Below are 71,670 nucleotides of genomic sequence, written 5' to 3'. Positions count from 1 at the left end.
TCTGAATGAATTCCTGTAATAAACACAATTTGTATTTCTACTGAATCACTAGCTAGTTGCTATGATTTTTTACTGGCCCTTTGATTTTTGATTGGGTCACTTAATTTAATCTTGGAGTTTCAATGAATTTTTTTTTTTCATTGAAATAGAAATGTAGATGAGAAAGTTGATATCTTGCTCTTTCTTCCTATTACGGAAGAGTTTCCAATTGACAGGGTTTTAATTTGTTAAATTTTGGTAGGTCAAATTGTTTATAAGAAGTTAAAGGAGAGGTCAGAGCGGTATGTTGCAAGAGGTCTGGTCAGAACAGAAGAGAGCAAGGAGAAAATTGGTGGAGCAGATGATGTTTTTGTTGGGGATATAAGGGATGCTGCCAGCCTAGTTCCTGCAATCCAAGGTATTGATGCTCTTGTAATTCTGACAAGCGCTGTGCCGAAGATGAAGCCTGGTTTTGACCCAAGCAAAGGTGAAAGGCCCGAGTTCTGCTTTGAAGATGGAGCATATCCTGAACAGGTCATTTCTACATTTCATCATTTTTGTATAGTGTTATGTTTTTTATTTTTGTTTTTCTTCCTATTGTTGATGTAATGTTTTTGCTTCTTAGGTTGATTGGATTGGGCAGAAAAATCAAATAGATGCTGGTGGAGTATTTGCTTTCCTCCATTCTACTTAGTCGAATTCTAGTTACAGCAGTTTTTGTTTTTCTGAGTTATATGGTTTCTATGACAGCTAAGGCTGCGGGAGTGAAGCAAATTGTGTTGGTTGGCTCTATGGGTGGAACAGATCTAAATAATCCCTTGAACAGCTTGGGTAACGGCAATATATTGGTTTGTGATCCCTTTATATTTAAAATCAAATTGACCTTTTTTCTTGTGTTTTGTTTTCATTTCTTTAGTTATTTGTTCTTTGCTAGTATTATACTTAATAAAAATTCATAATGAATGCTAGGCAAAATGCTTAATCTTGTTTACCATAATATAGGTTTGGAAGAGAAAGGCTGAGCAGTATTTGGCTGACTCTGGTGTGCCATACACAATTATAAGGTACCTTGTTAGTTTTTACTATCCATGTTTATTTTTTCAGTGTCATATGAAATAATATAAACAATATAGTTGACTTATAAGCTATAGAGGGAAAAAAAAAGCCCAATGTAGTCGGTATTTTCACCTATATGGTGCTTGGATGAAATTGACAGTGTAAATTTCTACTAAGTGGGGATAAACAGTATTACGTTATGCTATTTGGCAATCTTATTCCCATTGCATTCAAGCAAGTATACATGGAATACAATTAGTTTGATAGTCATTTCATCTATTATGTCATAAAGGACATGCACTGATGCACATCTCTTTTAGATGTTCAGTGACCCGTCTTTTCCTTCCAAAGTTTTTGGAGAACACGTAATGCATTTTATTCACTTATGCCTTGTAGCCCCCCTTTATTTTTTTTGTTTTCTTCCCTTATAATGTTCTGAGGTGTCAGTTGTTGTTGGTTCAAGTAATTTTGATCTGCCTTTATCCCAATTATTTCAATTTTATTTCATTCTCCATTGATACCAGCTCAACCCTGAAACAACTTCCTTCCCCCTCTTTTGTTTCAAGCCTTCATCAAGCCTTCATCTCATCTCAACTTAAACTGAAAAATTCAACTAGCTCCAAAAGTTCCTTCTAACCTGTCCTCTTAAGCCTTTCTGAATTTGGTTGCAAACCCCTGCACCTAGTTGCTTCTCCTATTTTTTCTTTTTTCTTTTTTTTCTAATTTTTTATTTATTTATAAAGTTCCAGTGTTACCTTCTCTATCTCATTTAGGGATTCATTTTGTCTTGTTTTCTTCTTCAGACATCCAGCATCCTTATGTCTAAATTTGCCACCAATTAGAGCATTGAGCTAGCTTCCATTCAATAGTCATTTCTGCATTTGATCACCACTATATCAAATAGTTGCACACCCCTTCAATTTCTACACATTGTTTTGCATTGAGAATCTCTCTCTCTCTCACTGTGGTCAAATAATCTGTAAATGAAGGTTTTGTAGTTAGACTCCCAATTTTCCTTTGAAGTCTAGCAAATAGGAGATGAAACCTTGAATTCTATAATCTATTTTAAGGACATAGCACTGACAATCTGTATTAAAGTCAATACAGGAGTCTCTAGCTCAAAGATAAATGGAAACCATGTTCATTGTTTTAGTAACTCCTGTTTGGCAGTTTGGCTCCAATATTTACATCTTTAATTCACTGTGATGGAGAAAAACTATTTGGCATGTGTGTATATTTGAAAGTCTTAATTAAAGTTCCAAATTGAGTTAATGAAACCTTTTCATAATTATCTAGGTTTTCTAAGGGCCAAAATTTGTCTTTAAACTTTTGAATAAATCAGTTATTCTTCCATGAATTTGTAGTTTGAACAGTAATTTTGAAATTTTGTCTCTATTTTATTATGCGGTTGCTACTTGTCAATTGACATTGGCCACCAATATGGTTGAGTTAGGGCTGGAGGCCTGCAAGATAAAGAAGGAGGTATCCGAGAATTACTTATTGGAAAGGATGATGAGCTTCTTAAGACAGACACAAGAACCATTGCGAGGGCTGATGTTGCAGAAGTCTGCCTTCAGGTACTGTTTATAGTTGTGCTTCTCCAAATATATGGTTTTCCTGCTTCTTCGTACTCGTTGCCCGTAAAGCAGCGTTTGATTTTATGGTTATGTGCCTTACATTATTTACTAAGAATACATCATTTTGTTTTTGTTTTTGTTTTCTCAACAGGCACTACAATTTGAGGAGGCCAAGTTTAAGGCGTTTGATTTGTCCTCAAAGCCTGAGGGAGCTGGTACACCAACAAAGGATTTTAAGGCTCTTTTTGCTCAAATCACCACTCGTTTCTGATTTTTGATGGCCAATATACTTTGTCTAGGACAGTGTTTCCTCATTCAAACTTCAAAGTTCTAGTTCAAAACATTGTTATTTGACATCATAATTAGCTATGTTGAACAAAGCTACTGTAACTGGCTTATTAACTCTAGAAGCTCCGGTTCCTGAAGCTTTGTATGAAACACTTTTTATTCCTAGAGCGATCTTGAGGTTAGAAGCCTGGATTTGTGTGTTATCGCCCGCTAGTAAAACAGTCATCATAGGTCTGTTAGCATCTTATATTACTTACCCTTTTTGACAGTCTTGCCTTTTCTTGTGTTGTGAATATGATCTACATTCTGGAGGTTGGCATTCGCATTTGGAATTTTGGATTTGTTTATTTGCTTGAAGTTGATAGAAAATTTTTACATAGAACAAGTGAGTCTTTAAAAAACTGTACATAAGCCAATAAGCTACTAAAAAAAAAAAAAAAAAAAAAAAAGAGCTAATCCTCAAATCGTCCATTCTAAATCACTTAGGCTAGAAGACCCCTTAGAATAAAGAATTATTAACACTTGATTAAGGGATAATTGTAAGGTATTATTAGAATACAGATGACATGGTATTTTAAATTAATAAATTAATACAAGGAAGCTGCCTACGACAAAAATTAAATTTTTACAAGATTTTATGATTAATGTCATTTTTGTAGTAGGTGGCTTATGATCCAACAATGAACTTGTAAAAAATAAAAATAAAAGAGAAGTTATTGGAAATAACATTCAATTAAAATTAAATATAAAATAAAGATAATGAAAATGTGTAATCCAACAATTGGAATTGTGGGGGCCAGTTGATCCATAGGCCCATTAAGGTCAGGATCGTTAGGCCTGTAGCCCATCTGAGGATGCATATTTGTTCGAGGAGGTCAGGTCAAGTCATAAGGTAATTACCGAAGGGGGGTGGAAGTCAATATCACAAAAGTAGAGTTCCATATTCGTCCAAGGACATTACACTCCTCGGCAGTATGCATCTAAGGACGATCAGGATGTGGTCTTGTTACAACCGGACTTCGGAATTATGTCACCACTGAAGAAGGGATAACAGACCAAGGATAAGAAAGAAGAGGCAAACAAATATCTATAATTACAGCTGTCTCCGCATTGATTATCTCTCAACTAACTCTTTGGCCGCATTAATGTGGAAGTGATACCTGAACAGTAAGAAGACAGCCTTACAGCTGCCCATAGGAAGTTCTAAGAGGTGTCAGATGGGACAAAAAAAAAATCTCCAGAACCTAACCTACATGTGTGTGGTGAGGATGGAATACAGAGATGAAATACAGAAGATGGTATATAAACTGAAAGAAAAACATGTAAGAGGGGATCGGGACATAAGAGAAAAAAGAAAGAAAGCACAGATTGAGAAAGGAGAACAAAAGAAAAACAGAAGAACCGTATCGATTGCTAAAACAAAAACGATCGTTGCGTCAATTGTGAGCCTTCTATATACGTGAGGGTGAATCTTTCCATTCCAAAAAAGTTAATCTAGTTTTTAATACCCACGTTCTACAAATTATATTGTCTGGGCCTTTTTTACGTACGAGTTCAATATTATCTTGGGGTCGTCACGGATCAAGCCTCTACAGGAATTTAAAATATTAACCTAATAAAAAATTAATGAATGGTATAACATTAATAAAAAGTTAATGAGTAATATAATATTAATAAAAAATTATACCATATACAATTTTTTTTGTCTAGGATTGGGCACAATTGTGGTTTGTAGTTTGTTATCATGAAAATTTACCTATAATAAATGCTAAAATCACGCCAAGAGAGTAGAGATGGCAACCTTTAATAGGTCATGGCTAGATCATGAGGGGGTGGCTTATTTTTAGTGCTTTTTTAGTTGGATATGTCTTGTTGTTTTAAATATATAATGGTAAGTGGTAGTGGGTTTTAATCCCTACATTTTTTTTTTAATTAGTAAGTTGTGGGGTCAGAGAATTTATGACCTCGGTCCATTTCATATTAAGGTCTAAGGCCTGTGTCGAGGAGAGGAAATGGCCGAGGACGACCTTGTGCTCGGCATCCCATAATGCCCTTAAAAGGAAGAGTGAGTACAGTGCAGAAACAACCCAAGTAAAAGGCTGCCAGTACTGCAGTAAAGCATTCTACACCTGACAGGACCATACTCTTCAGCTTTTGCAACCACCTTCCAATCACTTTAGGTATGGGCTGACAGGACAAGTTTTAAGTTTTAGAAAATTGAGCTTACACGTTGACGCTAGTGAGATGATAAATGTCCATATAAAAAGTTAAGAGAGGCAGTATAAGGGAAGGGGGACAATCCGTCTCCCAAACCATGGAGTCCCAGAAAAAATGAGGATAATAAGAGCACAAAACTCCACAAACTCCTCGAACGAGATTCACTAACTAGAGCCACCCAAACTACCGCCCGATGACCAAAGCCTAACCTTTCAAACATACGCTCTACAAATTATATTGTTTGAGGCCCTTTACGTACGAGCCTAATATCAATTTGGGGTCGTTACAAATTTGTGTCCTTACAATTGGCGCCGTCTGTGGGAAAGGCTTGTGCGTTGGCCCAGGCGGTGGAACGAGAAGTCCTTCCATCATTTCCAACAGACCGTTGTTGTGTCTTAACATAAAGTTCCGCTAGGGGCTGCGCGTCGAAACGTTAGGAACGTGGACGGTTCTAGGGCTTTCAACGTTGGATCAATGTCCTACGCCTTGACCGAGGGGCTAATCCCCCAAGGGTCTAACCCCTCCCATGCAGTGTCCTACCACTTAAGGAGGATTCTAGATTGCTCGGGCCTACGGGAGGATTATTTGCTAAACGTCGGGTTAAGTCCTAGATAGAGTGAAGATCCCGACCTGCCCTCAGATTCTTATTTCTAAGGGAACTAATGCAAACGCACGTTTGAGTTCGGCACGATCATACCTCATTCCTTGGACCAGATGTCAAAAAAGACTAAGACTATTAAAGTCATCAGGAAAGCGGCAAAACTCCCTAGTACTTGGCAACCCGCATGGACAGTTCATTTCGGGCTACCCATCCTTGGATGATTACCTCCTACACCGCACCGAGCATTCATCTGTCATCTCGGCTAGTTTTGGGAATGTGTCGTTCTTTTTCAGGTCAGCATTATTGTGCCGGATCGTTCAATAAGTTCAGAATAACATCTTTTTCTTAGCAAGGGTTTCGGCCCTAAGTATCGTTTTTTCAGGTCGGCATTATTGAGCCGAATAGTTCAATAAATTCATAATAATATCTTTTTCTTAGCAAGAGTTTCTGCCCTAGATATCATTTTTTCAAGTCGACATTATTGTGCCGGATGGTTTCAATAAGCGCAGAGTAATGTCTTTTCATTAACAGGGGTTTCGGCCCTAAGCATCGTTCAGAATATAAAAATAAAAAGAAGTCATATGATAGTACATCCATTCACGGCATAATCATTGCAGAAAAGAAAAAATACATAGAATAAAACAATGTCGACTTTTATTAATATAAAGAGGTAGTACAGCGTACAATGAAGGGCTTAAACAAACCTATACAAGAAGCAAATTACAAAAGCAAGAATTAAAAAAAAAACAACAACAACAAGTCTTTCTAAACTCTGCCCCAGTAGCAATCATGTATAAGAAGGTGACCCCCTTTGATGGAAGAGGAGAAGAAGAGGAGGAAGTAAAAGCACCAGGATGGATCTCGTGATGGGAAAGAAGAAGCAAGGGGAGGCAAAAGGAGGCACCAGTGAAGGAAGAGAGGAAGAAGCAGGGACATTTTGTCCCTGCGTCATCCCTGACTCCTAACACGCTGGTGCCATATTAGCCATGCTCATAGGAGAGCGGCTGGTACTGATAATAGGTAACCCTAGCTCAGTTGCACCAAGAGCTTGATGCGATTAGCACCTGCTTCAGATTTTGGCTAAAGGAGGGTGAGAAGTATTTTGAGTCTCTGCCAACCTTGCCCTGACCGAGCCATCTTAAGTTTCTGAGGGACATAACGTTTCTGGGAAGGATGTGGTCTCTTCATCCCTGCTTCTACCTCAGACATATCACAATCCAAGATTTGAGTGTGCGGATAAGGGAAACTTTGGGCGGAGCTAGAGGTTTAAGACTTTAGAGAGGCTAAAGGGTCTCTGTGTGAAGGAAGTAACCTCTTGCCTTGCTTCTTATATGGAGGGCAAGTTGGGTGGCATTTAATTTATACAGATTTCCAATAAGAGCTGTAAACTAGAATATATCCATTCAACTCCCTAACGCTGTCAATAACCGTTGGATCTGAGTGGTCTCGTAAAGGGAAATCATTAAAGTCGCGCCTCGAACACTGAAACGGCAGGAGCGCATCGTGAGTAAATCTAGAAGAATGTCTCGTAACCTGGTGCATTTCCTTGGCAAACGAAGAGACACCCACATTAATAAAGGGTAGAACTAAGCAGACTGTAATAAAGGTTTGGCATCACCAAAACGCTCATCTCCGACCAAGAGGTCGGACAGTAAGATTTTGAGGGGTTATTATGGGGTCAGAGAATTTATGACCTCGACCCATTACATATTAAGGCCTAAGGCCTGCGCCGAGGAGAGGAAATGGCCGAGGACGACCTTGTGCTCGGCATCCCATAATGCCCATAAAAGGAAGAGTGAGCACAGTGCAGAAACAACCTAAGTAAAAGGCTGCCAGTACTGCAGTAAAGCATTCTGTACCTGACAGGACCATACTCTTCAGTTTTTGCAACCACCCCCCAATCACTCTAGGTATGGGCTGACAGGACAAGTCTTAAACCCTAAAAAATTGAGCTTACATGTGGACGCTGGCGAAAGGGTAAATGTCCATATAAAAAGTTAAGAGAGGCAGTATGAGGGAGGGGGGGACAATCCGTCTCCCAAACCATGGAGTCCCAGAAAAAATGAGGATAATAAGACCACAAAGCTCCACAAACTCCTTGGACGAGATTCACTAACCGGAGCCACCCAAAACACCGTCCGATGACCAAAGCCTAGCCTTTCAAACCCACGCTCTACAAATTATATTGTTTGGGGCCCTTTACGTACGAGCCCAATATCAATTTGGGGTCATTACGAATTTATGTCCCTACATAAGTGATATGATAGTTTTTCATTAAAACAAAAAGAAATTCCTTTAAAAAAATAGTGGAGATAAACTTTGCCCTTACCCTTTTTTTTTTTTTTTCGAAGAAGTAATTTTTTTGAGAAGGAAAGCTTGCCCTTACCTTTCAAAAGAATTACTTTGTCCCATCCTTTGCATAACTTGAAGGTAAGGGCAATTACGTACCATATGAGTCGCTATATGACAAGTAAATTAATTTTAAAAAAATAATATATATGGAAAATTAATAAAAACAACATATAATATTCAATGATGCAAATCAAGTCTTTATTCATAAATAATGCTAAGCTTATATATATTTGATAATTCGATAGTTGGAACTTGGGCGGAGGATATTTAAACTCCGAACACTTCTATTTGAAACACTAAGAAATGTCAGTTAAGTTACAAAACTTTTTGCAACTTAACTATTTATATGAGTGTTTTTATCAAATATAAGATATGTAAATGATAGGTTAAAAAATAATAATTGGGGTAGGTAGGTGAAAACTTTTCTTACATCATTATAAAGTCTAGGTAAACTTTTACTCTCTCCTCACTCTATTCCCCCGTTGGAATGTGAAAAATCACCTAGATAAATCATAATGAAATTTTGATCCCTTAAAAAAAAATATGCATGCCAAAATAATGGCTCCAATGTGTCCTTTAAATGGATTTCTTTAGATAACTCATGAGAGAGAGAGATCACTATTAACTATAAAATTTAGTGCCCAAAAAAAAAAAAAAAATCTTGTAATTTAACTGACACTTTTAATATTTTCAATACAGACGATCAAAATTTAAATCCGCCTTCCCCTCAATTTAAAATTAATTTATAACATCCACTCTACCTTCTAAATTAACATATGAGCATATAGATTAATTTTTAATTAAGATATATTTTGTTGTTTTGACTTTCGAGTGATTAGCTATCATTAACCTATTATTTTAAACTCTAATTTGAATGATGTATCGAAATTATAAATAAATGTCAAATTATAAAATTTTATAAAATGTTCATTTCCAATTGAATTCTCTCATATATTTTTAACTTGATGTGCAATACATGTTATTTATTTAATTTTTAAAATATCGCATATCCTACCTCCAAAGAAATGGAAGAGAATTGGAGTTTTTTTTTTTTTTTTTTTTTTTAATAGGGGAAAGAGAATTCAAAATTTTAATCTAATTTATAAATACATTCATAAATAATTGTAACAGGTAATAAAAACCCCCCAAAAAAATAGAAAAGGAAGGGCAAAAATATCTAATAGTAGTAAAAAAAATAAGCTCTAGAATCTAAACATGGCGGTTGTTGCCTCCCTGAACTGCCATAAACCCTTCACTTCATGGCCTCACTCCCAATACCCAAATTTCAAAACCCCAAGTTCTCGCTTTAGCACCAATCATCGAAAACATAATTCGATCAGTTTCGTTCCTATCAAGACTCTTGGCCACCGACACCAAATCCTTTACAAGTTGAGCACAGAAGACTCAAATTCAGGGAATGTGGAAGAAGCAGAAAATGAAGTCGACAATATAGGAGTTAAAGCCGCACTATCTATGCTCAATTTTTATAAAAGTGAGTTCTTTTTAATTTTTGAATACTGGGTATTGCTATTCTTAGGAACAGTAATTTATTCCTTAAATTTTGTTTTAGGAGAAATATCGCCGCTGATGCCAAAAAGTTGTCGTTATGTTCCAACATGTAGTGAGTATTCCATGTCAGCTTACAAAAAGTACGGAGTTGTTAAGGGTACTGTCTTAACTGCTTGGCGTCTATGTCGTTGCAATCCCCTTGGTAATAATGGTTATAACTTAGTATTTCTCTCTGTTTTCATTTTAATAGGTATAATATGTGTATGTATGTATATTGTAATAAGAATGAATTTTCTGGTACTTTGTCAGGTGGTTCTGGATTTGATCCCCCGCGGTGGTTTGGTGAGACGAGTATACCTGAAGAATGATGTAAAAGTAAATTTTTGCTTTCTTTGAGTTTAAGGTTTCAACTTGTCATAACTAGCATTTGTTTCCTCAGCTGTACAAATATAGATTGAACTGGGTTGTATCAAGTGCATGAAGTTACTGTTTTTCTCTTTTGTTCTCAATTTAATAGTTTGCCACAAGATAGCCCTTTTTCAATTTTGGAAACACGAGGGGTATATTTGATGTGGAAGGTAAAAGAGACATTGTTGTCTATGTGAAGCTTGGTGAACATAACTTTAAAGAGATGTACATATGTTAGTTGGTGAAAATAACCTGGGATTTTAAGTTAAAACAAAGAGAACCCGTGTATGTGCACAGTAATAAGAATGCATTTTTCTTTTTTGATGCATTAGGTTACCTGATATTTGTTTTAGTGGACAAATTATTGATTTAAGTTGCTAAGTTTTGTTCTTTAGTTGCGTTCAAAATCTTCAATTGGAGAATCAGAACCAGAACAATAACTGATACTCAATAAAGGCTCACATGTTGATCATCTTTGACTGCTTATATATAACTAGATTATATGTGCTAAGAGATGCCTTGGCCAAACCAATAATGATCTAGAGGTCTGTAACTGCATGGGAAGTTATTTTTCTATGGGTCGAATGTTATTTGATTTGGCAAGTAGATTGCCTAGTTGAGAAAGTCCAGTGATTAATACCGTATATTTGCAAAATTTTTATTGTTTATCACACACTGATCCACACATAAAGGACATTCTTAGTACACTCCCTTGGGCTTCATACTTAAATTTTACACGGTTTTGTAAGGTTGTTAAGGTGCCCCTACACTGATAATCTACACTGACTGCTTATGCAAATCCTAACTTTGCTAAGTAATTCTATGGGTTAACAGCATATACACTAGTTGTTATATTGATTTATTCTCAATTAGCGCCTTTGCTCAAGTTTAGACTTTTGAAATTGAGAAGGAAATAAGGGAAAACTGATCTATGATGGGCATAGCCTACTTTCTTGGAGTTTTGATATCTTTTGTTTTGGCTGTATTGAGCTATATGGGGACTGTTAGAATGACTTCATCCTATATTTATGACGTGATTATAGAGAGAAGTACTGCCTTTAGAAGCCTAACATTGATATTCTATTCACCGCAGCCGAATAAGAAGCTCTTTTGTTCTGGTAGCGTGTCTGTGGTAGTCTTACCAGGTTCATGATATCTATTTTTAGATACTATAGAATTTAAAAGTCTTGATCATCAAGTGAAGACACTAATGTGTTTCTTTTTTATGGATGTTGGATTCTTTTGGATAGTTCAATAGTTACAATTATGCGTGGGGTTTGAACATTGAACCTCTTCATTAAAAACACCAAGAGGTGCCAGTTGAGTTACAATTGTTTAGGTATGGATGTTGGATGAACCCTTTTTTTTTTTTTTTTTTTTTTTTTTAGTTTTTTACTTTATTTGAGTTTATTGAGTGATGGATAAAATTGTTCATTTTTGTAATTGCTGGAAGTGGGCTTCAATTGCCAGTCATGAGTATGAGGTATTGGCCCTTTTTGTGGCCATTACTTGGTTTATTTTACGTTATTTCTCTAAAGTCCTAGTCCTATTAGAAGTGGAAGAACCCAGGGGCCAGGGCCTTTAAACATCTTTGTATATGAGTGTTTTAGCTGACAGAAGGCATGAATCCCTTAACCTAATCCATGACTCATTCACTCTATCTATCAACTAGAACCCAATCCTCCCATCTCTCTATCAACTAGCACCCAAAACCTTTTATTCAGTCAACATACTCCTTTTCAGCTCAAAAACAAAGCCATGTTTTAGCTTTGTCTCTTCGCTTCAATTGGGTACGGAAGGAGGTTTCAGCAACTGAGTTCTGAACCATATTCCTCATGTTACAACCTTTGAGACCCATGGTTAGCCAAAATACCAACACATGTATAATGTATTTAATGATAAATGTGCCAAGGCTCTACCCTCCAAGCATGCTCTAGCAATTCTGCTCAATCATCAAGCAAAACAGAGAGCCACGGCGAAAGTTTAGAATCACAAGTTGACAAAGAAAATTAAAGCCTTGCGAGAGTCCATTTCAAGCACTAGGGAGATCCACGAGAATCGTCCAAAGTTCCGCTTGGATATGCTCGAGGTGATTGGGCCTTAATAAGTTCTACCTGCTTAATTTTTTTTTTTTTTTTTTTGGTAAAAGACGATTCATTAAAACAAAGTAAGAAACAATAAGAGATTTAGGACAAAGCCGATTATAGTATATGCCATTAAGGTCATTTTCAAAAGTATTAACAATGTCCACAGGCGGACTATCATATAAAATAAAGTCTAAATCCTGACTAGCACTCAACCTTGCAAGACTACCCGCACACCAATTGGCTTGCCTATAGTAGTGTTGAAGCCGAATCTGGTGGAAACAAGACGCCAACAACCTGCAATCATCCAAAATAAGGGAAATGACATTATTTACGTATTGAGATTTTCCAAGCACATCTACAATAGCTTTGGCATCTAATTCAACTATAAGAGAATGGATATTCCAGTTCCAACACATCAATAACCCATCCCTCAACCCCCATAATTCTGCCACAAAGCTGTTTGTCAGCCTAATGCGCCTGGAGAAACCTACCACCCATCCACCATGATCATCTCTTGCTACACCCCCACAACCAACTACACCCATGCTGCCAACAGCTGACCCATCTATGTTAAGCTTCATCCACCCTTCCGGAGGACGCTCCCAAAAGATTCTCATGACTCTCTTATAAATTGGCATTCTTGGAGAGAAGATGTAATGTAGATATTCCTTCGCCTGGTTCATAATCTCAACTGCCAGCTTTGGGTTTTGATTTTCTCTTCTAAAGACTATTTGATTTCTACTTTTCCAAATAACCTAAACCGCAAATGGAAACAAAATCCTCCATGGGCAATTTGCTGGATTAAGTCTATTGTTCTACCTTCCATTTAGGGTGTGTTTAGTTGGGTAGATTTTAGGGAGGATGGAAAAAAAATAGTGGAAAATAGGAGAGAAAATGAGTGGGAAGGGTGTTTGGTTGAGAGGGAGTGGGGGAGAGAAAAGTGGTGGGGCCCACAAGTTTTCTCTCCTCCCCCTTCAAAATGCAATATCTCCAAATTGGAGTGAAAAGTAGGAAAAATATTTGGACAAAATTGCCCCTACCTCTTTTAACATTTTTTTTTTTTTTTTGGTAACGCTGGCTTTTTGTTTTTTTTCTTTCTTTCTTTCTTTGGTTTTTTCAGGACGTGGTGGATTCTTCTTCTTTTCCTTCTTTTTTTTAAAAATTTTTATTATTATTTTCTTTTTAAGAAAACATTTTTGGATGATTTCTTATGCTATTTTTTGAAATGTCCACTTTCATCTATACACAATTTTTTTTTAAAGTATAATCTATTACATTTTGTTTTATTCAAGAGGGACATAATGGTAAATTTATACAAACCTTATTTTCAACCAAACCAAAAAGTTTTCCATCCTTCCACTTTTCCACCCTCTCAACCAAACACAAATAAGGAAAACTAAAAACTTTTCTATCCTCCCACTTTTCCATCATCCCTCTATTTTCTATCCTCTCACTTTTTCATCCTCCAACCAAACGGACCCTTAAATCCATCCAATCATGAAGGTTGCTTCCCCAGAAAGCCCCATTTGATGCTCTAATACCTAGCTATATCCACACAGTTTTGATTCTCGAACAATCCTGAAGAGCATGGATGATAGATTCTAGCTCCTCATCTATCTCTTCCTCTTCTTTTTATTTTGACTCTTCTTATCTCCTTTCTATTACTATAAATATGACATTCTCTCTCACATTTTATACATATTTTCTCACATGAAAAAGGTTATTACTCTCTCTCTCTCTCTCTCTCTCTCTCTCTCTCTCTCTCTCTCATTTTTTTTTTTTTGTGTGTGTTTTTTTTTTTTTTTTGGGTATCTCTACTTTAGATTGATGTATTTATGTGTTCTTTAGAATTTTACTTTGAGTTGCAATTTGGTTTTATATTTTTAAGTTATTATCTTTTTTTTCTATAATTGTTAAATGTTATTCTATTGCATATAAATATAGTTTACAAGAATATAGTATGTGTTTGGATTCCACGTCCACGGCTGCGTTTCGCGTTTCACGCGTTTTCTCTTTTTCTTTTTTTTCTTTTTCTTTTTTGTTCAGCCCGCAATTGTTGACAAGTCAACTGTAAACAGTGCACCCGTGCACTATTCACAAGTCCCACAAATTACACTTTTCAGCAACTTTTTCATTAAAAATGAGTCCCACAGCACTATTTACCCATTTAAAAATTATTTCACTACAGTGTTTTCAGTTTTAGTTTCAGTAAAAATAAGTTGTATCCAATCGGACCCATAATGTTATTCTATTATATATCATGGCTTGGATAATTTGGTGTTTGACTTATGACTATATTTTATTTTTTTTAATACTTCTTTTTCTCATTTTATTTTCTATTTCTCTCCCGCAAAAGGTGATCACTCTCTCTCTCTCTCTCTCTCCATATATATATATATATATATATATATTATTTATTCTTTTTTGCAACATTACTTTAGGTTGATGAATCATTGAATTTTTTATATAATATTATTGGTTAATATGATTTGGTAGTGTGTTTGATTTTTTAAGTTTTTCACCACAAGTCTTCTCTCTCCCTCTTTTAGCTTTTGTTTATTTATTTATTTGACATAATACTTAGTTATTTTGGAAGTGAGATTTTGAATTTATATCAAAATACAATGTTGGCTATGTATTTGAATGTGTCTATCAACTATTAAAATTAAACCGCCCAAGATGAATATATATAGACAATATTTTCATTTTTATTTTTCATTTATTTATTATTTAGTTATAACATCAAAATTAAAGTAAATGAATATGTAAAATTAAAACTGTTTAAGATGAATTTGTAAAGCTAACATATTTATATATTTAATATTGTCAAAAAATTAAAGGTAAATAATAAATAATAAAAAGAATAATGATGTGGCCAATGATGTAACGAAAGAGAACGCTCAATAGGAGCATAGCAACAAAAATGCGATATGAAGATCCAATTAAAGACAATTAAATCTTAATAAATAAAAGTGTATATAGTAAAAAAAAAAAAAAAAATCATGTTCTCTTTATGTTGTTATACAGATTATTTTCTTTCATTTCGATAGTTGAAGTGTTCAATTTTAGACATAAAGTCTACTTTTTTCCTATATATTATTTTAAATATTAAATTTATAATATAGTATAGTCTCTTAAGAATATTTAAGAAATATGCAGTTCCAATCTCATGTATCTATATTAGTAAACAAAATTCGATCAATAGTTTGAAACTACTCCTACAATAAGAAAAATTATAAATATAATAATCTATTTTTAAGACAATAAAAATTTTGAATAATATATGTGAAACTCAAACAATTTAGTTGTACAGGAAAAATAAATCCAAATAATAAAATGATGATATATTTTTTGAGATAGATAAATGAAAAATAATTTTAGAAATTGTTTGAATTTTTGGGAGAACAAATTATTTTCCTCAAAATTTAGAGAACAAATTATATATTATACTATAACTAAAATAAAATTATCTACTTTAACGTATTGCGTGAGTTAGTCGTGCGTGAGTTTGCACTAGTAAGTGAATAACTATTGAAAACATGCAAATGTCAATTCTTGATCATTGGAACAGCCGAACCGTGTAGGAATCAGATTCAGGGCCATGAATCATGATTAGGGATTGAAAATGTTGTCCATTGAAAGAGTAGTAATATTTTGAGTTGGGTGTCCACTACTTTAAACAGCTATGCAAGATAATCGAAGTGGTTTACGACATGTACGGTGTAACTATAAAAGGTCATTCACTCATAAAATTTAAAGCTAGGAGCATTTTCTTTCTTAATTATGGTGCAGTTGAAAGTTTTCAAAACTGAGAGAATCTGTTTGCTTAAAAATGCTTCTAGTTTTTTTTTTTTTTTTTGGCCTGATTGGTAGCAGTGTTTAAGTACTGGTGTTTAAAATCGTATAAAAACTGTTATTTAAAAAGCGTTGTGAAAATATATGTTTAAAGTACTCATAATGTAAAAAATATGTTTGATACCTTATTTCAACTAACATATTTTAAAATATAAAAAAACATAATTGTGTATTTGATATGTGTATGTTTTTTTTTTTTTTTTAAAGTAATGACTGTTAGTAAAATAATACTATTTTATTTAAGAAGAGAGAAAAAGAAAGAAAAAAAGAAGAGAAAGACAAAGAGGTGGGCTTGTGAGAGAAAAATAAAGAAAAAAGAAGAATGTTAAACTTTGTGAGAAAGAGTCTGTTCTTGTTCTTGTCAATGAGCCCACGGTTTTCAACTTATTAAAAAAAATGTCATTAAGCGATGTTACTTGAAAACTAAAAAGTAAAAAGTGATATGTATGAGTTATCAAAATACATGTCCTAAGTACCCTAATTTGAGAATTGTCATTTAAACACTCTTAATAAAATATCTTTATCAAACACACTTTTTTTAACTACAGTTTTCAATATTTAAACATTGAAAACTGTTGTTTAAACTTTGAAATCTGCTACCAGATAGGCCTTCTTATTCGTCTCAATGTTTCTAAAAAATCATTACCTTTTATCATTAAACTTCTATTAAATTTAATAGAAAAGTTTTTAAAAAATCTAAAAAATGTCTAATAGAAGTTTGAATTTTATGTTAAATTTAATGGCAAATCCTAACAATTAGGGTAAAACACGTATTACCAACAATTAAGGAGAAATATCGCTCAATTTTGAAATTTAGAAGGGACTTTACGAACTGCACTAGAGTTAAAGGGGAAATGTGCACTTTACCCTTTACTCTTATTTTGGCAAGACATTTGTAACACAGAACGATATCCTCTGGGAATAACATCCAGCTTAGACTTTCTTTATTATATATGTTAGCATTCATTTTATCTCATGCGAAAATTCGTATCTGTTTTAGTATAATTAGTGTATATTTATATAAGTATTATAGCAAAAATGTATTTTATATAATTAATGCATAAGTTAATGTGGGTGCTTTTTGGGTTGATCAGTCAAAATTTAGCCCTTGTATTAAGATGCAGATGCTCTTAGACAAATATTAAGATTCTGTCATGTGCCTACTACTTAAAAAATACACTTCCATTAATGAGAAAAAAACCACATGACAGAATCTTTTTTTTTTTTTTTGAGAGAGAGATAATTACAATATGTTGCTAACCCCGCAGCTCGAACTCTTTCCTCCTTAGACCCCCAAACACTTTGTGCATGGGGAGATGTTAATTCAGATACAAGACCCTTGGCCACATGACAAAATCTTAAGAGAGGAATCTAAAAAACAACACCTAAATACTGTATTAAAGTCTTGCTCATTAATTAATTAGCCTTCTCATCCTCAGACAATTGACACTAGGGGGAATTTTTATTGCTGCACATGGGTATTCATCTTCACGGAGTTTGATGCCAAAAAATAAATAGAAAGGACAGAACAATTTGGGTGAACATCATTGTAGGACAGATTCTTCATAATTATTGGACAAGAGGTGGATTATACTTATACTCTTCTTTCTTAATTGCGTTTTAGCTGTCATTAAATCTTTTGCATCTTCTGTATTTTGCTAATATTCAAACGTCACATGAAATTTCTAGGTTGGTGTGGTGATTCTTATGGCTGCACTCTACAAAAGAAAATTTTTTTTCTTAATTACTAATAAACTCTTATAGAAAAGTCTAAATTGCATCATTAAAAAATGTTATTAAGTCTAAATTAGAGTTTTTTTTTTTTTTTTTTTTTAGAATACTAAGCATTTTAACACACATACGGGAAGAGGAGAGAAAATCTTAAAGAAATTGACAATAGTGTATATCTTTTTTTTCTTTTGAGAATACTAAGTATTTTTAAATTTTAACACACACACACAAGGGGAAAGGGGAGAAGGTTTTTTAAAGAAACTTACAGTGGTGTATATCCAAAAAGGTCTAACTCTTGGATACACAGTACAAGCTTTAAACCTCTTTTACTCACGCTCATTTTCCAATGTGGGATTAACCCACTATTTTTTTCTTTTGAGAATACTAAGTATTTTTAAATTTTAACACACACACACAAGGGGAAAGGGGAGAAGGTTTTTTAAAGAAACTTACAGTGGTGTATATCCAAAAAGGTCTAACTCTTGGATACACAGTACAAGCTTTAAACCTCTTTTACTCACGCTCATTTTCCAATGTGGGATTAACCCACTATTTTTTTCTTTTGAGAATACTAAGTATTTTTAAATTTTAACACACACACACAAGGGGAAAGGGGAGAAGGTTTTTTAAAGAAACTTACAGTGGTGTATATCCAAAAGGGCCTAACTCTTGGATACACAGCACCTGCTATTTGTTAACTGACAGTCCCAGATTCATATCCTAAAAATAAAATAAAATAACCCAAAAAATCCAATCACAGATTCGTAAAGATGAATGTGGCACCACCTTTTTTTTTTTGGAGAAAATACCACCACCTATTCTAAACAGTATATTTTGCATGTGTTTGGCAAAAATTATTTTTGCTAACTTATTTTACTATTCAACTTATTTTTGCTATTATTCATAGGCCCCATTGTACTTTTTAGTACTATTCATGGGTCCTACTATACTATTTCAGCTAACTTTTACATTTATTTACAGTACTTTCGGTAAAAAGTTTTCAGTTTTAACAAAATAAGTGGATTCCAAACAAACCCTTTATGTGTTTGTTTATTCCGTTAGGTCATGGCCTAGGTCCCCTACATACTAGGCATCAAGGGCATGTATTTTCCCTTTCATACAGAGGTAGACCCCACACATGTGTGGTCTACTTCTATATGAGAGAGAGAAAATATACACTGAACGACTGGATATATGGTTTATTTTCTCCCTAAATTGAGTAAATGAGTAATAAATGATTTTTTTTTTTAAATGAGTTTCACAACTTTGTTTTTTCTATTTTTAAGAATGTCCAGTAAATTTAGTGATTCTAAAAATACTATAATCTATACTATTTATAAGAAAATTTCCCTCTTTGGACTGGACTTTTATGTGATTCATAAATACTCTTAAACCTTATGTTTAACAGGAAAAAAACTTGAGGACAACCCGATAAAAATATATCTCCAACTCCATTTAAAATGCCTACAAAATATAACACTCTCCTACTAATCCATGTCTTTAAAATAAACTTATCCAATTTTTTTTTTTAAAGGAAAATTATGACTATAGACAAAAAAAAAAAAAAAAAAAAAAAACCCCTCATCGCGCGCGCAATGCGTGTGTGATGAGGCTAGTTTTATTACATAGTAATTACAAATAATTTTCACTAATCCCAATAAATAAGTAGACTTCTTATTTATTATCTTGTTAAACTATTATCAATCACATTCATTTCCATATTAATTTGCAAGTATTTTTGTACCAGTTTTAGCATTTCTACAACAACAAAAAAAGATTAATAAAAATGGAAAAGTTAACGGGTGCCTTAAGGGTATTGATTTAAAAAATATTTTTAGAAGCATTTTATGGGAAAAGAAAAAAGTAATTAATTTTTGTAACAACTTTTTATATTTCTCATAAAAGTGATGTCAACATTTTTCTAAAATAGTTTATTAATAGTTGCCCTAAGCGTATTCGTTCACATAATTTTAAGATAGAGAGGGATCTAGATTCTCTCCATTTTGTTAAAGGTTGTGATTTAAAATATTGAAATCAAGGGTGTGGAATATGCCACGTCATTTAAAAACCAAGAACCTAACTTTAACTTTGGTTAACCAAATTAAAAAGGGTCATGTTTACGAGTGCCTTTAGGGTAATTGTTAATAAATTATATTAGAAAATTTTTTATCACTTTGAAAGGGTCATGTTAAAAGATGACTTTTTTTTTTTTTTAAAGGAGATCATTGAAAGCTTTGGTATTTCTCTTTCTCTAAAAATTTTCTTGAATACCACTCTCTTATATTTTCACTGAGTTAGAGATGAATTTCTTGATCTTTCTATTGCCATTTTCAGAGAATAAGGGACCCATACTTCTTCTATGCATGCTTGCTAGACAAAAACTGTTAAATTCTTCTTCTTCTTTTTCCTTTACCGAGAAATCTCCCTCAAAATAACAGAAATATTTCAGATGGGTTTGGTTATTGTTGGTTAGAGAAAGGGTATTTGCTTAGTTAACCATGGGTTTAACTAGAGTTTAATATGCTGAGTTAGATTTTTAGAAATTAATTGAGGTAACATGTTTTGTACGTTAGATTTGTATCAAATTGATTATGTTCCTAATATGGACATTCTCCATTAACCATTTCAAGGGGAAATGAAGAGGATTCAAATTTCAAACGAATGAGAGAGAGTGAGAGAGAATAAAAACCAATAAAAAAAGAACTAAAACTTGATACAGTAAACTCTTATAAGCAATAATTTATTGTAGCAAAGTTACAAAAAAAAGTTCAGGAATAAACACCTGGATGTAGAGGATTTCTGGTGTTTTGGAGTTCTAAAATAACCATTCGGGAGTTTTACACCCAAATGCTAATGCTTTTAGTAAATTTTTCGTCAAAATGTGCTTTTGAACTGTTAAGGTTAATTTTCTTAGTAGTTTTTGTTTATCTTTTTCTCTCTAATTGAAAATGTTACATATTCCTACTCTTTTTATAAAAAAGATTTGTTACATATTCAATTGGTAAGGTATCTCATTTTTTTGACATATTCAAGGCATCCCATATGCTATTTACTTGATCTTTGAATTAAATCTGAAATGAAATGATGAATGAAATAGACTTTTGTAGTTTTTACACGTTTTAGAGCACTTTGAAGATTGAATTAAAGCAAGGAAGGAATAAATCAAAATTCAAATGGTTCTGTCACCTCTGTCCCAAGAAAGAAAGAAAGAAAAAAAAAAGTATGTTGAGATGTCCCAACTCTAAGACAAAACCTTTCTTGTTGAACCACGAACATGATTCTTTATGGAAAAAAATTACACTCTAACCAATTTTACACTTATCTCTTAAACTATAAAAATGCACACTTAGACATCTAAATTAGGGATGGCAATTTTGCCCCGTCCCACTTAATCCGTCCCTCCCCTACTTCACCCCACGCGGATTTTCCCCGTCCCGCAAAGGTAATGGAGCAAGGATGAGGTAAGATTTTAGCCCCGCACCACGGGACGGGCCGGGAATAGGTTTAGATTTTTTAGACTCACCCCGCCCTGCCCGCGTTGCTAAGGATTATAATTGTAAATTTTTCATACCCTAAAACCCTACTATTTAAATAACATATCAATATTAGTTTATTTTATTCTACCCAATGTGGTTCTCTACCTTTATTTTGTTATGTGTTATACTAGGAGTTTTTTTTTTTTTTTTTGATGATTGTCTTGTTAAACGTTTAGATATATTATTCAATTTTTTCTAAAAATTTATTTGATTTGATGGAATAAATTTAGTAGTATATTTTTATTAATGAAATAGGTTTCATTAAAAAAATTGTACTAATTGTAGGAAAAATTAATAAAAAGTATAGTTTTACGGGGTGGGGCGGGGCTTCGCGAGACCCTAAGGGGTGGGAATGAGGTGAGAAAGTTTTTCCCGTCATGCGAGGCGGGGCGGGGATAGGGCAAGACAAACCATGCAAGGCGGGGAGGAAGATCCCATCCTTCTGCCCCACCCCGCCCCATTGCCATCCCTAATCTAAATTATACTCTCTTCACATTAAGAGCATTCTCATCAAGAGTTTTAAAAATTTTAGCATTTAGCACCTAAAAAACCAATTTTATAGCATTTAACACATTACTTTACAATACCCTTAACATCAAAACTTCTATTTTTTTTACCACTTCATTAAAATATTTTTTTATTTATCATTTTTTATTCTTTTTGAGAGAGAGCAAAGAGTGAGATCTGAGGGGAGAGAGAGACGGGGAATAAAATATAATAAAAAATGAGTAGCAACTTGCTACAGTAGGGTGTTAGTAATAACATCTTACTGTAGTAAGGTGCTAAAAAATTTAAAAGCACCATTGATGTAGTGGCTTTTTTAGTGGTTTTGTTGCTAAAAATAGCTTTTAGCATTTATCCCACCTTTGATGAGAATGCTCTTACCAACTTAAATTATAAGAATGCACACTTTACCACTTTAAATTATACTCCTAAATTATGATATGCACACATACTTACCTAAATTATTATTTGTGAAATGAATTGCAACATCCGTAATAGTTTAGAGGATAAATGTACACTCTCATCATTTAGGAGAACAAGTGTGATGTGCTTACACGGGTAATAATTTAAGATAATAAGTAGACACTCTTATTATTGAAGAGATAAATGTAAAATGGGTATTGTTTAGGGGGTAAATTAAAATCATTATTTACACTTTCTAACCTATTTTCTAATTTGCCACACTGCAAGTCTTTTTCACTTCTAGAATTTTTTCCATTATAATTTATACCATTTGTTCAGTTAATTAATCTAATAAAAAAATCTATCTTTGTCTCAGCCTTCTGGTTATGATTTAGTAAAAATATTAAATAATAAAGTTTCCATCTCCTAGTTGAACTAATTATGGTGGTTCCCAGAGGGAGCATGACTTTGCTTAGATTTTTAGATAATCATAAATCATATGATATGGCCGGTTTTCTTTGGTTTATGAATCAAATCATATTAACTCTTCCCATAAAAAAAAAAAACATAATATAATCTCTTTAACAACTACAACAATATCCCATCCAAAAAAAAAAAAAAAAAAAAACAACAACAACAACAACAATAATAAGAGACCCTCTAGGGAGAGGGGATCGGAAAATCTGTTTCCAAGTCTAAAAGAACTATATTCAAGAACCACTCTCCTCGGATTTCTTTGCATAGAGTTTGTCTTTCTTTGCTTTCTTATTGTCTCTAATCCACTGTGCGTGTTACTTGATCCATTGAAGTCTAGTTCTTAAGTCCATTCTCTATAAATTCATTGTGTTGGACTCTTTGGGCCTGAATCCTTCTACCTGTCGACCAAAGGAACCAAAACACTGCCCCTACAAAATGAAACACGATTTATAATATAAAATTATAATTTAACTATAATAAAATTCAAAGTATAGAATAGTAGACTTAATTTATCAAAAGTAAGATTGCAATTTATTAAGAGTATCAACATCCGGAAATGCTATCTCATCCCATTTTACCATTCAAAAAAGTTATTTTATCAATTATACCATACCATTTTACAAAACACCCAACATCCCAAAATTCTATTTTTTTCCCATTTTATTTAAATATTCTATTTTATTCTTTTTTTACTATCTCTCTCTCTCTCTCTCTCTCTCTCAACCTCTAGCACAAGAACAGATAAGAACAAAAAAAAAAAAAAAAAAACCCCAACAAGGTCTCTCTGGGTCTAAAACATCACTACCACCGTAACTCCCACGGCAAAACCACACCATAACCCCCACGGCAAAACCACTACATCAGCCACCTGCTGATCTAAACAAACCCAATCAGCACGCCATGGAGAGATAGATTGGCTTGTGTCGCTCTAAGCACCGGCGATCTGCACGGACTCAACGGCGACGACGGACTGAAATCCATGTCTGGTTTTTGGACCTTGCATCGGAGACTCAACACTGGAGATTTCCACATAGACGCTACGCTCACTATCCCGATTATCTCGGCTGAGTTCATATCTGAGAAAGTGTGAGCTTCGATCCGGCATGAGCTCCAATCTGGTGCATAATGCTCAACGCCATGTAGTATCTGAGAAAGTGTGATAGAGAAGAGGGAGAAAGAGAGGAAAGGGAGTGAGAGACCAAGAAAGACAGAGAGAGATGAGAGAGAAAAGTATGAATAAAATATTAATATTATTTTTGGCATATCCAAAAAATTTGCACTTTCCCACTTTTAGCCTTCCAACTGCTGAGCATATTTTGGCCCTAAATGCCAAATGCTGCTTACATTTGACATTTCCAAGGCTAGCTGGGGATGCTCTAATAATATGGTCACTTTATACTCTAAACTTGTACATTTTACTGAATAAATTACTACTGATACAAAACATAGAATATTCTTAGAGGATAACCGATGGAAATATACTTAAACAATACAAATTAAATAAATTACTTGAAATTCAAAAATTTAAAAAAAAAAAAAAACCAGTATCAATAAAAATGGGAAAAATCAACTAACTAAAATAATAATAATAATAATAATAATAATAATAATAATAATAATAAATAAAAAACTTGAAATAAAGTTACAAATGGTGATGTGATATCTATCATGTCAACCCATGTTACAGTGTCTAAAGTGAGATTCTATAGTATAACTACAAACTAGTTTATTTGTTTTGAATTAAAGTGAGGCATTTTTTATATACAATGCATTATATTAAATAATAAAAGGTGCTTAATTTTTTTTTTATAATCTAACTAAAAGGGTAAATAAGTCTTTAATCAAATTATAATATTAGAGGGGGATTCTTTTGTTTAGGGGCCTTAGGCGACTGCTTTAATAGCCTATAAGCTGAAACCAACCTTGCAAATGTCTTAAAGATACTCATTAACCAAACTCCAAATAATAAAATGATATCATCAATATCATTACTCTAATTAATTCCAAGTTTCGAGCTACATGATAGAGTAAAAGTAGAATTGTTAAAAAAAAAAAAAAAAAACCACCACACACATCCCTCCTCAATTCCTACAAAACAAAACAAAAGGAGGGAGAAAAAACTTATTACAACAAACAAAAAACCTCTTTGTAGGTGCAAAGTTAGCAAGCAAAATGAGCAACACTATAAACCAAAGAAACCCCGTTGGCAGCTAAAAGCCTAAAAGGTCCGTCAATTTCTTTAATTCTTTTGTTATGAAAAGAAACCCAGATTGACCAAACTTTGCTGAGTTTCATCATGGAAATCTTTGTGTATTTAATAGTGAGTCAAATTGGCATTCCAATCCAACCCAGTTTTCCTGCTCCAATATTATGATTCGATTTCCTCCACCATAGGTACAGAAATGCGTGGTTGTGACTTGTGACTTGTGACTCAAGTCATTTCATTTAAAATGTTATTCAAACAAGTCAACTCGAATAAGCCTGACCAAGTCATTTAAAATGTTATGCAAACAAGTCAACTCGAATAAGCCTGACCAAGTCATTGAAAATGTAATGCAAACCAACTCGAATAAGCCTGACCTGTTCATCAAAAAAAAAAGAATAAGCCTGACCTGAATCATGTAATCAATCAATATCAAAAAAAAAAATATATATATATATATATATATACTTATTTTACTGTTATCTCATTAATATCTTGTTAATTGCCTAAACTTACACCACACCTATCTCTATTCTTCATGTCTTTTAGTATACCCACTATTTTAGTATGTTAAAAAAAGCAAAAATAAATAAGAACTAATAGTAATAATTAACTAGATAAAGCCCTAAAAAGAAATAGAGAGATATAAAAATGTTATGGATCATTAAATAAAACGCATTATTTCACTATATATTATCAAATAAAAGACCTAAAATTAACAAAACATTTAAAAGAGAAAGAATGAGTAATCTAAGGAGCCACCACCTCTGTTATACTGGCCTCCCATCACCATCAAGACATCAAAACCCTTACGGGTACTTTTTTTTTTTCTTTTTTCTTTTTGAATAAGGGGCTCAAATATGATTTAGGTTTATATATTTGGTTGGATAGTTTTTGTTTTGGATATATAAATAGAGAGAATATTTGGTGCAAAATATAAAACAAAATTCTACCATGATTTAATTTTAAATCATCCATAAGACATATACATACACACTTGCCCACACCATGTTTTAATGTCACACTATTGATAAGTGGAAGACAGTCAGAGAATTACACATACTTTCATTTCTTGGTATGAAATATGTGAATACAACACAAATTAGTTTATTTTTATAGTCCTATTACTCTTTTGCATTTATATTTTGTTTCATGATTTAAAAAAATAATAATATTACCTTAAGAAGACTACAAATGTATAGTGAATCTATTAAACTAATTTTTAATATCTCAAAATGTATATGTTTCTTTACTTTAATTTAGTTTACTTTTTTTTTTAACATTTGTACAACATTATTTAAAAACATCTTACATAAAATATCATAAAATTATCCGTCAATCACAGTTAATTGTAAAACTGATACCCAATACTATGAGGGAAAAAAAATTACGTAAATCAAGAGCACGAGCTTGTAGAATTGGTATTTGTGGATCATAAAATAGTAGTGGGTCCAAAAATGTAAATAAAATATAGGAATTCCTACAGTCAGCTTAATGACACCAACACAGACAGTGAAAACAACTTATATTGGATTCCAAAGAAAAAAACAAAAAGTGTAATCGCATTAACATATTATACATAAAAACAAAATGCGTAACATAGGTCCCGCCGACATGAAATTGTGTGATAAGATGATAAAAATAAAAAAGGTGTGCCCACGCTGATGGTGGAGAAGTTGACATAGACTGCAATTTGCGGCAAACAGCAATTGGATAATACGTATTAAATATAATAAAGATGTGAACAGATAGCTCAAGTTGCGCACTACTCATAAATTCCATTTACATCTATCAAATTTGCACATTAGAAGAATTTTTAAGAAAGCTCTGGGAAAATAGTTCTTGAAATTTCCATTTTGCATTGCATCTACCAAGTGTTGCTCAATGAACATTTTAATTAATTTAAATTAATTGTGTCCATTTTTTGAAACTATCCAAAATATCCAATAAACTTTTAAAAAGTATAATTAAATGAGTATATATGAATAAGACAACTAAAATAGTAAAAACAAAATTAATTTGAATTTGAATTCCATATATCAGTCATTTTTCTCTTTCTTTTAAGTTTTATATAAGTTTCATCCTTAACTCATACTTAAATTTAATCTATTTTATTTTATCAAAACCGTAAGTAGGTACAAAAAGCGTATGCGAAGATGCTAATGTATATTACTTGTATAGAAAAACATGGTAACATTGCAATGCCTCAAAGCATGAGGCAATGTTGAGCACGGAGAGAAGTAAAGGTCTACTGTCCATTACATTCAGTGCTCAAAGACGAAAGGACCTATTGCTATAGTTAGTCTCAAATTCATCAAACAGCTAACAAAGTTGCTCATGAAAGAGGGAAAGTGAGAGTTCCTAACAGCAGCAGCAAACCAAAGGCCCCTAACATTGCGAAAAGAAGCTACTATTCCATTTATTAAAGCTGTTTGGTTAGGGTGTTTAAACAACAGTTTTCAATGTTTAAACAACAATAACACTTTTGACACATATTTCTATAACACTCAAATACGTATTTTCAAAACACTGAAAACTAAACAATAATACTTAAACACTATTATCAAACGAGCCAAGTTATAGCACATATTTCCTGCTTTACATTCTATATCAATTTGACTATATGTGCATGTTACAAAAACTCAGCCAGACTGAAAATGAGTAGTTATAATACAACATTTCTGGTGAGAAAGTCTCATAATTTAAATCTGCTAGTCTTCTACTATTGAATCACAAATCCCTGTTTTATCAATGTCCTCCTCTCAGTATGACCACATTTAACTGCAAGGTTACCAATTAAACAAGTTACAAGATAAGCAGACTAACCACAGATGAGAGAAACTGCAAAAGAGAGGTTGATAAAATAAAAAGGAAAATGTAATAGCATTACCTTTGGTCCTCATTCATCATTATCAAATGCCATGGAGACGAGAGGCAGACCCCAAGTAAATAAGGATCCCTTTGAAGTTCACTAAGCAGGTTTCCAACATGAAAGAGCATAGATAATTCGGCCCTTCCATCCTTGCACCATCCACCGGCCATCTTCATGAATTACAAAATCCTTGTGGTAGCTTGTCCTCACCTTATCAATTGCCCTCTCCAAAATCTCACGGTCCAAAGGTAACTGAGCAAACCCAGCTCTTAAGTTTCTGACTTGCCATTGCTTGTATGTCTCTGGCCTCTCCACTCTCTCCCAGCCTTCACATGCTATAACATTCAAAGCCTGCCTGCCAAACACCTCTTTCTCAAGTAGCATCCTCTCCTGATCCTCACGAGGAACAATAGTTTCAAGCATATCAAAAAGTGCAGAATAGTGAAACAATGCTTCTCTGAACCGGGTAACAAAGAAAGGAGCATTGAAGGCGCCATTTACAACCCCATGGATGAAAATATCTGGATTGATCTTCCTAATCAAATTGAGAAAGATATTTCTTGAACTGTCAACTGCAACGGATTCATCAGGCAAGTTCTTAGCTCGATACAAACAGTTAACAACAAGGAACTCATCCCTGTCAATTTTAAGTTCTTCAAGTTGGATGGTTTCCCATTTCTTTGCTATGGCATTGTACTCGAAGGGCACCTTGAAACTCTCAGCATAATTTGCTAAGCGACGTCCTGTTTCCTCAATTCGCTCAGCTGGCCGAAAGCCAGGTTGGGGAAAATCTATTCCAGTAATCCGAAGCTTTGGTGGCCCACCATCTCTCCATGAGAGCCGCTGAATAAGGGTGGGCCATTGGAAACCATAAAGGATACCAAAATCTATGACATGTACCCTGGTTGCCTTTGCTGCCCCACTCATTATTGTCCTGTTTGAGGTAAAAATAGACATCTTCTCAATTGAAGATGCAGCAAGGAGTAGATGGTGAGCTTTCAAGGTGTCGGCAGCAGATAATTTTTTACTAGCTAGGCCTCTATATATCTGGCTGCCAGTACCAGCCATGCGTGCCTCCAGGCCATCAGCAAAATAATGAGCCAATCTCTGATTTCCATCCCCAAAGGGAGAAGAATGCTGCCTGATCTGCTTTAACAATTCACTTGCACTCCTCTGATCGTCAGCAGCAACAGCTTGGGCACAATTAATTAGTAGGGTCCTCAAATCCACCACTTCCTTTCCACTTTGTTTCTTTGCACGTCCCCTTCCACTATTAGTTCCCTTTAATTTTCCATTCAGCGGCGTCGTTTTGCTCTTCACATTCTGCAAGGCCTCACGTCTAGCTGCCAAGGCCTCACGACCAGCCCCTGCACTATGAAGCAAAATTACATCAAACAAATCAGACCGCAGAATAGATTCAGTAAAGACAGCCGCTAGCTTACTACTCCTCTCAACTTCTATATCTCCATCCTCCCTGTAAGGATTCTTCTTTCCCCTTGACCCAGAAGGTGAGTACTCCCCCTCATCCTTTCCCTCCACCTTGACCTCCAAGTTGCCAATCCCGGCCTTGGGCTCCATATATGACAACCCATTTGCCTCCAAATTAACATACAATTGACTTCCACTGGGAAGAAACTTGTTAGCCTCCTCAACCCCCTTCCTGAACTGCCAAATGGATTGGCTCTCGAAGTTTGAATCAGGCACCTGAAGCGTACTACTAGGAGAATCTACCAAGCCATCCACACTACTACTGATCGCACTATTTGAAGAGCTATAAGATGACTGAGGATTTCTATAAAGCGGATGACTTTGTAATTGGGAAATAATATACTCTTCTCCTTGACTTTGAATTAAGCTATTATCACCAAAAAAGCTACTGCTGGGATAATAATTAGTGTAATATACATGGTGATGATCATTTGAGCTACCATCATTTTGATTAATATACGTCAATCCGTGATCTGGAGATGGGGGGTACTTCTTCCCAAGAACATCATAGAAGGATTTCTCAGCAGCTTGAAGTTCCAAAGACTCTTGAAGCATGCAAGTCTTGTCCTCCATATCTTCTTCCATAAGAATTTGATTTATGTAGTTCAAAACTGCATCGGAAAAGTCACAATCCTCAGGGGAATCTTCCCTTTCGTTCACACTCGAGGTCGGGGCTATATGACTCGGAGTCTGATCGGATTCAAGGAAATGAAATCCCCTAACATTGTGATCTAAAAGGGCATTATCGAATCTGGGCCTGGCAACAAGGTTTTCATTTGAAAGAACTGAAAAGGATGGATTGCCAAATTGGACTCCATTATTGGAACCCGAAAATCCACTAAAATGTGAATCCATTTGCAAGAGCTCAATCAAAAGTACTCCGTCTCAACAACCCAAATTCAAACCTCAATCCCGATTAAATTTTCACAAGCAACCCAAGTTTCTTTTCCCCCAAAGACTTTTCTTGCTTTGACCAAAAACAAAAGAATAAAAGAGTTCCTTCAATCCTATAAAAACCATTAAAACACATAAGAACAGCTCCAAACGTAAGTCAAAAAGCCTTAAATTTCAGATTTGTTAAGCAGAATTAACCATAGTTTACCAGTGAAGTCTTAAAAAAATGACGACCACAGTATTTATTTCTTATGAGCATGAAAGCAGAATAGGAAATAACTTCAATAGGCCTAGTAGTAAATGAACAACAAGTACTAATATCAAGCTTCGCTTACAGTGAAACTGAGACATGGAAGAATAAAGCGTACCTTAAAGAAAGCCAAAGCTGAGAGCTTGAGGGAGAGAGAGAAGTGGAACAACACTGAGAGACACCACAGGGTCCTTTTGTTGTTTAAATATTTATTTATTTATTAATGTTTGTTTCTCTTTCTCAGCTGAGAAGTGAGTAGTTATTTATTTATTTCTAGCCAGGCGGCCTCGACCAAACACAGCCGTTGATTTCGGGTTCCGTTTTAGTTAAAATGTCATCGGCTATAACCAGTCCAAAATCTTAAAAGGTATCCGGGAATCCTGTCTTCCTCTACATTATGGAGCACTGAGACACTGGTTTTCCAGCCTGTTCTAAAACGACACCTGTCCAGCAGAGAAAGACTCTTTGTCTGATGTGGCGGCCAACTGTTGCTTTTTTTTTTTTTTTTTTTTCCTAAGGGAAGACAAACAATCTCAGTCTTTACTTTCATTAAAAAAAAAATCTCAGTCTTTTACTAGCGCACTTTCAGTCTCACTTTTGTGATGTCGAATTACCTAAATTACCCCGAGCTCATCGCATATGTTTCACATATTCATAGTCACGTGTTGCTACGACGATGTCGGGATTGTGGACACGGCGATGGCATGGACTCCAAGTTTTTGTTTTTGGGTTAAAATTGTGTCCGGTGCATAGGACACTAGACACGTGTTCGGTGCACATAAGTTGTATTCTTCTTTTTTTGAAACTAAGTTGTCTTCTTCTTTTTGTGATTTCAAATTGAAAACAGTAATTTTGGGTCTGTTTGGATAGAACTTATTTTTCTAAAACTTAAAACTGAAAACTGAAAATACTGTAGCAAAATAATTTTTAAATGTGTGAATAGTGCTGTGGGACCCATTTTTAATGAAAAAATTGATAAAAAATGAAATTTGTGGGTCCGTGAACAGTGCACATGTGTTTATTATGTGTGTGTTTGTATTGAGCGTTGCGTTGCGTTTTCTGCGTTTCACACTTTTTTTTTTTTTTTTTTTTTTTACGTATCACGCGTTTTGCAGAAAAGGGAGGCAAACGGCACTGTAGCGGTTACTGTTCATTGAACAGTAACCGCAAATGTTGACTTTCTGCAGTGAACAGTGCACATGTGCACTGTTCACGGACCTACAAATTTCATTTTTTATCAATTTTTTCATTAAAAATGGGTCTCACAGCACTATTCACACATTTAAAAATTATTTTGCTACAGTGTTTTCAGTTTTCAGTTTTAAGTTTTAGCAAAATAAGTTCTATCCAAACAGACCTTATATATAAAATATTCTACGTAATAAACAAAACATTTAGTATACACATCGTCCAAAAAATAACTTAATCATTGACTTTCTTTTCTTTTTCTTTTTAGAAAGAAGATTTTTATTGAAAAAACTAAAGAGATTTGGCCGGAACAAAAAGTAGAGTGTGAGATGGAATATTCTCTATCCACACAATATAATTTGGTGATATCAAAGTTAGTCTAACTAAATTGTGAGAAATTTTATTATCAATCTCTCCTTATATGAGAGTGTGACAATTTTAAAAATAAACCGAAAAATAACAACATTTCATTGACTTAAAGTCACAATTTTTGAATTGAAAACAATAATTTTACGTCGAGGTATTAATTCCTTTTTGAGATATATATAAAATAGTGTGTAATAAACAAAACATTTTGCTAAAAACTTCCTTTAACCTACTATATATGAAAGTTAAAAAGATCATTTAACAGTCCTATAACTTATTTAAATTATATATATATATATATATATAGTCTTATAAATTCTCGTGCAGTGTTTTGGGTTGGAGAAAAACCTTAAGCAATATGGCATATCTAGAAAGCAGAATGGGTCGCTGAGAAGAAGACGAAATTTGAATTGGGATGCACAGGCACAGTCAGAGAGAGAGAGAGCAGTGGTTTGCACATTAAATTGCGTGTCCCCCGTAGCCGTAGGTTGACTCGCATAGTTTTTGGTGTTATGTGACGTGCAGAGATAGCATGGACTTGGCTAGTGCTAATTTTCACTATAAAGGTAGGGTCTGGAATTGAAGTGGACTATGGCCAGACCATTGGAACATGTTTGTTGATTTTCTTTTTTATTTGTGCGTAAACATGTAATGGGTAGTCAAGATTTTTAAAACATGGTGAGACTTTGGGGTTGGGTTTTTCTGGATGTTCAGTGCACGTGGTCACAAAACATCACCCCATGTTTGACAAACTCTCCATTGTTTCCTCGTGACAGCGGTAAATTAAGACTTTGCAATTGTACTTTGAATTTTTTGTACGAGGAAAGGGAAGGTGTGAAACAGTACTATACTACTATTAAGTATTAAACTTATGTTTGTCTTCTTCTTCTTCTTTTTTACTAAATTATTTTTTTTATTCTTTTATGTTTGGAGTATTTTTATTTTGATTCCTTATGACTGAATTTTTTTATTCTTATCTTTAACTTTTGTCATCATTTTTTATCTTATTCTTTCATTTATATTTGTAAGTGATGTGATGTGATCATGAAGTCTCAACTAAATGTCAAAACTTCTTATTTTATAAAAGCATTCACATCTGAGTTTTTTTTTTTAAATACTTATTTTATATTTTAAAAAGCTATTTTATCTATTCTACTTATTTAACAATACACCAACATCTCATTTTTTATTTTTATATACAGCACAATAAAATGATATAAAATATACAATCAAATATTATATATAAAAATGAATGAAAGAGTCAGGGAGGAGAGAGGAGAGAGAAGTGAGAATAAAAATGAATAAAAAATAAATACAAACTTACTACAGTAGTTGCTATAAATACAAATTTACTGTTCACAATTGCTAAAATCTTTTATCAATACACATCCGTGTAAAACTCAATTTGTTGTGTTGCTAAAATAGCCATTTGGGGTGTAAAGGTTTTAAACCCCAAATGCTAACGCTCTTATAGGCATATTATCTTGGTAACCTCAGTTTAAGCAGTCATTGTATAATTGAAGTGACACTACACCAACTTCTAATTTTGTTGGTTGTAGGGCATCAAATCTAATACTTGTTTATTCGTAGTAATTAGCAACTGTCTTTTTCTCGAGCCCAACCAACTAGCAGTCTAGCATTATCCAACATGCTACGTTATGTGAGTTATAGACAATATTAATTGTTGAGAGTAGAAGAGAAAGCACAAGATCAAAGCTGATCTTCATATATAATGTAACAAATGATATCCAGTACAATCCCAGGCTATGAGTCATTCCTCACCAAGTAAGGAATTGACTGAGCTTTCTTTTCTTTTTTTTTCTTTTTTTTTAAGAAGAAGGAATTGACTGAGCTTTTTTTTTTTTTTTTTTTTTGGGAGCAAAATTGACTGAGCTATATAGTCATTAATATATATATATATATATATATATTGGATAATTTGGGCATAGGGGGAGGGAGCTAGGGAAAGGAGGATATGTATTTTAAAAGTATCTACTAAAAAAACCTAAAAAATAGTAGTTGAATAATTACAAGACTCTTTGTTAAGTATTTTTTTTTTTTTTTGCTGAATGACTCTTTGTTAAGTTATTATCACCTCATTGTGCGCCTAGACATTATTAATAACAAAGGGCTAAGTGAGAAATTAAGTAGTTCACGTCAATACTTATAGTGGTTTCAGTTATGGTAGTTTAAATTAATTAAAGTAAGTTATACCTTTGTTATTTTTTATATATTTAGGGTATTTTCATCAAGAGTTTTAAAAATTTTAACATTTAGCATCTAAAAAATCAACTTTATAACATTTAACACATCACTTTACAATATACCTAACATCAAAACTTCTATTTTTTTTTTATCACTTCATTAAAATATTATTTATTTATCATTTTTTATTCTTTTTGAGAGAGAGAGAGAGCAGGGACTGAGATCTGAGGGGAGAGTGAGAAGGGGAATAAAAAATAATAAAAAATGAGTAGCAACTTGCTACTGTAGGGTGTTAGTAATAACATCCTACTTTAGCAAGGTGCTAAAATATTTAAAATTTAGTACAATTGATGTAGGGGTTTTTTTGTGGTTTTGTTGCTAAAAATAGCTTTAAGCATTTATCTCATCTTTGATGAGAATGCTCTAATGGTTACAACTTACAATCAGGTTTGTATAGTTGTCCGGTTTGTTAGGCTTAGGTACGTGTGTAAATGCAAATCATTGTACGGAGAAACGTGTAATGAAAGATTGAATATGAGTGATGTTTCTCATTCATTTGTGCCTCTTTCTTCTTCTCGTTCTGTTTCTATTCCAGCTACTTTGTTTCCTTTTTCTCTGTATTCTGTAATACTCTTCATTTTTCTTCATTAATAAAGACAAGGTTGTACTTAGGATCAACATTTGTGGGGACTCAAACCAAACTTCAACGTCATGGAGAATGGAAACATTTTCAACAGCAAGCTACCATTATTTGTATCAAACATGACTAAAGAAGTCAAACACTGTTGGTCTCACCGCATTTGTGGATTTCTTGCTTAGAAAGAAGAGTCAGTCGTGCAGAATGTCATCTTTGCATTAATTTCTCCAAACAACTTTCAATCACATCTAATGTGAAGTAATTTATGTTGTTGAAGAAAAAGTCCTGCAAATGCTGCTGTGTTGAAAATATGTTCTGCAGAAGCTGCTGTACTGCACGCAATTTTACTAATAGGCAAAAATGCTACAAGTCGTTTTATAGTTTGTTATATAAGCATGTGATGTACACGTAACTATGTAATTAGTTGGTTAGTGGAGTTGGTTATTTTCTGTTAATCAAGTTAGTTACGCACTCTGTTTTCTGTGATGTATCCTCTCTTTGGACCAATAATATTCAGTTAAGCATTTTCATCATTTGGTTCTAATTCCAAATCTCAATATGGTATCAAAGCCGAGTTAGCTCAGTGTTTTTTGTGCATTGATTTCCTGACTCAATTCGTTTCACCATTGTTTGTTGTTCTTCAAGTTCTCATTGTTGAATTCACCTTTTCTTCTTCAATCTTTCGTTTTCCTGGTCTTTGTTTCCATTTCAGAATCTTCATTAAAATCTTGCTTTAAGTTTCTTGAAGTTCTGCAATTATTTCCCTTCAAAACCTAAGTCAAGCTTTTCTTGAATTTTAATGGCTTCCGCTTCTACAACTCCTGATTTTGCACCTCAAGTTCCCATACCTGCTTAGGAAAAACCTTCCAGTCCTTACTACCTCCATTCTGGAGAAAATCCTAGAACAATTCTTGTCAAAAAACCTCTCACTGAAGAGAATTACTCAACTTGGAGTAGGTCCATCTTGTATGCTCTTGATTCAAAGAACAAGACTGAGTTCATTGATGGTACTATTTGAGTTCCTGCAAATACCTCAGATACAATCTTTCCAACTTGGAAATGGTGCAATAGGATGGGTCTTTCATGGCTTCTCAATTCCATGTCCAAAAATTTGCTTTCTAGTGTTATCTACTTGAACACTGCACATGAAGTTTGGACAGATTTGAAGAGTCGTCTCTCTCAAGGAAACGGACCTAGGGTTTTTGAGCTTCGAAGAATGGTAAGCAATCTTTCTCAAGATAATCTTTTTGTGAGTAGTTATTACACCAAATTCAAGATTGTGTGGGATGAATTGGCCAATTACAAGTCTATTCCTTCCTGTTCATGTGGAGTCTGTACTTGTGGTTCTATGGTTGCTTCTGCACAATATCAAAAAGAGGAATGCACTATGAACTTTCTCATGGGCCTCAATGAAGCTTTTGCTACAGTTAGAGGTCAAATTCTGTTAATGGAACTTTTGCCCTCACTGAACAAAGTGTTCTCTCTTGTTACACAAGAAGAGAGGCGAAGAAGGGTTGGTTCTAACCCAATGCCATTGAGACTGTTGTTGCTCTTTTCTCAAAAGGTCCTAATGGTTCTAACATAGGCAATTACTCTGGTAAGCCTAATGCCAAGAAAGATAGGCCAATTTGTTCACACTGTGTTGTAACTGGGCATGTGGTGGATAAGTGCTATAAAATCCATGGTTATCCTCCTGGAGATAAGTCCAAGGGAAAGAGTTATTCAGCAAACCAAGTTGCTTTCTCTCCCACTTGTTATGCAAATGGTATGGAAGAGTTAACCACAATAGCACTCACTTCATCTCAGTGTCAACAGCTGATGACAATGCTTCAATCTCATGCTTTGGGATCACAACAGCCTAGTCTAGAGTCATCTCTTGGGACTCATCAAGCAGCTACTCTCATCACTCAACCTTCCAAACCATCTCAGCTTTCTGGTTCTTTCAACACAGCAGGTATTGTCTTTATGACTAAGGATAAAGATTTCGATAAAGTTGATTATCTGTGTTTGCATACATCAATCACTTTAGAACATTCAGTTTTTTCATCCAATCTTGTTGTTCCTTCTGATATTTTCCCACAAAATTGGATTATTGACAGTGCTACAGACCACATGGTCCATTCAATTTCCTTACAAAGATTACCTTAATTGTTCACATATCTATTAAACTTCCTAATGGTGAATCTGACTTACTTTTAGTTACTCACATTGGTCAAGTTCAGCTGTCTACTGATTTAGTCCTTGATAATGTGTTATGCGTGCCTTCATTCTCTTTCAATCTCATTTCCATTGGCAAATTGACACACCATCTAAGGTGTTGTTGCATATTTCTGTCCAATTTTTGTTTTATCCAGGACTTAGTGCAATGGAAGAATCAACACCTAGGGTAGACCTGGAGTCAGCACCAAACCAAAGAAGAGACCAAACGGTCATTTTTTCATTCATCAAAATATCAACTATCTCCTCAAAAAGTACAATAGGTTGCTTATAAAGAATTGCTAAACCCTAGTTCTAATTGGCTAGAAAACCCTAATTGTCTTATTACAAAAATAACCTTGCTTTCAAATTAAAATATTAATAGCCTAATAAACTACTAGGACCTAAAACATAAAAAATACAATTGACTTGCAAACATAAATAATACTAAATAAAAATCTTCTTGCATCTCCCACATCATTCTTCTCTGGTTGGAGAAAACTCGTCCTCGAGTTTTAAAGCATTAAAGGCTTAGGATGCTGACAAATAACACTTGCTTCAAGTCTGAAATCACCTTAGGGAGCACAGGGAAAAGAAAAATATTGAATTCCACCACATCAAACTCATTTGGAATAACAAAATCAATGTGTGGAATCAGTATAATCTCTTCTTAAACCTTATGAATCATAGGAAGCACTGTGGTTTTAACCTCTTCGACTTCACCAAGATGTAGATCTTCAAGGACTGTGGAGGGTTGATCAGAAGCACGTTCAACAACTTCAACTTTCACATCATGTGCACCCTCAAACTTGCTGGGTAGTTTTTGAGTGGGTGCCATTATCTTTTCTAGCTGGGCATTAATCCTAGTGATTATTTGCTCCTCCAATGTCCACAAGATAGGTGAAACATTCTGATTTGCCTTTCTTACAATAGCAAAAAGTGAATTAAGAAGATCCAAGGAAATGTCTTCACTTTCATTTATGATAAGACTCATAATTGTTTCCATGGCTGAAAGTACAGTAGGTGGATGGTTGGACCTAATCATCTTCAAGAAACTTTGAAACATCTCAACAACCAATGCATCACACTCAAGATCCAACATCACCAAGCATAACTTGACCTTTGCAATGGTATCAAGAATTGACGTCACCTTCTTATAAGAGCGAGTAGACACATGAGACATATTTTCACATGTTGCCACAATCAATTGAAATATTTCCTTCATTTGCGCATCCTTATATGGGACATTTGGTGTTGTTATTCTTGTAATCTCAATAATGCAAGATACAACTGAAACCTTCACATCCATTTCAGCATGTCTCAAAAGTTTATTATTAATCAAATCCTTTACTAAGGGAAAAAGTGCATCTCGCATCAATTTGGATGGTACTTGCTCCACGTATGATAACAAATTTTCAACTTCATCAAGAAGAGTAAGGCAGTCATCAATGGAGAAATTAGGGTTAAGAAGTCTATTCCCAGCCTCCTTAAGCCGCTTGTCAAGTTCACTATGAAAGGAAATCATTTTTTTTTTTTAGCTTAGACTTAGGGGCACAAAACACAGAGATTGAAAGTTGAAACTGATGTTCTGATTTTTTTTTTTTTGGTGGGGGGCCGATTCTTCTACTTTTAAAGGAAAACTGGTGTTGTATAAGCTGGGCTTAGGGCTTGTTAAAAGGATTGTGTTGTGGGTTTTGCAATAGGATGACTTTTATTTTCTTTTTTTCTTTTTTATTGGGTGCTGGCCTATTGGATTGAGCTAAATTTATAATGGACTGTGTTGGGTTCTTTATTTGGGTCGAGTAAAATTGTGTCTGAGTGGCTAATGGGTCAGGTACAATTTTGAGAGACAAATGAGCTTTTTTTTTTTTTAAAAAAAAAAAAAACAAAAAGCTTGGTTACGTAAATGGCTAAAGAAGGGAAATAGGGGAATTTAGACAAGCCAGTGGGTTACCTCATGAGATTGGATAGATGCAGGTTTGGCGTTGCAGTAGAACCAGCGGTGTGCGAGGCTGAGGCTTCCAATGGTGTTGTGGTTGTGGTGGTTGTGGTGGTTGGCCCTTCTGGCAACTTATGATGTCTATGGGTAGCGGCTTAAGAACAACAGGGTGAGATCGGTATTAACGAATTCTTGCGATACTGTTCAAGTGGAGTGGGTTATGGGTTTTTTGGATCAAGTTTGCTTTATGATGATTGGCTTTTGTGTGGGTATTATGGTTTGATGGGATGAAAAACACAGCAATGAATTTTTTTTTTTGGGTGATATTTTTTGCTTCTTTCTTGCAGTGATGCTTCAACAGATCGGTATTTGCTTTGATACCAAAATTGACACAGGACAACCAGAACAAAACTAAAACAACAATAAAATAAATAGATATGACCTAGGAGTTAGCACCTAGGCCTTACTTGGAGTCAGCACTAAGCAAGGAAACCACTAGGAGTCAGCACCTAGGGTAGACCTGGAGTCAGCACCAGACCAAAGAAGAGACCAAACGGCCATTTTTCATTCATCAAAATATCAATTATCTCCTCAAAAAGTACAATAAGTTGCTTATAAAGGATTGCTAAACCCTAGTTCTAATTGGCTAGGAAACCCTAATTGCTTTATTACAAAAATAACCTTGCTTACAAATTAAAATATTAATAGCCTAATAAACTACTAGGACCTAAAATATAAAAAATACAATTAACTTGCAAACATAAATAATACTAAATAAAAATCTTATTGCGTCTCCCACATCAACTCTCCTCGAGCTTCTTCAACTAGTTGTTTGTCTTTTCCATCTTGTAATAATGTTGGTATTACTAATAAGTCTGTTCTTTGGAATAATAGATTAGGTCATCCCTCTCTATTGAGAATGCATAGTGTTACTGCTATTGCTTTTGATGTGACCTTCTTTACTTCTGATTTTCCTATATGTACTGTTGGCCCTCTTGCAAAGCTAAAAAGGCTTCCTTTTCCTAATGAGAATCATGTTTGTTTCTCAATGTTTGATCTTATCCACTGTGATATCTGGGGTCTCTTTTTTGTATCCTCTTTGAATGGTTTCAAGTACTTTCTTACAATTGTTGATGATTGCAATAGGTGTACTTGGGTTTATTTGATAAAACTCAAATTTGATACACAAAGCATTTTACATTCTTTCTTTACCTTTGTTGAAACTCAATTTCAAACAAAGATTAAATCCCTAAGATCAGATAATGGTCTTGAATTCTCTATGTCTCAATTTTTCACTGACAAAAATATCCTCCATCAACTGAGTTGTGTTGATACTCCTCAACAAAACTCTGTGGTTGAGAGAAAGCATCAACACATACTCAGTATTGCTAGAGCACTTCGTTTTCAAGCCAATCTTCCTTTAAAATTCAGGGGTAATTGTGTTCTCACTGCAGTTTACTTGATTAATAGATTGCCTAGTTCCCTTCTACATAACAAGTCTCCTTATGAAGTCTTACTTGGTTCCATCCCTTCCTACTCTCGCCTCAGGGTTCTAGGCTATCTATGTTATGCTTCCAAATTGTCTAGACATAGGTCTAAGTTTGATTCTAGAGCTAAACCCTGCATATTTCTTGGTCATCCATGTGGTGTTAAAGGTTACAAACTTTTTGACTTAGAGTCCAACACTATTTTTCTTTCTAGAGATGTGGTTTTTCATGAACCTATTTTTTCTTTTCATTAAACGAATCATCATCTGACTTCCCATAGTCCTTTTTCATCTTCATTTTCTGGTTCTCTCTTTCCATCCGCTCCTCCTTTTGTTTTTAATACTGATTTAGATTCACCTACTTCCTCTATTCTTTCTAGTTCAACTACTGATGCTGTTCTAGACACAAACCCCACTACGGATGCTTTTCTAGACACAAACCCCCCTTCTATGACCACATCCTCTCCATCCAATACTGATCTCCAAGTTACACATTCCAAATCTAGTGACATTGTCCCATCTACTCCTGCTTCTCACTCTCAGGTTCAACCCACTAGGCAATCCACTAGGCACCATAAAGCTCCTGCCTATCTAAAAGACTTTCATTGTAAGCTTGCTATTACTGCTACCCTTTGCCTATTCAGCATTTTCCCATTGAATCAACTTTATCTTATGATCAGTTATCCTCTCCTCACATAGTTCTTACTATTGCTTTGTCTTTGCTACTGAACCTTTTTCATATTCTAAGGCTTATAAAGATCCAAGATGGCGTGATGCTATGGATGCTGAAATCCAAGCCCTTGAAGCCAATCACACTTGGGTGCTCACTGATTTACCTGTTGGCAACGTTCCAATTAGGTGTAAATGGGTGTACAAAATAAAGCATAGGATTGATGGCAGTATTGAAAGGTTTAAGGCTAGGTTAGTGGCTAAGGGTTATACACAGCAGGAAGGACTTGACTATTATGAAACATTCAGTCCTGTGGTTAAGTTTGTTATTGTCACAACCTTGTTTGTTGTCGCTGCTGCCCTTAATTGGCATTTGGTGCAGCTTGATGTCAACAATACTTTTCTTCATGGTGACTTGGATGAGGAGGTATATATGCTACCTCCATCTAGTTTTGGTAGCAAGGGGGAGAAGGTTTACAAACTGACCAAATCCTTATATGGCCTTAAGCAAGCCAGCAAGCAATGGTTCTCTAAACTGTCCACTACCATTGTCAATCATGGTTTTGGCCAGTCAAAGTCAAATTACTCTATGTTAACTAGGGTCCAAGATGGAGTGATTCTTATACTCTTGATTTATGTGAATGATATCTTCGTGGCTAGCAATAATCTAAAGGCTGTTTTAGAATTCAAGACTTTTATTCATAATCAGTTCAAGTTAAAAGATCTTGGACCTTTAAAGTATTTTCTGGGATTGGAAGTGGCAAGGTAGTTTGGGTGAAAGGAAGTATGTTCTAGAACTTCTTGCAGAAGCTAGTCAATTGGCAGCAAAACTAGCTAAGTCTCCATGGAACAACATGCCAAACTCTCAAATTATCATGGAGAGTTACTACTAGACCCTTCTCAATATAGAAGGTTGATTGGCAAGCTATTGTACTTAACTTTAACAAGGCCTAACATAGCCTTCAGTGTGCATCAGCTTAGAAAACCAATTTCTTTCGCAACGAAGACAACATACTTGCAGGCAGCTCACAAGGTGTTGAAGTACTTAAAGAGATCACTAGGTCAAGGGTTGTTCTCCACAAGTTTTGATTTGCACCTAAAAGGTTACTGTGACTCAGATTGGACAAGCTGCCCAGATACCAGAAGGTCAATTACAGGGTACTGCGTCTTCTTAGGTGAATCTCTCATTTCTTGGAAGTCTAAGAAACAACATATAGTCTCTAGGTCCTCTGCAAAGTTTGAGTACAGATCCATGGCAGCTCTAGTCAGTGAGTTTGTGTGGTTAATTGGTTTGTTGAAAGACTTTACCATCAATCATGATCAACCTGCACTTCTTTATTGTGATAGCGAAGCTGCAATTTATATAGCAGCTAACCCTGTGTATCATGAAAGGACAAAACATATCAAGTTGGACTGCCATTTTGTGAAGGAGAAGATTCAAGACAATACTGTGAAGACTTTCCATGTCTCAACCAAACATCGGCTTGCAGCCATTCTAACAAAGCCTCTTGGACACCAGCAATTCAATAACCTTCTTTCCAAGATGGGCATAAATAATATTTATGCTCCACCTTGAGAGGGAGTGTTGAAGAAATCCTGCAGATTCTGCTGTGTTGAAGATAAGTTCTGAGAAGCTGTTATACTACACACAGTTTTACTAATAGGCAGAAATGCTACAAGTCGTTTTTTAGTTTGTTAAATAAGTACATGTGACCATACAATTAGTTGGTTAGTTGAGTTAGTCACGCACTCTGTTTTCTGTGATGTATAGAAACCCTCTCTTTAGATTAATAATATTCAGTTTAAGCATTTTCATCATTTGGTTCTAATTCCAAATCTCAATAATTTATTCCCTCCCTCAATGTGAATCAGAGCATTGAGTCATCCAATTGTTCCATGGACTTTACCAAACCGAGATGACATACATCAAATTAATCACAAATTAATCAGAAAAATGTAGGCTTTAGGACCCATTTTTGGAATAGGAAGGGGGGAGCAATTTGCGAGTATAAAAAACAACAAACGTGAGAAAGAGGTACACATTTGAAAACCAAAATAATTAAACTACCATTCCAAAAATCCTATGACTTTATCTTTGGAGTGACACTAGTGAACCCTGCTGAAACAAACTGATATAAACAAGAATTACTGCAGGAAATAATTGGGTGCGCTACGTTTATTTTATTTTTTTATTTTTTTTACTATTAAAATTCAAAGACAAATTAAAAGAGAATTTTACCCAAGATGCAAGAATTAAACATATATTTTTGCTTAAAATATATTTATTTTAGAGAAAAAAACAATGTTCGATATTAATATGTTTTAAGTTAAATTTCCATTAGTCACATAGGGATCACTATATCTTCAGCCCATGTCCAGTAGAGTACAAAACATAAGATTAGGATAATAATTAACCAATCCTCCGCTAAGGCCACCAAACGGGGCCTAAGTGGACTTCAGCTGCGTTTAGATTGCGTTGAAAATCAGTGCGTCTGCGTTTTTCCCCTCTTTTTTTTTTTTTTTTTTTCACGCGTTTTTCAGACTTACGGTTACTGTTTATGTACTGTTTAATGAACAGTAACCACAAATTTTGACTTTTCAAACTTTTTTTAGCCAATCAAAGCATATCATGTACTGTTTACAGACTCACAAATTTCACTTTTCAACAACTTTTTCATTAAAAATGGATCCCACAATACTATTCACACATTTAAAAATTATTTTACTACAATATTTTTCAGTTTTCAGTTGTATGTTTCCAAACGGACCCTTCATATCACTTTCAGCAAGAAGATCTTTGCCTGTAATTATCTGTCAGGCTTGGAAAATTTACAAGGTTAAAGGTCATTTCCTTGTATTCAAAGTTAAAACACTGGTTATAAGAAAATCAAGCAAAGCCAGATTATCAGGAAACATTGGTTTGTACTTCGTAAAAAGTAAGAAAAAAATGGCATTGAAAAATATAGTCCTGGTGATTAAAGAATTTATATACAACAGAGAATAAATTACACTGAAAAATCTAAATTGCAGCAAGGCAGCAAAGGAATCAGAAAAAGAGAATTCTTGAACCTTTACAGTGAATTTGGTGACTTCTAAGCATACTGCCATTTCTTCAATAAATCATGTACAGATCAACCAACCCTTCATAAGGAAAAGAGTGCTGATTTGTGGATCAAGTGAATATGAACATATTGCATAAACTTTCATTTACATAAAATTTCTATTGTGTCAATCTTTCACTTAATAATAACAACCATAGATCTAACTCTAACCCTTTTTCTACATGCTCCTTTGTCCTTCTCAAGAACACAATGCCTCAGCTGTTTTGAGCTGTTGTCTAGCCTGATGCTGCGACCAGTAGGCATGGGCAGCTAGGACCCTGTCCAAAAGCTCTTGAGGAACAGGCTCTCCCCTCCTTTGATGAGGGGAGATTCTTGCTGTGTGCACCAATGTCTTCCATTTATCCTGCACAATCCCCATAACCCATACATTACATATGGACAATCTAAACCAACCATTATCATTTTACTTCAAGCGGCCAGAGTGATGCAATTGAAACCTCAACTACTAAACTCAACAAAGCATTGACTCCAACTACAGAGCATTTGAGAAGAATTAAATAAAACATGGCAAAAACACTAACACCAAAAGTGGAGTTATTTTTTTCTCCCATCTAGTCAAGAAATTGCATAAATAAATAAATAAAAACAATAACCAAAGAAAAAGGAAACAAGCACAAAGCAGTCCAGGGGGGTATCAAATGAACCATTCAGCTACAAGTTAAATATTAAATGAATCACTAACCTTTAAATCAACATAAGTTCGATGCTTTGCACTGTCAAAAGCACGCAATTTAACATCACGCCACCTAAAACCCAAGAAAAAAGCTTATCATCCAGACACAATCTAAGCAATAAAAGTAATCATAAAAAGAAAATAAACCTTCCAGTTCCAAGTTTCTCAACCGCCTGAACCAATGCTTCTACTTCTGAAACAGAGAATGGTCTCCTGATTCGGCGCCGTACAAACTCAGGCTGTGATTTCTGATCAAATGGAACCACAACCAATGGCTCCATGCTGGTAGCTGGAACTGCAACCAATGCCTGGGTCTCTGGTATGGCATTGCCAGTTGAACTATCAGCAAGAGAGGGAACAATATTGAGGTCTCTTTCAACTGAACCACCTGAATTCAACAATTGGCAATCTAGGGATGCATACGATGCTCCTGGTTGTAACGTCAAAGGTGCCAAATGCCTGATAATAGAACATAATAAACTCATTAGTAACACAATTAAATGCCTGATAATATAGAACATAGTAACACAATTAGAAGGTGACAAATCATAAATTCCCAGGCTTGTGAAATGTAAAGAATGAGTGCAAAGAAAAAAAGAGCAACTGAAAGATGATACTAACCATAAACTTGACATACGATATTGTTACCTAGATAAACTGCGAGGTTTGCCTCCAGATACCATAGAAGGGTGTTCAGTGCATGCAGGTGGAGTAATTTGTGTATGTCCAGGCTCCAATATAAAACCCAAACTATGACGCTTCTGAACTTGAGAAATCCCAGTCTGAAGCAGACTTTTGTTGTCATCTCTGATCTCCTTTCCCTGAAGCACGATACCAACATGCAATCCATCTCCAAGCACAGCAGTCACTGCCTCCATAACTGCCCTCTGCAGAAATTTAAATATCAGACACCACTGATACAATCAAATACGCACATGAAGCTTGCACAGAAAAACTTTTTGCCCCCTTCCTAAGTGTTACAAAAAATGCACTTTGCAATAAGTTAGTGCTAAATTTTATACCAAAAAAACCAAAGTACCATTCAACAATAAGAAGTTCATTATTTTCCCAGATGACACAAGTATTATATGATCTTAAACCTGTTATGTGACATTGTTAATATATTTGTACCCTGATGAAATGAATGAAACATCCACAGCCAGCTTATTTCTCTTAATCGGGCATCAGAAGGAAAAGGCACCACGACAACTCCAAAGGTACTAATCCTCCAGTGCTGAGAATAAATTGTACAATAACTAATATCCTGGACCTAATTTTCCCCAACAAAGAAGACATAGAATGAGACAGAGAAGTTGTAACATAATATGAGAGAAAGAGAGAGAGTGCATAAAACCTGTATATTATAATTAGTCCTTGATTTGTGCAATTTTACAGTTATTAACTATCTAGAAAAAAAATCATAGACACTGCTAAATCTATAAACCATGCATCAACCTAAGCAATCCATCTAACTAACAACACTTCAAAGAAATTACAATCATGAGTGACAGAGACACTTGTGTATGTGCAACCATTTGTGGCTTTGAAACAAAAATTTTATTCAACTATATTCTTTGTAATTTCTAAAAGCCATACGTGTCTTTCTTATTTTACTGGAACTAAATTTATACACGCTGTTTTGACATAAAATCTCAATAGAAAAAATTTTAAAGGAAAATGATTTTCTTTCTGTTGTTTGGTTCAGGCATTGAAAAAAAAGATTAGAGTACTTTGTTGCATCAATAATCTCTCCAATAAATCCCACAAAAGCCTAAAAATTAATCGTCCAATGGCACTAATGAGTATGGTGGCAGTGTAGGGGTAGGGAGGGAATGAGGGATGGAGGGGGTGGTGGTGGTCTCAACACAGAGAAGTGGAGAACAGGAGTGTAGGAGGTGGTCACGGTAACCAAGGAGAATAAGGAGAGATGGTGGTGGCAGGGCTACTATGAGGCTTCATATGAGCATGTCTATGTGTGCATACATATATAAAATATGTCAAACTTAGGTACAGTTCCTTATGTATTGCACATTAGGTTCTCCAATTAAATCTAAACACGTGATTGCATTAAGCAATGAAACACAAACAATATTATCTTTTCCAGGGACAGTTAAATTCAATATATCAATTTATTTAAATTTAATTGAGGAACCTAATGTACTACACCTAAAGGATCATACCTAGGATTTTTTTTTATAAGATAGAACTGTACCTAAATTTTACCCTATAAAACATACTTATATAATCTTAAGATTAGATTTCTAAGTTCAAAAGATATCAAAAAATTATTTTCAATTTATTAATAATGTATATATAATCCATTTCGTAGTAGAATTTATATGGGATTTATAAGAATACAAGGTTGGTGAATGTAACTTTTACAAATTAATAGATAAAAATTAATCTATCTAATAATATAAACTTAACTACAATTTAGTTATTAATAATTACAATAAATTTGTGAAGGTGTAATAAATTCTAGTCATAGTGTTTACTTTATATGAGAAAATAATAAGTTAATCAAGTTTAATGATTAACCTGCGCTCAAAAGAAAATTAAATAAACCAACACTAACTTTTAATACTCAACATGATTATAACCCCCAAAAAGATGGAAACGGGGGGAGGGAGTTGATGGTGGTAGTGCAGTGGAATGGAGGAGAGGTGGTAATGGCAACATGGAAGAGTAGGGGACAAGAGGTGGTAAAAGGCAATGCAGGAAGGTGGGGAGGGAGGGAGATGGCTATAGCAGGCATAGAGAATTGAGGCGAGCTAGGGAAGGGGTATAAGTTTCTCTGAAAAATGGTTTGCACTTCACCAAAGCATAAGCTGTTTCCACCTTCTTTAAGCATAATTTTCTGTTGATTGTGAAAAAAAATTTCTATTGATTTACAATTTTCTATTGCACCAAATACAAGAAAATAAAGAAAACATTTCACGAAAGTATTTTATACCAAAATACTCTCGGAGTTCAGCTGAGGTGGTACTCCACATGATAAACTACCTAATAAAAAAAATATGACAAAACCTCCAAAATTCATGTCAAAAAGTTAAATTTTTTGCTTTTATTAATATGGAGTACAACGTGGCTGTACTTTGGAGTACCTAATAATTCTTCAAAAAATAGTATGACATATTCCAAACAGAAGGAAATGCATACCTTGAGAGAACCAACAGTTGCAGTTGCAGGAATCTCTATAAAGAGCTCTGGAACCTTGAATGATTTTATGCTAAGCTTCACTGAATAACAAAGAAAAATGCATAAGAACCTATCAAAGTAAAACCAGATCCTAAAGCTCAGTACATTACAGGATTTCCTACCATCACAACCCTTGGACTCATGAGGTACTTGTTGACTTGCTACTGAGGATGATGCTCCAAATGCTGCAATTAAGAGTTAGGAATATTCAGCCAAAACTGAATATATTCCTAAAGCCTAAACCTTGAACACAAACAGAAAATATAACAAAAAAGGAAAGCAAGCATCCATGTGTTGTGAACCTGCAGAGCAGTTGTCACCATTTATTCTCTTGTTAGGAAAATTAATTACACCTTCATGGTGTAATCCTCCATCAGATGCAGATATTGGACTTTGACTGAAGAACTTCCTCTTTTTGAAAGGATAGATATTCTGTGGTCTTTCATCTATATGAAAATTTCTCCCATTGCAGTAAATTGGCTTCTTTTTTCCATCTGAAACATCAACCCAAGTTGAAACTACGAGTAATTATAGATCATAAATTACAAAAAGGATGATTGGTAATACTAAAAGGACTTGCACAAACAATAGTGTGTTATTCCTCATAATCCTCAACCAAAAACATCAACAAGAACCTATTATGAATTGAATATATATGAAGTTCAATGGACTGTATTATTTTATGTAATTTAATTTCAGTGACAGTGAGTGACCCACTAGTAACTAAAACATAAAGCATATTTCCAGTTCCAAAAAACCCCTACCCTTCAATTTTTGAGATTTCCTCCAGTGCCTGGAAGGAAAGAGTTTCTTCATTCTTCTCTGTTGAATATCTGGTGGTGACCTATAGGCTTTCATTATGGTGCTGGTTTGAGTGCACCCAACAGAATTTTCGTCATCAGCTCTACTAACTACTTTCATATTATCACAATGCCTGGGAAAAGGAACAAAATTTACACAGTCCCTTGACAATGTCACCTTTACATCACTTTCTGAATCAACCAGGGCAAGAGGTTCCCTGTCCAGTTTCATTGGATCCTCTGAACTGCCTGCAACAGTTAGACTGTGGTCTCTCCCACTTCTACTTCTATATGGTCCATCTTCTAATTTACTCTCAAGAATACCTCCTAGTTTGCCTTCATAAAAGTCCCCAAAGTAAGGGGGGCCACCCACTATTCTGCTTGAGGAATATCCACAATTATTTTTCCTACTGATTGTAGCCAACTTCTCAGCAGAACATGTCACCTCTGAATGATCATAAGTATTTGAGGCAGAACCAACCTTATGACTAATATTGTCATGGGCCTGGAAAAATTCATTTAATTTATAGCTTTTATGGTGCCCTTGGAAACCTGGCACACAGGCAAAGGATTTCTCATCAAAATTTTCCCCTTCACAAGGATCTTTCTTGATTGATCGTCCTTCATCCTCTCTCTCTCCTTTAGAGTTAGCGTGGAAAATGTGATTCTGATCCTTAACTCCAGCAGTATTGCTTTGAACAGAACTTTCACTCTCCTGCAATATATTGCCAGCTACACTAGCTAAAATTTCAAATGCATGTATTTGATTGCCATCACACTTCTTCCTGATTGGTCCCCTCCCCTAGAACCAGGAATTAAAAAAAAATTACAGAATCAGGACACTGACCATTTCCATACAAAAAAAGGTCAATAAGCAACCTTGGAATGGAAGCATTTGTTTACCCTAACTGATCTTGAAGCTCGAGGAACAACAGGAACCTGGTAGCCATCAAAACCGTACTCTATCCTCCTTTGCAAGACCATATTTTAGACATTCATTACAAAAAGAAAAAATCATTAGATGAAAATAACCAGCTTCCTTGAGTTTGCAGACACCAGAACACCTGCCAAACCAAAATTAGTAATCATCAGGGGCTTTTAGACAACATAAATACCAAGCATACCAACATTAAGATGAAAACAATTACATAGATTCTTCAACCGTATTAAATAGGTAACAATATTTAGTACATATAGCAATTTCTATATAAAAAATGTCATAATTCCAAAATGGCAAAGAGCATTACAGCCTGTGAATGCATTCTCTACTTCAGCAAGGGCATGAGAGTCAACAAAAACGAATAGATATTGGGGGAAAAAAAGTCCACCCATTTAATAAAAGACACTTGATCACTTGAAACTTAATAATTTAGGAATAAAAACAGAGCCAATCTATGGACTCTGATTCCATGAAGAAAAGGAAACGACAGAAATGCAATAATTTAATAAAATTACATTAAAATTTACAAATGATCTTAGAAAATAAACATGATCCTATTATAATATTACTGGTATTGGAGTCTGTCTACCAGTTCCAATTTTTGTTTAAGTTCCTTGTTTATTAATAAAACCTTTTAAATTTGACTTTACCAAATCACCAGACAAATATAACAATACAATTTTTTTTTTTTTTAAAGATTTCACGAAAAATTTTGCAGCCAAATGCTGCTTTATTCATGAATAAAAATAAAATAAAATATGCTCAACAAAAAATTAAAAAATAAATAAATAATAAAAAAAAGAGTACCATTAATACACTTTCATATTATCCAATCTATGGATGACAATCCAAGTAGGACTTGAAAGTTGAAACTTGAAACAAACCAGGAAAAAAAAAAAAAAAAGTTCATTATTCAAGGAAGAACTAAACAAAAATCTAATCTTGCACTTAAAAATCAAACACATTTGAAGCAAAAATGTAGTAACTGTCTGTTTGAAGCAGAAAAAAAAAAGATTAAAAAAAAAACTTACATTTACATGGGTATTTGAGGAACCTCCATTTCACCCCATCCTTGACGACAATTTATGCACACTTGAGCCTAATACATACAACCTTCAGTCACTGCAAATCCAAACAGAAATGACAATAAAAATCTTATCTTTTTAAAAAGAACGCCAAAAAAAAAAAAAAAAAATCTTCAACTTTAAACCGTGACAGAGCCTGCAGCGCACGAAAAGGGGGGAAATTTTATAAAAACACAAAGACGCCAAAAAGACATTACCAGTGATAGAATAGTCTATGACTTTTCTTTTTTGTCCAAGTGGGTTTTGGGATCCTTAAACCCTCATGGATAACAAGTCCTGCCAAAACCAATTATTTTAATACCATTTAAGGTTATACTCTTATTATACTTAAAGATCACACTTTTCTTTGTATATCACAGAGAGAGAGAGAGAGAGAGTGAGGCTTTTACAACATGAGTCCATTAAAAAAATGCAACAAAAGAAAAAGGGTTCCAAAAATTTTATGAAAAACAAAACTACAAGAAACCAAATAAGAAATGACTAATGAGTCTCCCTCAAAAAAAAAAAAAAAAAAAAAGAGTCTCCCTCAAAAAAAAAATTTAATTTAAAAAAAAAAAATGAAAGAAACTGAAACCGGTGAAATTTTAGGACAAAAAATGGAAAGAACAACAGTTAAATTCATCAAAGTTATTATCATTAGAAGTAAAAATCTTTGTCTGTTAAATTATCATATTATTATTTTTATCTGTCTGAAAACAGAGTTTGGTAAAAAGGGATATAATATAATTCTCACCTATGAAACTGGGTTGTGTCTGATCACCAAAAACCCCCTGAAAAACCACCTCAAACTTTTTTTCGTGTTTCATATAATAAAATCTTAAACCCCCACAGACAAGAAGTACAAGTACAACCCCAAGCTTTATAAACTTTGACCTTTCCCAAGTAACTGTACCTGGGTTAACCGGTAACTTGGTGTAAAGTTTACTGGCTACAGCAGGTTGACAAAAACCACTTGGACCAGTTCCTCCGTTTTGGATGATCCACTCCTCTCCGTATGAGTTCTATGCTCACCACGTGGGAGGCTCTCCATTCATTTGCCTTCATCTTATCTCCTTCACATAAAATAAAATTCACTCACTTTCAACTTTCAAATTTAAATCTTTTTCGCACTTCTCAAAAAATAAATAACTTTTTCGCAATTTTTTGCTCCAAACCAAAGACAAATAATTATTCCTTTTTTTCTTTTCTAAATTTTATTGGTATTTGTATATGAAAAATCTCACTCTAATAAAAATGTAAAATGAATTTTAAATATATATATCAATTTTTTTTTTAAGTACTGAATTTTCCTCTTGACTCAATGGAGGGAGGGGACCATGGCCAGTTGATATTTCATTCCCTTCATATTGTTCTTAAGATAAAAAAAAAATATATATTAAAAACATTTGTTAATTTGTTTGTGTGGTTTTCCTCTCAACGATATCTCTATTTAGACTATCTTGTGTGTTTAATAATGTGTAATTTTTTTTATCAATATTGTATTAAAAAAAATATGGGATAATTACAGTAAACCCACCTGAGGTAAGGCCCGTTTGCGCTTTGCCTACCTGTGGTTTAAAACTTTACACTTTGCCCACCTGAACTTCAATCTGTTACCCATCTGTTACCCACCTCACTCCTAGCCGTTAGAAAAACACATTTTTAGAGAAAAACAAACATAAAAAAAATCAAAAAGCTAGGGTTTTGATTCCTTAAGAACTTCTATAAGAACAAAGTACATGGAGCAAGGATGGCTTGGATGTCGGTATAAAGTCACGAGCGTCCAATAAGAAAGGCCAGGCACAGGATTGAATGGAAGAGGGGCTTTGGAAGTTCTTGCAGCACTCCAAAACCTCTTGGGGCAGACCCAACTCGGCGAAGGACTTCAAAGGAGCATACTTACCCAATTTCACATTATGCTAGCTCACCACAACCAGACCATCTTTCACAGTTTCATCCTCTTCTTTTCCTTGGTGGGTTTTGCTTTCCTTGTCATCCTCTTTCGGTTTCTTATTCTTACTCTTCTTCTCTTTGGCCTCGATTTCTTCATGCTTTCGCTTGAGATTATTAGCTTCAAGTTCTTCGGCTTTGTCCTTGTTCCTTTGCTTATTCTTATTCTTCTTCTTCTTTATCTTACTTTCTGGGTTTTGTGAGGGTTCTGAATCACTAGGAAGAACGCCGGTGGTGGTGGAGTCCTTGAGTTTCCGACCCATCAAAAAGCTAGGATTGCCCTGAGTTTAGAGAGAGAGAAAGGGCTCGGTGAGATTTATTGTGGGAGCTTGAAGGGTCGGCCATGAAGGTCCAATGGAGGCTCGGCCTAGGAAAGCTTCAAAGATTGGAGTGAGAGCTCGGGATTGGTGAGGGCTTGGTAAGGTTTTTTGGTGAGGAGAAGCTCGCCACGAAGGTGGCGTCGATGATTAAGGGAAACGAGCTTTAAGGGTCAGCCATGGAGTTTCATTTGAGGCAGCTTAAATGAAACCCAACCACAGTAGCAAACCCAGCCCCAATTCCAACTTCAAACCCACTTTGAATCCCAGCCACAGTGGGGAGAGAAGCCAAGATCAGAGTGGGATTTGTGTGCTATTCCTTCATTTTGTTCTTATAGAAGTTCTTTAAGCAATCAAAACCCTAACTTTTTGATTTTTGTTATGTTTGTTTTTCCCTAAAAATGTGTTTTTCTAACGGCTGGGGGTGAGGTGGGTAACGAATTGAAGTTCAGGTAGGCAAAGTGTAAAGTTTTAAACCACAAGTAGGCAAAGCGCAAACGGGCCTTACCTCAGGTGGGTTTACTGTAATTATCCCAAAAAATATTTTATTTTCATTTGTCTATATTTTAACTTGTAATTTTTTTAGATTTTTTTAAAATTAAAATTTAATAATTACCATTTGAGATTATAAATGTCACTATAAATTCGTATTATGTCCCTATGTGTGTCTTATGACTTATCAATTTATTGACATAGAAATAGAATCACTTAATTACAATGATATGAGTAGAAGAATAGAAAAGGAAATGTTGAATTTTACAAATTTTTAAAAGGTTCGAGATACATTATTATGCTCTCTTTTTTTGATACTTTGACAATTTGGGGAAAGAGGATTTAAATCTTGAATATCTCCATTGAAAACACCCAGTTGAGTTATAAGGCTTTTAAAACTTTTATACTAATTTATTTTCTCAATTTTTAGGTTATCAAATTGTATGTTTAAACTTTATTTATTTAAATTAATATCTTGAGTTGAATGTTATTAGCTATTAATTGATATTGTAGGGGTGAAATTTCGAAAGTCAACAATGGGCCTTAGGCCCCACACGGAGCCCAACCATGACCAAAAGGGGAAAGGGGGACCAAAAGACTTCTAGCCCAATCCTGTTGAGCCCAGTTTATTTAAAAAGACGTCCGAGGAGGAATGTCTCCTCGAACACACAAATACGGGCCCAATGTGCGCCCCCTCCACAATGAAGAACCATCCCAGACAAACGTGGGTAGAAGGATGAGCCTCACACAGCAGGAAAGAGGAAAATGTAAGACGTCCAGGGAGAAGCCACAACTGCCGCATTAAATGCAAGGAAGCTACTTTTTCAGCCATATTAATATGGAGAAGACAGGTGAACAGTGTTGCATTGGCCAGAGCAACTCACAGAAAGATAAGGTGGATGTCCGATGGGACAGGCATTCAAGTGAAGGTCCAGATGGTTAACAAGTGTAAGGCTCTTATCAATTTAAGGAGACTATATAAGAGAAGGAAATCCCCATGAAGAAGGGATCGGAAAATTTAGAGGAAAAAGAGAGAGAGAGAGAGATTAAAGAATTCTGTAATCTTTAATCAAAGCAAGAGGTGCACTCATACGTCTCCTCAGACTGGTATCCTGTGAACATAAATTAAATATTCTCACGTTCAGACTGTTGCATGGCATATAACTAATTAACGTTCACTTCGTCCAGCCCTAGTTCTGTAACCCGCTCTCTACAAATTCATTGTCTAGGGTCTTTTGGGCCAGAACCACTTGCTTGCTAGGCCTGGGCCCCAAAAACCGTCCCTACAGATATGTTTATCGATTTTAATTATATATATGAAATATATGCTTACAAAAATTAAGATTATGGAGAAACTTGAGCATAGTAATGAGTCCTAATGAAATTGTAAATAGACCCATATCGAGTTAAATTTTGCAAATCTTCTTGTGGATCTTTGTATAAGAAGATACTTTTTTTTGTTTTTGTTTTTGTTGTACTGATAGGGATCAAATTCAAAGGGCATATCTACAAAATGGACTTTGTCAACCAATTAACTATAATTTTCCACTAATAATTTAGCAAAATATTGCATCAAGAGTTGGTTGAATATAGCATTACAGAAGATGTTGCATATTGCTTGTATTGTTATATTTTTCGTTATGATATTGTTCATCATGCAATAATACACTTGGCATTGAATTTATAAACCTAAGGATTAGAACTATCGAAAAACCTGAATAAGCCGACCCACTCAAATAACCTAGGTAAACCCGTTGGGATTTGGCCAAATTCAATGAAGATTGCCAATCAACTATGAGTTAAATGATTTGAAACTTGCCTTTCATGGGTTGAGTGTTGAGTTTCCCTTGTGGAAATTCAACACACCTAACCCATCTTACCCATTATTTGCTTACCTCTATTTTCAAGGATATATTCATCTAGACCAATCTCCACCCAAATTTGGTGAAGAGCTTGTGATTTCCAAACGATTGAGACTCTATTTCTACTTAGTTGATAGCAGTTTTTTTCTCTCCCATCTGACATGGTTGGGTTGAGTGACAGGTTGAGCTTCAACTAGACTTGACTATACCTAAAGGTACCCCTACTAAGAATATTCTTTGAAAAATAAATTTGTATAGAATTGCTATGAATAAATCAAATATTGATATCTCATATTTTTGATAATTTTATTTGATTCTAGTCAACCAAGACGTGGGCATAATTACATTCTAGGGCATTTAAGTTCTAACACGTCATGTTCTCAAGAATCTAAATGCTAGATTATATATATTAAAGTATTAGTGACATTCAATTTAGAAGAAAACTTTCTCCATTCTAAAATATTTTTTATTTACGCTTTTTTTATTAGAAATTTATTTACTTAAAGTAAAAGCAAAACTTTTCTCCACACACAAAAAAAAAAAAAAAAAAAAAAAGTAAAAGCAAGACTAAAATCCTAATTTTAAAAAATAACAAATTATTTGACACGATCCTAAAATGAAAAGTATAAGACTTTTTTTTTTTTTGAATTGTTAAAAAGAAAAGAAAAGAGAGAGAGAGAGAGAGAGAAACAGGAAAAGCTTCTGGGTTTTCCAATCTACAGGTTTAAAAGGAAACAAGAAACATGGGTCCTATTTTATTGTTTGTTTCCAACTTTCCATTTTTTATGCTAGATTTCCTTATCCAATTGGACCACCTCAAGCACCATCACCGATTCACTATCCCATTCACATGCAATAAATATGCTAGGAACAAACGATAAATCTATGTTGCTCACTTTTTATATTCCTATTCTCTTCTCACCTGTCATCAGGAACCGTAGGGGGATTTCGCATAATTCAAATCTATGTTGCTCACTTTTTAATTTTTGTAAGTCCACTTCATTTGTTTATGATTTTTGTGGAATTAATTGCGCAGTATTGATATATTACCTTAAAATTGTTGTTTTTAAAAAAAAAAAAAAAAAAAAAGATGGTCAAACAATTCCATTTCACATATTCACCTGTACTTTTTTATTTATTTATTGAATTTAAGTAGCCTCCAACGGAATCTAATTTTTTTTTTTTTTTTTTTTTTTTAAGAAAGGAATCTAATTGAATTTGAATGAAAAATGTACAACCCAAATTAACAAAACAAAAAATAATACCGTTCATTTATAATAATACTTTTCACTAGGAAATAGGTAATTGAAGTGCTTGGAATGTTTGGTCTACGCGAATTGTAACACATGTTTTCAGTTTTTAAATAATATTACGCGTATTTTTATATATTTTTTCACCCTACACGTATTTCTAAAAAAATTAAAAATGATTATTTAAACACATGTACCAAACAAACCCTAAAATCTATATGGCTCACTTTTATAAGTCAATTTCCTTCATTTTTTTTTTTTTTTTTTGGAAATAAGTCAACTTCAATTGTTTAAAAAATTGTCGTATAAGATGCACATTATTAATAATTTAATATATGAAGTTTTACCTTGAGGGTGGCTTGAAAATATTCTTTTTTTGGGGAAAGGGGGAATTATTTCATTTCACAACGCCCGATAGCTATGTATCAACCAAAAATAAATAAATAAAAACATAGCCTGATAGCCACCTCATAATACCTAACTTTTTAAATTTTTGTTAAAGTTGTGAAACCTCCAAGAGAATCTATTTGCAAACCATACTTTTCTAAGCTGCAAATAAAAGGGACATAGAAACCTATCCTTTTAATCTACCATATACCATACTCATGCAAACAACACCTAACTTTGTAAATACAAAGATAAAGTTCAACAACGTATTATATTCATCATCATGTTCTTATTATTAATTTATCATCATTTTTTTTTTCTAAATACAAAGATAAATATGGTCATAATTAATTAATTATCCTACCCACTCTCTTCACCACTGTATTTTAATTAATGAAAGGGTTGAGACCACTTTCTAGCATCATTGGGTTTAGAATGTCTCAAAAGAACTATCATATACTTGAACGATTAATCATATTCAAAACTCAAAAGCATGTCCCTCCTCATTTCGAAGTTTTGAATTAAAGCCATGATGTTAGCATTCTGAATCTAAAACTGCCTTATTCAAAAGTTGCCAGAAGTTGCATAAAAGACACAATGATTTGTCGTAGTGACAAAAAGTAAGGGAACTTCGAGATAAGGGTGGTTTTATTTTTGTGGTGTGAAAAGAAGGTTAACAGTGAGGGGAAACATGTGTCCGAGACTGAGTATAAATCGGAGAGACTGATACGTACTCACCACAGAGATACGTACTCGTCAATGGTTGTGCTCATTCGTACGTACTTTGTAGCGTTGGTTGACGACACTGCCCATGCCACCCTCTCTCGACTCTCTTGCCCGATAACGTGGGCTTAGCTTGTTGCCACCTTACACGTGAGGTCTACATCCTCATTACACTCGTCCATGCACGAATGGAACATCAATGGCATATGTCGTTCTTTTACAACTACAACTTTTAGAGCATCCACAACAGTTGTGGCATGATTTATGTCATTTTGTCACATCAAATGTCTACTTTATTATTTTACCACATCATTTTACAACATCCCATTTATCAGATGTTTTATCATTCAATTCTATACATTAAAATAATATTTACTACACATTAAAATAATATTTACAACTCATCAAACACAATCAACAGCCACCACACTACTGCCAACAACCAATAGCCACCACCACACAACCACCACATCCTCCATAACCAAAAACACAACTCAAAGAACACCCAAACAAATCTAGCCAAATTCCACAACAAACAACCATAACCCCAACCCAAATAACCCATCAAATCCCAGCCAAATCCTCCACGACCCAAACAAATCCCAGCCAAACCCCAACCCAAACAAATCCAACCAAACCCCAGCCAAATCCTCTACAACCCATCAACTGCCTCAACCAATCACCGACCCAAAACTTTCATCACCACCACCCATTGATACTACAACCAAAGCAAAAGCCCCACCTTCAACCGAAAACCCAATAAAAAAAACTCACCTTCAACTGAAAACCCTTCCACCAAAAACTCACCTTTAATCGCCCTAAAACCCTTCCACCGAAAACTCACCTTCAACCGCCCCACCTTCAACTGAAAACCCACTAAATAAAAAAAATAAAAAATAAAATAAAAAAAACCACCTTCAATCAAAAACCCTTCTTTGCTGACACCCAGTTACAGCTCAATCGAAACCTGCCTCCGCCGACACCCAGCCCAACTATCGAAACCCAGCTCAATCGAAACCCACCTCCGCCGACACCCAGCCCAACTACCTCAACCAAATCCTCCGTAACCCATCAACTGCCTCAACCAATCAATTGCCCCAACCAATCGGCGTTGGCGTCGGCATGCAGTGAGGGTTGGGGTTCAGAGGAGAGGATTGGGGTGAGAGAGTGAGACTGATGGAGAGATGAGAGAGAAAGAGGAATAAAAAAATAATAAAAGCATTTGTCACATCTGTCCATACAGTGGCAAACATGTGAAGATACTGTAGTATATTACAAAAATTATAGCATTTGGAACATCTGATAAAGAGGGTTTTTTTATGTTTGGTGTGGCAAATGTGCCAAATATTTGGCATTTGGCACATTTACCACATCTGATGCAGGTGCTCTTATGCCACAATTCTGACTTGACAAATAATCCATCGCTCTTTCTTTTTTTCTATAACTCATGACAATCGACCATATCAAAGTTATAATAAAAGTTATGTCCACATATTCTCTTATTGCCTATTCTTAGAGAAGATCATGCACACAACTTTGTACCACATTTTTTGAGATATGTTTTACTCTTTTTTGCTATTTTTGTAAACATATTCGTTATGTGATGGGAAACAAAACATATTAGTTATATTGCATTATTTAGAACTCGAGTCTCTAAAACTCGTGTTTCGCTAAAAAGTATATGTGTGTGTGTGTGTGTATCATATCATGTTTTTCTCCATAGAACTCAAATCTCATAATTCAAAATGAGGCCACATAACTAATATGTTTCATTTTTTATGCCACATAAGTAATATGTTTGCAAAAATAGCATAATAGGCACACAAGAAAACCCATAATCATTACATATGCTACTATGAGTAATGGGAAAAAAAATGATAGGTCTATTTGAAAGTAATAGTTTACTAATCACACGTCATCAAGTTGTGACAATAGTGTGATCTTAACAGAACTATTATGCTTCCAAAGAACGGAAAAATATATTATACATCCGATTCATATTATACCTCCTCTCAATGTATAGCTTCCAATCTTGCGATCTTGCCAAAAGACAAATTGGTTCTACAACACACACAAAATTTTCACACTTCTTTATAACTCGTTAAGAGTGGCAAATTTGGTTGAACTAAAGTCGATTTCACATAGATAAATCACTTACACAAGTTATCTTCAACATCAATTAGAACTTACCACATCAATAAATTATAAACAAGAAATTAAAAAAAAAAAATCATGCAAAATTATGTACACAGTATACATAAACTTTTATATCACAAATTATATCTGCTTTGCGTTAAAACTAAGTGAGTTGGATCAATCCGGTAGAAAATGTTTGGATCACAACTTGCTCACGTGGCAAGTCATGAGTGGTGGAGTAAAAGTGGTGCAACTCTACTACTCAGGACTTGTCACATGAGCAAGTTATGGCAAAAATGGTGACAAAATTTTTGGTCCTAACATTACTCCCAATCCAACTTATAATTTTCCACCCTCTTCTTAAAAAATATATAATTTTCCACCCATCAATGGCCCAATTATATATGCTATTCTTCTTAGGTATATTACATAAGTAATTTAATTGACCTTGCATATTCAAAATTTCAAAAATTAAGGTGACGTTTGGGTACTGATGAAACCAAACGTGTTTGTGTCTACATCTCCCTTTTTTTTCTTTTTTCTTTTTTTTTTTCTTTTTTTTTTTGCGCATTGAGAAGTGCGTTTCTATTGGAAAGTGGCCTGTCAATGGATCACTGTTCATGAGACCCACAAATCTCTTTATTCAGCAACTTCTTCATTAAAAATAAGTCTCATAGTACTATTTACACATTTAAAAATTATTTTGCTACAGTATTTTCAGCAGTATCCAAACGAACCCTGAGACTAATTGGTAGACTTGTTTAAACACATGTTTTCAGTTTTTAAATAATATTATATGTATTTTCACACACTTTTTTACTCACCATATCTCCACACATGTTTTCAAACACATGTACCAAACACCCTCTAAATTTCGCCTCACACATTCACAAATGTTTATAGGCTAGGGGGCTACTTCACAGTTCCGACTGATCCCCTCGTGTAAATACAAAATGATCTCCCCAGACCATGTCGACCAAAGGACCAGAGTGATCAAAATTAAGAAATCAAATACTTGAAAAACCAAAACTGCATATCAAACTTTAAAAAGTTTTGCAATAATATATTAATATTAGAACTAGCTAAAACACAATATGACCTAATGGAATAAATAAATAAATAAATTTACGCAAACATATATGTGGCATACATCATTCAGGGCCCAAAATTTCATATTGCCAGGGGTTGAACTCTGTTGATGTAACATATATATGGCATAGATCATTCAGGGCTCGATATTTCATATTGCCAGGGATTGAACTCTTTTGATGAAACATCAGTCTCTTTGACGCCATCTGAGCTATCAATAGCAGCCCGGTGTTCAGTATATTTGCCATTGTAGCAGTATATTTCCAAGTCACCCCAAGGTGTAGGAGTAACTTCACTGGTAGGGTCAAACCATTTCGGAGTGAACTGATGGCCCTTGGACTCTCGGCTTCTCTTTTCAGCTCTCTGCCTCTCCTCCAGTCTGCAAAAGATTAACCAGACATATTAAGGCTTCTTTTTCTATCCCAAATTGAATAGAACTCAATTCACCAATCAAAATTTTCAACCAAGAAGCAACGAATCTCCCTTATCTACCCATAATCTAAATGAAAATGCTACACTTAGAGACCTGATTATTTCAATGAACAGGAAAAAAAAAATAATAATAATAATAAACATTTTATCCACAAGAAATTCGTGTTTCTAGTGGTACAATGGGTACAGTTGTGTTTCTAAGTTTAATATCTCGTATTCATTATGTTTGTAAAGAGAAATGCTAGCAACAGTGCCCAACTGCCATGGCCCTACACATTAGCATGGTACCACCCTGATTTGGGCTAACTATCATGGAGTTCACAATTATCATGAGTAGTCTTATGATATTTTATCCATTTGTTTCATGTGCATGTGTGTAAGTATATGTGTGCGAGTGCATGCATGTTAGAGAGAAAGACCTGCTCTTCTCAAAACCAGCTTGGGATAGGTCACCGCTCTCGAGTGCCGATCTATCAGGACGCAAACGAGAATCTGATTCCAATAACTTATTGGGAGCAGTGTCAAAGCTGTTTAGCTTGTGTGCAAAATGTGTATACTGGAATCTGTCATTTTCCGGTGCTTTAGCAACTCTCCAAGCCTGCAAAGCAGAATAATAGAATACTTCCGATGAGATTTATTCACAGAATAATTTGCATGCTAGTTCAACCCGAAGAGCCTAAAAATTACAACTGCCAAGGATTTAGGGAGAGCTATAGATCAAAAATCATCTCATAGGTATTTAGCAGCATCATAAACATCATCACCTCACCACCAAGGCAGTGATTTTATATTGCATGTTACATGGTAAGGAATTTCTTAACCAATAATTAAAATTATAGGGGGAAGTGGGGAACTTTCAAATCCTTGATAGGATATAATCCCCATCTTGCAATATAAGTTTATTACATGATTTTACTACATGATCATCTTAATAATTTTATTTATTTATTATTATACAAATATGATTGTCTTAATAATTGTTTCCAAAACTATATGTGATGAAAACAAAGACAGCCTCCAGGTCCTCCAATAGACTCTGTAAATCTTTTCTTACTTTTTTTATTTTTTATTTTTTTTACTTGTAAATAAATTCATTATTAAAAGAAGGCAATCCCAATACACAGGCTGTGTACAGAAGAAAGCACAAAAAAAGAAATGAATAGATTGTAAATCTAAATAAGCAAAAATAGCTATTTCTTGCTGAGTTATTCTTAAACATGATGTTCTCTAAAAGCATATAACGGTGATTCTCATTTTTAAATAAGGTACAAAGATATCCAGTGCGAGGCATTTTGATACCCTTTTGGAGAATCATTTGTCTTTCCTCATAAATGAGAATGAACCAGATCAACTGCCAACAGAATTAAGCTTATCACCCAGCTAGGACCTATATGGTTTAGCAGTATCACAATTAACAAATTCTCAAATTCAGAACAGAATTTGACCTTTTAGCAGCATGTAATTGTAAATCAAAGTCTTAGCATATATACAACTTCAACCACTCTATAAGAAATAAGATGGTCATAACATCTCAGCCACCAACAATTTTGAACATGATGAGGCCACAGCACAACAGAATGGCCAAGGTATCACCATATATTAATTAATTAATTTTTGTATCCCCACGTGTCATGTATTAATTTTTCAAGAATTGCCATGTTACCATATCCCATTCCGTGTCATGTCCGTGTCAATTCTGTGTTCATGTTTCTTAGAATCTATGTAGTGAATGGTGCAGAGTGCATACAACGAACAAAATTTACAGGTGTGTCCATGTCACCCGTCAAAGAGTACAAACAGCCAAGAATAGTTGAAAAGCTACCTCTTTCAGTTCAGTGCCAGGAAGTGGTTCCCCTTCTGAGTCACAGGGTTGATAACTCATTGATTCATTCCATTTGCCAGTCATCAATATCTTGGGTTCCTCAGCAGCATCATATACATACCCATCCACTTCGTAGCGACCAGCTCTGTAGACACAATTCCCTATATGTCAGCATAGGTGTAAAATCCTAAAAGGCAATACATAGATTGATGAAATACAGCTAAATATTCTTAATAAAATTTTTTAAAATAAATCTAATCAAGCTTCCATAACGGTCAATCCATTCTAAATGTTTGATTCAATGAGACTATAAGCATATACACATGCAATAAGTATTGCAAGCAAGTCCAAATAATATTGTTGAGAGAATGCTGCAGCCCACAATAGAATGAATCGACAAGTATACGATCTGGATTCTGGACTACAGAACCAGGAAATAATTCCTGTCTCTTTAATGGAAAAATGTTCATATAGGGCCAGTAGGTATCTTAGACAACCATATTAAGGTGGCATACTAGATCTGCAACCTTGCCTGTATGTCCAAAATGTCTGACAGAGGATACTATCTTTCAGAATTAACAAATATTTGGACCATATTTCTGCCAGAAGGAGAAATTAACACCACTTCAAAGGAAATAGACTATACCCAAACCAGCCACATGGTTGAAAATAAAGCACAACTTTGTCTCCAGTGGTCAAATTTGTCAAGACCATCTCCCCTGGTGAGTCAACCCAAGTTCGTCCAAAGATTAAGTTGTTTACTTTTGTTGGAGGGGGCACCAAATCAAGGACTACACCATCTCTTTTGAGGGTTACTCGAGACCTGCATACAAACATGTAAATGTCAGCAACCTCTTGTAAAATAACACTTGCCACTAAGATGTATAGCAGACAAAATCAACACTATGCAAAGCTTATGATGTAGAACAACAAAAACTCTGATACCATATTTGACAGAAATATATAATAAACTTTGGAATCAACACCTAGGGTTGGCTAGAGTCAACACTAAGCCATTGGAAAAAATTCTAACTAAAATTTTGTTCATAAAGCAAAACTTGTCTCCATTGGAGTACAATAGCACATTTATATAGACTACTAAGATTAAACCTTAATCCTAATTGACTTCAGTCAAAACTCAATTCTTAAATTATGAAAATAACTTTGACTCTAGGAAATTGAATGATATACTAATAACCTTACTAGCTAATAAGACCTAAAAATAATCCAATGTACAGACAGTAAAAAAAAAACTGTAATTTACGATTTTGATGTACTCCTTTCCATGTACACTTCCGGTGTACTTGGGTCTTGTAATTAATGATATTTCGTTATTTATCCAAAAAAAAAAAAAATGAGGTAGCTACATTAAAGAGCAAAGTCAGCCATTAATTGCAATTTTCCCCTCCAAACCACCGATCTAAAAACAAATCCTCTCCAAACCATAAGATCAGTTGCAATATCCCTTAAACTATAAAATCGAGCAATCAACCCCCATTGATTGGCAATAGAAAATTGGCCCCCACCATTACGATTTTCTGTTAAATTCAAAAAAAATTTAATGGAAAATCCAATTTTCTTGAAATGAATTCCCAATTCACAAATATTATTTCAATGTAGATTTTGCCTCCAACTCAAAAGGGTTAAAATGGGTCCAAAAAGTAAAGTAAATCCCACACCCCAACCCCCCCCCCCCCCCAAAAAAAAAAAAAAAAACACTTAGACAAGCATCTCTCTCTCTCTCTCTCTCTCTCCACATATTTAAATTTTGGATATTAAGATCAATAGAGATGCTAGCGTTTTTTTTGGCAGTTGGCGGATTGATACTCATAGATGGTGGGGAAAGAGCTAGTGTAGGGCAAGAATGGGGTTTTCTATTCTCCAATGAGTATCTGAAGCCTCCTACTGCAAAGCTCTAAATGAATGGATTTTTTATATGTATAAATTTTTGGGTCTCAATTTTGGATGCCCAGAATAAGGCTCTTGTTTTTATTTGTTTGATTTTGCTTTATTTTATTGCTTTCTGGTATAAACATCTAAATGTTTGTTTAGAAACACACCAAATTTGTTTGTTAATAATTTGACATGTGATGGTATATTGAGATTCTGAGTGAGATTATATATATTTATTTATTTATTTGTATAAGACAATACAAGGACTCAAGTAAAAAAGTAAGTTTAATGGAAGAAATTGCATTTTTCTTTCTGATCCAACCTGCGGGGTGGTTGGCCAATGTTTTAGCAAGCCCAATTTTTTCTTTTCTTTTTTATTCAATTTTTGTAATCGTTTATGAATGGTTTGATGGGCATTTCCATCATGGACAGATGCATGAATTTTGAAAATAATTACACTTAAAGTTAAAATTTTGAAAATCAACCAAAATTACTAATGACGGCAGATTATATGTAAATCGACAATAAATCAGGGGGTTTATTGCTCAATTTGTAGTTTAGGGGAACATTGCAACTGACCCCGTATTTTTTTTTTTTTTTTTTTTTTGGGGGGGGGGGGGGGGGGGGGAGGTGCAATTGACCCTTATGTATATTATTGAGTTAGGAAAAAAAATTATAAGATATTTTATATATATATATTAAAAAATAGCAATATATATAAACAGAGCAAAAGATTTTTACCTTCCAATAGGATAGATATCAACTGAGTTCCCTAAAAATTTGGTTTTCACCTTTGAAGTTATGTCATAAATGAAATGTTCATTCTCAGCATGTCCAGCACTTATTGGAGGGTGATGACTAACCTGAAAGGAAAAATAATTCATAAGGGATATTAAAAGTAGGTAGCATCAACAATGCAGCACTAACTGAATGATAATTGTGAAAGCTTCAGTTAATACCCACTAATCTAGAAATGATGTAAAAAGAGTTTGAAAATGAATTGCTTCTACTTCCATCAAAAGCATCATGACAAATTTTTTATAAATATCACGACAATAAATAAATAAACAAATAGACACTTTAAAACTTACCTGTTCTGATATGAATGTAATGCCACCATGATTAACCATTTCATAAGTCTCACCAAGAATTGGATTAAATGGTTTCCAGGTTCTTTGGAGCGCATAGTAGACAGATATAAACCATGTTGCTGCAACCAGCAAGCATAAGTCTCAGATCACACATACACACACAGAAACAGAGACACAAGCACAAACACAGACAGACAAGAGTAAGACACACATGAAAGAATACTTACTAGCATACATCAATCGCATGTAGGGATCTTCACATTCATCTGCCAGATCTAACAGGTAGGAGTATTCCATCAGCTGTTACAAACGGCATAAAATTTATGAGTTTCCTCAACAGCCCAAAATAAAGTAAGAGCTTCCCTACAATGCAGTTAAAATACAATAAACACAAACCTCGGCCATTTTCTGCAGCATTGACATTGGTTCAAAAATAAGTACTGGAAGTGTCACCATTGATGTGACATCGGAGCCTACATACTTTTGCATTATTTTCCAATAACTATCCCGATCCTAAAAAAAGCCAAGAACAAACTTGAGAACTGAGAATGCATGTATGCATAAATAATATAGAAGAAGACAACTTTAAAATAAAAAATCAAATTTTAATTTTTTGTTACATAAGAAAAAGCACCTTTCTCTTATTTAAATTTTAGCTGAGCAACTGTGCAACTACCAACAAAATCTAAGCTTTTATAATTACATATTTATATTCTTAAGCATTGCAAAATCCTGCCGTATGATCTCATTTGTGTATTGAAACACATTGTATGATAATTATCACAAGTCATACAATACTTTTTGGCATAGCAAAATAGGCCTCAAATGCACCAAGATTGAGTTTTCACCATTCCTTAAGATGTGGATGTTAAAGGCTAGGAAGCACGAACATGGGTACAAGTATGATACGGAAACAGGTACAAGTACGATACAGAAACACGAGCAATTCTGAAAAATTATAATATGATACAACAGATAGGACACAGGTACGACACCGCAAATGAAGTGCCCCATGCTTCCTAGGTTAAAGGTTACTGCTTAGGTAATTACTGCATAAACTCAGCATGATATTCCAGAACTGCAATCCAAGTACATGTTTTTATAACCAACTCACTTGGGTACCGCAAAACGAGATAAACATAATTGACAAAGTAGTGTACCTCCTGTTTCCATCTTCCTTTTCTTGCTTCATCTTCAGCATCTTCAGTTCCTCCTTCGGGATTAACAACTTCAAGTCCTTCGTAACCAATTAAACTGGATTTTTACAAGTATCACAAATTGTCTTAGATTAGGTTCTTCAAAACAAGGAACTATATTATGGGTGCATTTGTAAAATGAGCGTTTTGTTAAAAAAAAAAAAAAATCTATTGAGAAATTGTGGCTGCAAAAACAAAGTTCTGGGTTTTAAAAACGGTTTTTTAGTCTCCCAAAAGCCTAACCAAACGGACCATAAATTCAATATACATAACAAACCCTTAACATTGGCACCTCAATCAGCACAAACTTCAAAAAAGCCTGAATTCAATGAATATTGAATTAAATATAAAAGGATTAAAGGACTAGCGAAAATAATTCAAGGCTGATTACTGAGCTCAATATCAAACTATATATTTATTATATTTTAGCATCATTAAGATCCAGAAACAAAGGACAATTAACAGTACAAATCATCGTGTACAAGAAATCAAAAAAATTGAACAAAATTTAAGATCACGTTAAAAAAGCGAAGGTTATATAGTATACCCGTTGACTGATTTGCTCATAGCGCTACCAAAATTCGATATACTCGCAGCGATGGAGGAGAAAAACCCACCTCCTTTCTTCGGATCCGTGGAATCCATTTCTCAAAACCCTAGCGAAATTCTCAGCAGAAAGAGAAAATAGAAAGAGAGACTTTGATCTTTGAAAAAAAGGATTTAGAATTTTGGATTAGCTTTATAATGCCAAAAGCGAGGAAGAGCAACTTTTAACGAATCTCGTTGGCGGTTCGTTTGTTTGAAAGTCAAAAATAATTTGAAGGAAGGAACTTTCTCTGGCCCATGCGGATGGAATGAATAAAAGAAGAAGATAAAATATTCTAAGGCACACGCGTTTTATTGAGGAGCGTGAGACTTTTCGTGTGCATTGGGCAACTGATTAATAGCTAGTACTTTTTTGCTGAGATTATCTATATTTTGTGGATTCATATTACTTAGCTTTTTAGCTTAATTTGTCTTTTGGCGATAATATTTTTTAGAAAATTAATTATTTTTAAAAAGTATTTTTTATAAAATTATCTTATTTTTTTTATATTTGATGGTAACTTAAATAAGTTAGAAAATAATCTTCTAACTTTTATTATCTAGCTTAATGTGAGATAGAGTTGTTTATCAAAAAGATTTAGTGAAAAATAATTTCTAAAAATAAGCTTTCAGTTGACCAAAAATAATTTTCCTTTGACTTATTTTTTTTAATACTACTAAACATTGAAAACACAAAAAAATATATATTTACATAAAATTTTCTATCAAAACAAATAAAGCGCTAGTGTAACTTTAATTAACATTACACTCTCGATTTCTTTTTTAATTGGATGTGAATTTTGACAAATCCGTTGTTGTATTACATTATCTTCGTATATTCTTTATACTTGTAAAATTTAAAGGTGATCAAAGATGAATAGTAATATTATTAATCAATTATTTAAATTCAAATTTTTGTAATTTAAAATAATGCATAAAAGAGAAATTTATGAATCAAATAGTAAATAACAAGTTATTAGATAGTATAATATTACTTAGAGATACATCAAATAGAAAAAGTATTTTCCAAGCCGATCTCATGAGACTCATATCTCACTAACATGCAAGTCCCACATGAGACTGTGACATACAAGATTTTTCCCAATTCCCACAAAGTATATGCTTAACTCATCTTATTACACACTCTTGATTTAGCTGTTGTTTGAATGACCAATAAGAAATTAAGAAGAATCCAAAAAGGCGGCCTGGCCAGCCCAAAATGCTCTCACCCTCACATGCTTGCCAACTTGCAAATGTATTAGGCTGCTTTGCTTTGCGTTAGCCGGCGAGATATTTGAATCATTTGAGATTTCTCTTGCCTACAGGTAGCGTTGCGTAGCATTGACAACTCAAAAGCGTAGCTGCGTTAACGTGACACAGTACGTGGGTGGGGTTAATGTAATGTTAGTTATCACATGGGGCCACGTACATGGATGGATCACAATTCACAATAGCAATAATAATATTCTTATTCATATTCACGTACCATCTTTGTATTAATCTTAAATAATAGACTTACTATATAACGATGGCACTATGATTTGGTATAAATTAAGTATACTACAAACACTTTCTCAAAAAAAAAAAAGAGTATACTACAAACATGTGATCTCATGCTTCATGATTTTGTACAAAGCCATCCCAATACATCAATCTCATTCACAATTCTACCAGGGCCGGCCCAAGGCCCATTACAAAATGCTCTACCCATCTTATACAAACGTATTAGTGTATTGGGATTGTAAAAGAAATTTTGTCTACTTTAACATAAAGACGAAGAACTTGGGTGCAAACTTTTTTTCCGGTACGGTAGAAACTTTGAGTAGATATGAATGAGAACACGAACAGGTACGCTGGGCTAAGACTATCGGCAAAGGAAAGTGTTAAAGTTGAGATACAAACTCCAGAAATTGAGTCTGGACCGATTCTAGTTGGAAAGTTCTATACTAAAAGATGGGTAAATCTGGAGTCGGTAGCGAGGGTGTTGAAACTAGCATGGAAAACAAAAGAAAGCTTTGAGGTGAGTGATTTGGGGGAGAATAGAGCTCTGTTTCTTTTCAAAACGATGGATGATCTTGATAAAGTATTGCTACAAGGTCCTTGGTCGTATGACAAGTACCTTCTCATCCTCCAGCTCCAAGCCGGGGAATCTACTCGGAAGGTGCGTCTGGATAGTGTGTCGTTCTGGATTCAAATCCATGGACTACCCACGATGAGCCAGACCAAGGAAATAGGAATGAGAATAGGGGAGACACTGGGGTTGGTGGAAAAAATGGATGTGGATGACAAAGGATTCTGTATGGGTGGTTGTCTGCGCATCCGTGCATCGGTGATAACTACTGAACCATTATGCCAGGACCGTAAGATTCGGTTGGGAAATGCAGAACCGATATGGGTAGACCTCAAATATGAACGGCTACCCATATTTTGCTACTGGTGCGGATTGATGGATCATGATGAAAATGAATGTTTACAATGGATAAGAAGCAAGGAGCCCCTGAGACCGGAGGAAAAACAATTCGGTGTGTGGATGAGGGCCGCGCCGGAAAGGACTCAGAAGCCACAGTTGGTCGCCGGGATGAGAAACGGAAGCCGTAGAGAGGATGGTGATGTTGACAAGACAGTTGACAGGATGGTGAATATCCCAAGGAAGTCTACGCAGGGGTGGCATGAGGTTCGTGGTCTGCAGGTAGGTACTTCAGAACCTACCAATCTCGACTGGGACGACACGAAGAATACGAGGAAACTAGAGAACTGTGCTGAGCAGAGAAAGCTGGATTTGGCGCTGGAAAAAGACTTTGAAAAGTAACTTGCAAAGATTGACGCAGGAATCCATGATGAAGAAGCCGGATTGATGAAAGAAGTGGGAAATGAACCTAAAGGGATGGAAAGCAGCCTATGCCAGGACCCAATATTAAAGTACACTCACGTGAATGGGTTCGGTAGTGGGGCATGTAATGGGCCAACTCAGCAGGCCCGTGTGGGCTCACCTGATGCAAATGGGCCCAATAAGCTGGTGAATAAGGAAGGGGATTCGGAACAAGCCCAACCTGGACACAACATTATTTTTGCCTCAGTCAGCCCAGTGACTTGTAAGGACGCCAACTCAGTGAAAAAGCAGGGAAAGGGCCCAAAGAAAACAAAGGCAGCACCTTTAGCAACAAGAAAAGAGAACATGGTGAGGTTGTGTTCAAAATCTTGCATGGACGCCATGAATGTTCGGGGCGTGGATATGGATGTTGATAGAGAAGAGGTAGGTAATAAAAGAAGGTGCCGCACACCTCTGATGGAAATAGAAGGAGGAAATGGGAATGGAAAGAGAGTGAAGGTGGAAGGGGAGGTAAAGGAGCTTGGAATAGCTCTGAAACAGTATCTTGGATCGGTGGAGGCTGCGGAGCAGCCTTGCCGGGCACAATGAGTGCCTTAGCTTGGAACTGTAGGGGGCTTTAGAACCCCCTAACAGTTAAAACACTCCAAAAAATTGTCAAGGAGGAAGATCCCACTCTAGTCTTTTTAATGGAGACTAAGTTTAAGATAATGGAGATGGAAGGAATTAAAAGAAAAGTTGAGAGACAACATGGCCTGGTAGTGCCAAGCCAAAATTGTGGAGGCGGTCTAGCACTAATTTGGAAGAATACTTTACAGGTGGAACCTTTGACTTACTCACAGAGGCATA

General features: G+C 34.7%; 6 protein-coding genes across 10 annotated transcripts in view; 2 read left to right on the top strand and 4 right to left on the bottom strand.

Moving 5' to 3' along the window:
• The window catches only part of LOC115953439 (uncharacterized protein At5g02240-like), a 3,941-nt gene extending 840 nt beyond the window's left edge, over positions 1 to 3,101 (top strand). The window contains exons 2-7 of the mRNA XM_031071080.1: positions 242 to 513; positions 605 to 641; positions 730 to 827; positions 982 to 1,043; positions 2,489 to 2,612; positions 2,764 to 3,101. Coding sequence (XP_030926940.1) covers positions 242 to 513; positions 605 to 641; positions 730 to 827; positions 982 to 1,043; positions 2,489 to 2,612; positions 2,764 to 2,883 — 713 coding nt within the window. The 3' untranslated portion in view covers positions 2,884 to 3,101. The remainder of the gene's footprint in view (positions 1 to 241; positions 514 to 604; positions 642 to 729; positions 828 to 981; positions 1,044 to 2,488; positions 2,613 to 2,763) is intronic.
• A 6,121-nt stretch (positions 3,102 to 9,222) lies between these two features.
• Positions 9,223 to 10,122, top strand: LOC115953646 (UPF0161 protein At3g09310). The gene is made up of 3 exons (XM_031071387.1): positions 9,223 to 9,562; positions 9,641 to 9,781; positions 9,889 to 10,122. Exons 1-3 carry the CDS (start codon positions 9,286 to 9,288, stop codon positions 9,945 to 9,947), a joined length of 477 nt encoding a protein of 158 aa, XP_030927247.1. The 5' UTR covers positions 9,223 to 9,285; the 3' UTR covers positions 9,948 to 10,122.
• A 17,054-nt stretch (positions 10,123 to 27,176) lies between these two features.
• Positions 27,177 to 30,523, bottom strand: LOC115953226 (scarecrow-like protein 9). Its single transcript, XM_031070759.1, has 3 exons — positions 30,405 to 30,523; positions 27,673 to 30,149; positions 27,177 to 27,563 (listed from the first exon to the last, which is right to left on the bottom strand). The coding sequence occupies exon 2, from the start codon at positions 29,995 to 29,997 to the stop codon at positions 27,754 to 27,756; it is 2,244 nt and encodes a 747-aa protein (XP_030926619.1). The 5' UTR covers positions 29,998 to 30,149; positions 30,405 to 30,523; the 3' UTR covers positions 27,177 to 27,563; positions 27,673 to 27,753.
• Positions 30,524 to 37,548: 7,025 nt separating this feature from the next.
• LOC115952167 (sister chromatid cohesion protein pds5-like) lies at positions 37,549 to 38,403 on the bottom strand. The gene has a single exon (XM_031069241.1). The coding sequence runs from the start codon at positions 38,401 to 38,403 to the stop codon at positions 37,549 to 37,551; it is 855 nt and encodes a 284-aa protein (XP_030925101.1).
• A 5,612-nt stretch (positions 38,404 to 44,015) lies between these two features.
• Positions 44,016 to 51,629, bottom strand: LOC115952833 (telomere repeat-binding protein 5-like). 5 transcript variants are annotated; one of them, XM_031070137.1, is made up of 12 exons: positions 51,524 to 51,629; positions 50,988 to 51,066; positions 50,737 to 50,827; positions 49,669 to 49,829; positions 48,730 to 49,567; positions 48,268 to 48,459; positions 48,088 to 48,150; positions 47,927 to 48,006; positions 45,416 to 45,654; positions 44,915 to 45,226; positions 44,777 to 44,840; positions 44,016 to 44,437 (listed from the first exon to the last, which is right to left on the bottom strand). In XM_031070137.1, the coding sequence occupies exons 4-12, from the start codon at positions 49,747 to 49,749 to the stop codon at positions 44,273 to 44,275; spliced, it is 2,034 nt and encodes a 677-aa protein (XP_030925997.1). In that variant the 5' UTR covers positions 49,750 to 49,829; positions 50,737 to 50,827; positions 50,988 to 51,066; positions 51,524 to 51,629; the 3' UTR covers positions 44,016 to 44,272. The 5 variants fall into 5 exon arrangements, with proteins under 5 accessions (XP_030925997.1, XP_030925996.1, XP_030925999.1 ...); XM_031070136.1 differs by lacking the exon at positions 50,988 to 51,066; XM_031070139.1 differs by lacking the exon at positions 50,988 to 51,066 and having other exon boundaries at positions 44,777 to 44,807.
• A 9,271-nt stretch (positions 51,630 to 60,900) lies between these two features.
• LOC115953136 (oxysterol-binding protein-related protein 3A-like) lies at positions 60,901 to 68,295 on the bottom strand. The gene is made up of 10 exons (XM_031070654.1): positions 67,957 to 68,295; positions 67,374 to 67,467; positions 66,610 to 66,726; positions 66,441 to 66,513; positions 66,214 to 66,332; positions 65,864 to 65,985; positions 63,876 to 64,052; positions 63,230 to 63,374; positions 61,827 to 62,005; positions 60,901 to 61,354 (listed from the first exon to the last, which is right to left on the bottom strand). The coding sequence occupies exons 1-10, from the start codon at positions 68,052 to 68,054 to the stop codon at positions 61,108 to 61,110; spliced, it is 1,371 nt and encodes a 456-aa protein (XP_030926514.1). The 5' UTR covers positions 68,055 to 68,295; the 3' UTR covers positions 60,901 to 61,107.
• Between the last annotated feature and the right edge of the window lie 3,375 nt (positions 68,296 to 71,670).

This window comes from Quercus lobata, chromosome 7 (genome assembly GCF_001633185.2).
Source record: "Quercus lobata isolate SW786 chromosome 7, ValleyOak3.0 Primary Assembly, whole genome shotgun sequence".
Taxonomy (NCBI): Eukaryota; Viridiplantae; Streptophyta; class Magnoliopsida; order Fagales; family Fagaceae; genus Quercus; species Quercus lobata.
The sequence above is the reverse complement of the archived record's forward strand: the minus strand, read 5'-3'. Positions and strand labels throughout refer to the sequence as shown.

Coding starts and splice junctions, on each gene's coding strand:
- LOC115953646 (XM_031071387.1), top strand. CDS start 9,286: ATGGCGGTTGTTGCCTCCCTGAACTGCCATAAACCCTTCACTTCATGG. Junction 9,563..9,640: donor TATGCTCAATTTTTATAAAA/GTGAGTTCTTTT, acceptor ATTTTGTTTTAG/GAGAAATATCGCCGCTGATG. Junction 9,782..9,888: donor ATGTCGTTGCAATCCCCTTG/GTAATAATGGTT, acceptor GTACTTTGTCAG/GTGGTTCTGGATTTGATCCC.
- LOC115953226 (XM_031070759.1), bottom strand. CDS start 29,997: ATGGATTCACATTTTAGTGGATTTTCGGGTTCCAATAATGGAGTCCAA.
- LOC115952167 (XM_031069241.1), bottom strand. CDS start 38,403: ATGATTTCCTTTCATAGTGAACTTGACAAGCGGCTTAAGGAGGCTGGG.
- LOC115952833 (XM_031070137.1), bottom strand. CDS start 49,749: ATGGTCTTGCAAAGGAGGATAGAGTACGGTTTTGATGGCTACCAGGTT. Junction 49,568..49,668: donor GAGCTTCAAGATCAGTTAGG/GTAAACAAATGC, acceptor TCCTGGTTCTAG/GGGAGGGGACCAATCAGGAA. Junction 48,007..48,087: donor TGAGTCCAAGGGTTGTGATG/GTAGGAAATCCT, acceptor TTTGTTATTCAG/TGAAGCTTAGCATAAAATCA.
- LOC115953136 (XM_031070654.1), bottom strand. CDS start 68,054: ATGGATTCCACGGATCCGAAGAAAGGAGGTGGGTTTTTCTCCTCCATC. Junction 65,986..66,213: donor TTACATTCATATCAGAACAG/GTAAGTTTTAAA, acceptor TTTTCCTTTCAG/GTTAGTCATCACCCTCCAAT. Junction 63,375..63,875: donor CAACCATGTGGCTGGTTTGG/GTATAGTCTATT, acceptor TTGTGTCTACAG/AGCTGGTCGCTACGAAGTGG.